Source organism: Cervus canadensis, chromosome 2 (genome assembly GCF_019320065.1).
Source record: "Cervus canadensis isolate Bull #8, Minnesota chromosome 2, ASM1932006v1, whole genome shotgun sequence".
Lineage (NCBI taxonomy): Eukaryota > Metazoa > Chordata > Mammalia > Artiodactyla > Cervidae > Cervus > Cervus canadensis.
This window is the reverse complement of record NC_057387.1, coordinates 50,700,662-50,772,750: the sequence shown is the minus strand read 5'-3', so window position 1 is coordinate 50,772,750 and position 72,089 is coordinate 50,700,662.

The window sequence follows — 72,089 nt, the reverse complement described above, 5'->3', positions numbered from 1 at the left end:
TATTTTGTTTGGTTAGCACTTTAAAAAATTTATAGGATTCATATTTTCATCAGGCTTAAAAAATATTCATATTTCCCTCCTCAGTTCCTGGACACATTTCACATATCTATTATTTTAAATTTGCAAACTCTAGAACATGTGTGACATAGAGTTACAAATATAGATCAATGTAAGTAACCAGGAACAATGGGAGAGCGCCAAGTCTCACTGGTCTCCAGGGTTTGATTGCAGAAGGTTATGGGCATCAGACTATGCCATGATATATGATCTTGTTCCCTTGATGAGGCAGGTGAGATGGGGAAAGTTTCATTATTTTGACATACGTGATCAATATTGATCTGAAAAAAACAAGGAACAGTATTTTATTTAGATACATATTATTACAATATGCATGTTGGTTAATAGCAATTATATTCAATGAAAAAATGTTCTGTGGTGAAATATATGTTATTGTTGTTCAGTCACTAAGTCATTTTCAACTTTTGACTTTTTGTGACCTCATGGATGGTAGCGCCCCAGTTTCCTCTGTCCTCTATTGTCTCCCAGACTTTGCTCAGATTCATGTCCATTGAGTTGGCAATGATCTAACCATCTCATCCTCTGCCGCTCCCTTCTCCTTTCACCTCCAATCTTTTCCAGCATCAAGGTCTTTTCCAATGAGTTGGCCCTTCATGTTAGATAGCCAAATTTTTGGAGATTCAGCTTCAGGTGAGATACTTCAGGAGTATTGAATATGCTAGTGGGTATTGCAACTTTTAAAAAAAAATAATTTATTTTTTAATTGAAGGATAATTGCTTTACAGAACTTTGTTGTTTTCTGCCAAATATGGTATTATGACTTTTCAAGAAAAGGATATAGTGCAAAATTTCCCAGACTTATCTCTGTGGAATCCCCTTTTTATGGATCATCTAGATGAATTTGTGTTCCATGAAAACCACTTTGGAAAATGCTGTTATGTAACTCATTCACTCACATAGAGTCGTAATACAAAAATGTCCCAGAAAACATAACTTGCTCTAAGCCCCTGAACTCTCCTGAATCAAGTCCTGATGAAGTGGTTTGTGTTTTCTGTAGAGGAAAGAAGCCCCAAAAGTGTAAGTTACATTTTTTTCTCTGACCCAGGTTTCTATGTGTCCCTGATCAAATGGAAGGCTTGGGGTTTTCCTGTCTCTGTAACAATGAGGTAGTGGCGATGCTTAAATTTTAACAAATGTGCTACTGTGCTATGCTTAGTTGCTCAGTCACATCCGACTCTTTGAGATCTCATGGACTGTAGCCTGCCAGGCTTCTCTGTCCACGGGGATTCTCCAGGCAAGAATACTGGAGTAGGTGGCCATGCCCTCCTCCAGGGCATCTTCCCAACCCAGGGATCGAAGCCAGGTCTCCTGCATTGCAGGCAGATTCTTTACTGTCTGGGCCACCAGGGAAGCCCATGAATACCGGAACAAATGTGCTAATCACTCTGAATATTTCTGACAGATACATCCATACTATCTCCTAATTCCCCAAGGGCTCCTGCCCCAACTCCTACTGAAAGCTGTTGTAATCCCAACTCCTGAGTGAATTTAGAACACTTCGGAAAATACATGAGTGTGAAAGAGGTGACTCTAACAGAAGTATTAGTGATACATGTAAACTGATGCCACTGCATAGAACATTTTAATCTATATTCCTTTAAAAAACATGTTTGTCAGAGAAATTAAGAGTTGGTAACCTTAAGAAATCCACACTTTTTATGCTGATTTCTTTTTTTCCAGTGAGCCACAGAAAATGCAAGTTAAATTAAAATTTTTTTGCAAGTAGATTACATCCTACAAATATTTTAGTATTTTATCATCTAGAATAATTATGTTGACTATAAAATGTTTTTATACTTTTTTTTTTTAACTGACTGATAGGTGTTTACTGATGCTACTAAATACATTCTTCCAACATTTTTAAGATTAATGAACAAAACATTCTGGGTCCCTGAATGGGTTTTAGATCTGTAAATCAATCTCATGGATCATTTTAAATTACTAATCATAAGCAAATAGATAAGCAAGAATGACTATAAATTGGGTTAATTACTGTAGCTCAAGTTTTAGCTCATAATTTTGACTTTCAAAGGCTACACAAACCAATTTTGTACTCTTAGATTATAATGAGCAGTCTTTATTCTTTAATCAGTTCGCCCGTATCTAGCTGTCTAATGTAACATTCCTTTGAAGTCTAGAAAGATCTAACATAATTGAAGAAATGTCGAACTACTTGACTCTTTTTTTTAATATAAAGGAATTAAACATTAATCAGGCTTGCGCATCTCAATTAAGCCAATTAAAATTATCACAGAATGCAGTGCAGCCCGCAATAGGTAGCTTTAATGCTTGAATACATTATCAACTTTTACCTAACATTCCCATCTTCATCATTTTGTTCCTCAGTAAAGTAAATACAGACCCGAAATCCACATCAGAAAGCCAGCCAGTTAATACAATCTGGCAAAGCCCTGGCGAAAGAAACACTTAAAATGGTGTTTATTTAACTAGTGCTCATACTGCTGGAACCTACCTTAAATTTTTCTGCCAGAAAAGGAGTTCTGTAATTATGGTGATAACTGGTGCCTTCATCCAAACAGCCCATTAACTATTCGATTTGTTTCCCTAACAACCAGGAAGCAGTTTTGGTCTTGCAGGCTATGGTATATATACACAAAGTCCATATAATTACTAATAATTTGTAACAAGTGTTAATTGATAAACAGCTCCCTCTGGTAGCTTAATTAAAGCTGTAGGATAGTGAGGCGATTTACAACTGGGATTGATCTCAATTAGTCAACAAAATCTGTGTAGTCTGTTCAAAGGAGAGGAAGGAAATTTAGCCTAGTGAGGCTTTGGGGATTTTGTCTCGTCTTCCCTGTTTCTTTTTCCTCCAAGAAGAGAAATAGCATCAGAAGAGCTGCACTGCTTTGTCGGGAACCATCTACCCAGCTTACATGGTGTTTCTTGTAAGTTCTTTGGCATTTGTTCCTCTCTTTGTTTATTCTGTCAGGTTACTGAAAAAATATTCAAGCATTTGCTTTTATTACACCCAGTGGTACAGATTGCTGAACACCAACCCTAAGGGACCCAAAAGTAGAAGGAAAAAAACCCAATTTTTTAAAATGTCAGGTTTTGATCTGGCAGATCTGTTTGCAAACTGGCATTCAGGGGGCATAATAAAAAGGAAGCCCAGGAAAGGTGGCGTGGGGGACTCACCAGAGACCGGGAGGCCTGGGGATCTTGTAAAACCAGCTTGGCTGCTTCAGGACTCAACTCATTTTATCATGTGGGTTGATGTAGTAAAAACCTAATCTAAGTGTTGCTGAAATTGCCCCTATGGAATAGAAGAGGAAAAAAGTGTCATCTGTGCTCAGTGAGATCACAGACTGGCTGCAAACAGCTGCTGAAACATTAATTAATCTGTTTGCAAATAAATTGTGGATCTGTACTAGCTGAAATTGCTGTTATAAACAAGCTGGGATGCTGTACTTTCCAGATTTGTCTGTATTTTAAGACTTTTTTTCCCCGTATACTGCAAAAGCACCAGGGCCCAGATACTGTGTGTTTACTTCTAGAAGCTCTGAGCCAGTGTACTGACATTACCGCACAGACACTCAGCTTGGAGGCAATTCATACCGGTTGTGGTACTTTTGAAAATGGTACAATACTGTGTGAAAGGTCTGTACCTCATTTAAGTCAGATTTGTTAATCAAAGAGAATGAAATATTCTACAGAGCAAATGAATGTGGATTTAGTAATTTTGTAATTTTAAAGCATTTCGTAAGTGTCACAGTTGCTTAATTTGTTTTAACTAGACTGTGGCAAATTCTAGTTGCCTTGACACTTAGAGGATTAATGTTGGTTCCCAGTACTTACTCACTTTTTAAAAAGTGATAGGAAAAAAAAAAAAAAGTGATAGGATATGCACTGCAACACAGAATCTATAAGAGTTTGTTTTGCCAAAAATTGAAGTTAGGATGCTCTCTGTTCCCTGGTTTTTCTGTCCTTTGTTCTTGAAGGTGATTTTAATTCAGTGAACGTTTGTGTGCCCACTCTTCAATTATCCAATCAATGGTTATCAAATGCTGAATATGAGTCAATTATTCTGTTAGGTGCTGGGTTATAGGAGGTCCTCAGAATGTAACCCTCACTCTCAAAGGGCTTTGGTCTAGGGCAGAGACTGACCAACTTTTTCTTATGGGGCCAGATAGTAAATATTTTAGGCTTTGGGGCCTGATGGGCTCTGTATCAATATCCAACTCTACTGTAGGGTAGAAGCAGCCATGGCCAATATGTAAATAAATGAGCATGATGGTGTTCTATTTACAAACACCTGCAGCAGGCTGGAATTACTCCTGGGCTCTGGTTTGCCAGTTTCTGGTTTAGTGGGAAGGAGTCAAATAAAAAGCCAAACTACAATACCTGCAACACAACTCAGTGGTCTGCCTGTGTTCCCTTGGAGTTATCGGGTGTTACTGGGACACATTGGAGGGACATTCTCTCTGGGTTTGGAGGTGGTAATGGTTGTAAGTTAGGGTTAGGGCCAACAAAGTCTTTAGAGGAACTCTAAGTGAGAACATCTGGATGAGAAGAAGCTATTCAGATGAAGGGCAAACAAGGTGGGTGCAGTGTGTCAGTTACAGGAGACAAGATGGGTCAAAGTCAAGGGTGAGAGGCTGTGGTATGTATGGTGGTATCATTAAGACATTCAACCGTATTATGATTTTCCTTCTCCTTCCAAATGCATGGAAGGATCACACTTCTCCATTCTACCCTGACAGTAAACATAGCCATGTGACTTGCCATGGTCAGTGAAATGTGAGAAGAAATGGCATGAGTTACCCCTGGGTAGAATACTGAAGGGCCAGTGCTGGACTGGCTCTCCACATTCCTGTCCCTTGCAGGCATCACAGAAGCTCTGGTAAATCTATCTGAGACTGATCCTGCATGTTCCTTGATTCCTGAGAAATTATCATGAAAGCCTACTTAACAATTTGCACTGAGCATTTCGCGTGAGATTCTTTTATAAAAAAATAATTTTATTTATTTATTTTGTATTTTTGACTGTGCTGGGTCTTTGTTGCTGGGCGGACTTTTCTCTAGTTGTGGCCAAGCTGGGGGCTACTCTCTAGTTGCTGTGTGAGGGCTTCTCATTGTGGTGGCTTCTCTTGTTAAGGAGCATGGGCTCTAGGGAGTGTGGGCTTCAGGACGGTAGCTGCAGTTCCCAGGCTCTAGAGCACAGTCTCAATATCAATAGTTGTGGCTCACAGGCTTAGTTGCTCTGCAGCATGTGGGATCTTCCATAACAAGGGATCGAACCCATGTCCCCTGCATTGGCAGGAAGATTTTTTTAAATGAACTACCAGAGAAACCCTAGTGTGATGTTCTGATAAATTTGTGTTGAGTGAAACACTGCAATGTTGTTTTCTAAATTCTGGCAGAGCCTAGTCTATCTTGATGGTTGCAGTGTTTTCCTGAGACTGAAACTATTTGTGGAAGAATTTACCCTGGTTACTGGGGTAGATCTAAGGAATTTGCAGTCTACCGACATGCAATTATGACACAAAGCAAGATACCTAAGTGCTTTGAGAGAAGTAAAAAGCCCAAGGGAACACCATAAGGGAGAGAGCCCACCCTCAGGGCTTTCAAGAAAGGCTTCATTAGAGAACTGTCATTTGAGTTGAGCTATAAAGAACAATTAGAGTTTTGTCAGACAGTTACATGCAACAAGATGGAAGAGGCTTATGAATGATACAAAGAGAATGAGATACAGTAAGGAGGCCACAAAATGTAGCATAAAATTATGCAGATTGGCAGCAAGGCAAGAAAATCAAGGTCAATCAGTGGGGACCTATATGCCCTACTAAGGGGTTGGAACTCTGAGGTAGAGTGGGCAGAGCAGTTGATGTAGGGTCAGAAGACAAACTTAGACAGTGTACTAAAAAGCAGAGACATCACTTTGCCAATAAAGGCCTGTATAGTCAAAGCTATGGTTTTTCCAGTAGTCAAGTATGAATGTGAGAGTTGGACCATAAAGAAAGGCAGAGCACCAAAGAATTGATGTTTTTGAACTACAGTGCTGGAGAAGACTCTTGAGAGTCCGTTGGACTACAAGGAGATCAAACCAGTCATTCCTAAAGGAAATGAACCCTGAATATGCATTGGAAGGACTGATGATGAAGTTGAAGCTCCAATACTTTGGCCACCAGATGCGAAGAGCCACCACATTGGAAAAGATCCTGATGCTAGGAAAGATTGAGGGCAGGAGGAGTAGGAGTAGAAGGGGGAAACAGAGGATGAGCTAGTTGGATGACATCACCAATTCAAAGGACATGAACTTGGGCAAACTCCAGGAGATGGTGAGGGACAAGGAGGCGTGGTGAGCTGCAGTCCATGTGGTCACAGAGAGTCTGACGCAACTTAGCGACACAACGGAATACATGGTTTCTTGTCTGCTTTCTACAAATTGCTACCTGGGGTTGGGCAGGAAGGGTGTCTGTCTTCACAAGGCTACTGATTTGGTACCGAAAAGGTACTCTTAGACTGGCATAATCCTCGTCACATTCCTCTTTCTGTTCCTGGAGACAGCAGGTAAAGACCCTGAACTTGTTGATGGAACAAGTCAGTGGCTGGATTTCAAGGATACTTACAATAATGATTATTCTGGGTTTATTAGTTCAGTTTTAAAGATGATGAGACTGAGGCCCAGAGAATTTACCTGAATCATTTGGCTAGTTCAAGGCCTGTGCTAGAACTGAAGCTTCCAGGCCGTACTGTACGACCTCTCAAACAAGAGACTCCTAAGCCAGGATCCTGTTCTCCAAGTGTTCCCAAAGGGATATGGGAAGTCAGAGGGCAGAAGTGAGGGCCCACGTCGTTGGAGGAACAACTCTAAAAGAGCAAAGGAACCGATATTATACATCTGACCTTGCTACATGGAGGTGGGAATAAGGTTATAAGTAAAGACCTAAAGTGGTGGCCAGAGGGTGGGGCGGGTGGGGACATTAGGGAGAATTTGATAAAAGTGGGGACATCAGGGAGAGTTTGATAAAAGAGTACAAACTTTCAGCTATAAGATGAGTAAGATCTGAAATTCTAATGCATAACATGATGACTATTGTTGATAACAATGTATTGTACAATTGAACTTTTCTAACAAAATAGAGCCTAAATGTTCTCACCAAAAAAAAAAAATATGTGAAGTGATAGAGGTATGTATTAATTCTCTAAATGAGGGGAATTCTCTCACAGTGTATTACATGTATGTCAAATCATCATGATGTACACTTTAAGTATCATACAATTTTATTTGCCAATTATACATCAACAAAGCTGAAAAAAGAGACCTGGTATTCCCATAGATGAGGTTGTCCTTGACATAAGACTTATGCTTCCATTAGTGTCATTTTAGGAGCCTCTAATGCTTGAAGCTTTGCACATTCCTTTCTCTTTGTAGTTACATGAGTCACTGATTATAGTTACTGTCAATACAATATTATTCTAAGAGTAACAAGCTTTAAAAATTTTGTTAATGGCCCTCTGCTTCAGAGGTAGTGTGATATGGAGCATGGAATCAGAAGTTGGCTTGCTTGGATAGTCTGGTTCCCAAATCTGCCAACTTCATGCAAAACTCAATCTCTTCTGCAATTTTTTCACCCAACCCCTTGAAAAGGATGGAGAAACTACTGTCAAATCTTTGTAAATAAAAGATGCCCTTTTTGCTGCTACCCATTTAAAGACATTTCAATAGGAAGGAAGAGACTGCTGCTGTGGGGCATCAACACTGACTATTGAGGACGGTGGGCTGTGCTAGAACACTTTGCTTTTCTTGAAGAGGCTGTCTTCCTCAGGGTGAACACAAGGCTGCATCCTTTGTATCTTTAAGCTTACACCTACTAGTGGACCTATTAGACATTTATTTACATAGTTTTCTCTCTCACTCATCCGGGAATTCTTGAGAAGCAAGGCTTACTCACCTTTGAGCCTTCACATGGTGAGGTAAAGTGGAATTGCGTTGTATGTGAATCCTTCGTGCAGACGCATCTCACTGCACATAGCGGGGTGGTGATGGAGAGAGAGAGAAAGGAAACAGGGAGAGGTGGAGAGAGGTGGAGCGAGAGAGAAGCTGAGAAATGGAAGGAGGCAGATTTCATTATGGAAAGTAGGTGATACCACTCACGATTGCATTTAATGGTCTGAATAAGCAGCATTTAGGAGTCCCTCATCTCTAACTTCCATTCTCTCTTGCAGTCCCCATGTCCTTATGCTTCTTGTAGAGTGAGCATATTGCTGTGCTGGGTGTGATTCTCGTGTTTAAAGGTACATAATTTTCCTGCAACATGGCTGCTAAACTCAGCCAACTACTTCATCTATGTTCAGCTGAAATAGCTGCAATCTGTTCCACTGCTGAAGAAAAACTTGTTCTGTCAGAATTACCAAAAGATGCGGAGGTGTCAATCTCCAGCGTCACCCCTTCCTGAGAGATTTTCAAGCATAATTTTGACTATGCCATGTGTCTCACCTCTGCCTTCATATATGGACTGTTGAGTCTCCTTCACACCTTGGCAGTATCTTGGGCATATCCCATAGCTTTTCCAGGCACTTTTGACTTTTGTCTCATTTTAAGGTGCTAAAATGGCCAATTCAGTTCAAACCACAGCTTCATTCTCTCATCCAGTTTCAAGCTTCTCCATTTATCCACTTCCCACTAAACTTCAGCCCCACTCAGTAAACTGTAGATCCAGCGGGTGAAGATGTATAGTATCTTGCTTTTTCACTATTGCTCTGCTTTATTCACTTATCTTTCTTACCCCTTTATTCTCCCAGCTCCTCCTGTGCTAGGGCAAGCAGGGTGAGATGAGAGTTTAAGGCACTTCTGTACTCGATGAGTGGGGATGAAATTTGGCTGTGGTACCTTCCATGTGGCAGAAGGCTGAAAGTTGGCTCTCTCCTTCTGGGAAACTTTTGTGTATTCTTCAGAGATCCCTTTGGGGATCTTTGGCACTGCACTGAAGCTCAGTGTGGGAGATTCATTCTCTAGTTAGGCTCCTATAGCTGTTCTCTCAGCTCTTGCTTAGGATGGTAGACCGACAGTCTCATTCTGCTGGTGTTGCCTTGCCCTGACAGGTAGCTTCCTTCAGTGGAGATGTTTCAAGACAGTAGCTAGTGAGATGAACCCTTAGTTCAGAGGAAAACTCAGCATCCTTGCCCCCACCAAATTCTGGAAGAATAACCACGCATATTGCTGTCTTTCTTTGTTACTGTGGTCTACACATGTTTCTATCTTCCTTCCAAGGACGTTGTCAGTGTCTCCCAAGAACTGCCCAGGCTCAGCTCTGGTCCAAGGTCACCAAGCACTCTCTTCAACTCAGCATTTCTTTTGGAGGCTATCGTGTCAGTTGTCTTTTCTTGTAAGACTACTCACTTCTTGAATCTTCTTTCTTGAAGACTTCCTTGAATCTTCTTTCTCATTTGGCTTAGGAGGAGTCACCTAGGGGAAGAGTTAGGGGAAATGCCACAGTATAACTGACTCATTTGATGGCTTTTTAATTTCAGTGATTCTCTCAATCCTCATCTCTAATATCTTAAATTCTCTTATAAACCTGGATTTTGATCACAGCCAAAATGGCAACCCATTCCAGTATTCTTGTCTGGAAAATTCCATGGACAAAGAAGCCTGTTGGGCTACAGTCCATAGGGTCACAGAGTCAGACGCGACTGAGCACACACACAAAAAAACTAGTTTTTCCATCTTGTATCTTTCAAAGATTTATATTTTTTAAAAAATCAGATGTATGGATATTTGTTATTTTCTGCTTTGGGCTTCAGTTTAAATGTCAAGATAATTGGAAAGTCCCTTTCAACAGTTTGATAGAGTAATATGTGAGATTTTTTTTGCCTTGCATACTAACTTCAAGAGCTTTCTCCCACTTATATAGTTTCATCATATACATAGGTGCTCAATACATATTTTTGAATTGAATTGCACCCATTTCCATACCTGTGGTCAAGTCAAGAGAAATTATGTGTCTTCTAGAGTATCTTCCTTCCTTCACTGGTCTAAAGTGAAGTCGCTCAGTCATGTCCGACTCTTAGCGACCCCACGGACTGCAGCCTACCAGGCTCCTCTGTCCATGGGATTTTCCAGGCAAAAGTACTGGAGTGGGGTGCCATTGCCTTCTCCGAAAGATCAGCTGTTAAAGTGGGTACTACTCCTTCTGGTAGTTTTCAGAAAAAGCCAAAAAAAACCTTTGCCAGGGGACATAAAAGAAGACTAACGTATGGAAAAATGCATTTTGTTATTAAATAGGGAGACTAAATGTTGTAAACATGACAGTTATTTCTAAATTAACCTAGATATTCAAGTAATTAAATAAAAACACCAAGCTTTTTTATGATCTTAACAAAATGATACTATAAATTCATTTGGGAAAATAAACTTGGAAAAATCCTACGGATTAAAAAGAAAAGACAAACATTATGAGATAACGAACTATACTACAAATCTGTAGCATTTAAAACAAAATAGATATTCTGGAAAAAGAGTTAAACCAATATGGAAGTTGATTATTGATAAAAGAGTTAGATCAATGCTGAAAAAAATATTTAGTGAAAGATTTGGTTGGAGACAAGTGCTCACTGGAAAAAATTTTCAACCATGTTTCTACTTCATGTCTTACATCAAAAAAAGATTAAAGACTTAAATATAAAAATCACACTGTAAATATTCTAGAGAATTCATGGTTGAATTTTTAAATCATTTTGAATGAGAAGGGCATATTAACTATGAAACAAAATCCCAGAAAACATAAAAATATTCACAATTTGGAAGCATAGATATTTAATACTTTTTTACAGATAAAAGAGCCACAAACAGTAATAAAAAACAAAACCCAAACTGGAAAAATATTTGCCTATAAAGAGTGCTTTTGAAATATTAAGAAAAAGACTAAGAGGATGTTAATAAGATGTATGTGAAGATGCAAAGAAGCATAATTGAGGAACCTCACTCATAATTAAAAAAGCACAAAGACAGTGACATACTATTTTAACCTATTAATTTGCCAAAGATTAAAAAGTGTGATCTTTTGCTTTGTTGGCATACATACAAGAAAAAAGAATGCACTTACGCACTGTTGATAGAGGTGTAAATTGGTGAAATGTTGTTTAGAAATAACTGACATGATTTGTCAAATTTTAAAATATTCATATTCTTTAACTGAGAGATTCCACTTTCAGGAATTATATATATGTATATACAATGTATATATTTACATGCTTGCATGCTATGTCGCTTCAGTCCTGTCTGACTCTTTGTGACTCTCTGGACTGTAGCCCGCCAGGCTCCTCTGTCCACGGGATTCTCCAGGCAAGAATACTGGAGTGGGTTGCCATTTACTCCTCCAGGGGATCTTCCTGATTCAGGAATTGAACATGCGTCTCCTACAGTGCAGATCCTACAGTGCAGGCAGATTCTTTACCACTAAGCCACTGGGGAAGCCCTATACACACACACACACACACACATATTGCTGTTGTTCAGTTGCTAAGCTGTGTCCAACTCTTTGCAACCTCATGGACTGTAGCACGTCAGGCTTCCCTGTCCTCCACTATTTCCCAGAGTTTGCTCCAGTTCATGTCCATTGAGTTGGCGATACTATCTAACCATCTCATCCTCTGCCACTCTCTTCTTTTGCCCTCAATCTTTCCCAGCATCAAGGTCTTTTCCAATGAGTTGGCTCTTCACATCAGGTGGCCAAAGTATTGAAGCTTCAGCTTATGTATATATATGCTTCCCATGTGGCACAGTGGTAAAGAATCCACCTGCCAACATAGGAGAAGCAAGAGACGCAGTTTGATCCCTGGGTGGGAAAGGTCCCTAGAGTAAAAAATGGCAACCCACTCCAGTATTCTTGCCTGGAAAATTCCACGGACAGAGGAGCCTGGTGGTCCATGGGGTTGCAAAGAGTCAGACACAACCGAACACACGCTCACATACACACACACATAAGTTGAAACAAATAACTAAATGCCTAATGACTTATGATATGTTCATATTAGTATCCATAAAAAGGTTTGAGACAGATATAGAGATATTGATATGCAAGGATATATGAGACATTTTATTGTGAAAAAAGCAAACCACAGGAAATAATGTCAAATATGACTTTATTTGTGAGCCAAAAAAGCATACTCAACTAATGTGAGTTTATATACATATAGGTTTTACATACAGAGAAGAAGGAAGCTGTAAAAGATGGTTATCCTTGAGAATCAGACTGAATGGCTGGAAGGAAGAAGTCCCTTAAAAACTAGTTATGCTTGGGCTTCTCTGGTGGTTCAGTGGTAGAGAATCCGCCTGCCAGTGCAGGAGACAAGGGTTGGATCCCTGGTCTGGGAAGATCCCACATGCCGTGGGGCAACTAAGCTTCTGTGCCACAACTACTGAAGCCCGAGTGCCCTGGAACCCGTGCTCACAACGTGAGAAGCCACTGCAATGAGAAGCCTGCACACTGCAACTAGAGAGTAGCCCCTGCTCCCTGCACCAGGAGAAAAGCCTACACAGCAGCAAAGACCCAACACAGTCAAAACAAAAAATAAACGATGGTTATGCTTTTCTATACTGAGTAAATATGTTGGTGCTGTTTTACAGGAGCCATATTAGCTCTCATAACTTAAAAACAAGTTAGAAAAGTTTCAAAAGTTAACAAAAGGCCAGAGTCTACAACAGAGGCTGTGCGTGCCCTTCCCACTCCTTTGCCTTTTGTTTCGGTGCACACTGCCTGACTTCAAGATTCCAACATCTGGATTTTTTTCCTGAGGGTTTTCTTTGGCCTCTGAAGCTCTCTTCTTACCCTTAAGTGTGTGTGAGCTCAGCTGTGTCTGACTCTGTGTGACTCTGTCTGACTCTGACTGTAGCTCAACAGGCTCTTCTGTCCATGGAACTCTCCAGGCAAGAGCGCTGGAGTGGGTTGCCATGCCCTCCTCCAGGAGATCTTTCCAACCCAGGGATTGAACCTGCGCCTCTGGTGTCTCCTGCACTGCAGACAGATTATTTACCACTGAACCATCTGGGAAGCCATTTACCCATATGGTAGGCTGGAACTATCAAAGAATGAATGACCTTCAGGAGCACCCTCAATGAATGACTGACAGGGGAGGTGGTGTAAAAATCCTCTAGTGCCCACAGTGTCTCAGAGTCTCCCCAGTGGGACTAAGTTCCAGTTATCTAATGGTAAGTGGCTTGATAATGCATCGTTTGTTGATTGCCTTTGCTCCTCTGACTTACTCCCTTACCCTCTTGCCAATATTTCCTTCACCTTCCAAATACTACAAGCACCCTTATCCTTGTCTTCTGATAGCTGCTGGAAGAACCAGGACTAGGACAGAGCCTCTCTGTGGTTTCAAGGTGAGAGTTGCACCCAATCAATTAACTCAATGGTTGAGCAGAAATGTCTAGGACCATTTCACGCAGGTATTTCCCAGGTGTGAACATTTATAAATCCCTGAAGGATGTTTTGGTTTGTGGAAATCAAGGCATCCTTTGCACTTTAGATAAACTCTGCTCAAAGTGTTAGGCTGGTGGGCTGCAAGAGGGGGCTCCTCTTGAATCTTCTGGGAAACTGAGGGAAGTTGAGGGGCCAAGCGTCAGCCTTGAAGTATTTAGAGAGGTCACCTTGATGGTTTCTTGGCCTCTCCCATTTCCCTGAGAACATGTTTACTTCAGCTGTATGGTTGGAAGTGTGTATCGTGGACAGTTGCAGAACCTAAGGCTTTTCCCACAGGTTGTGATGGAAGTGTTTGTCCCAGGTCCTCAGGGTCCCAATCACAATTCTGTTTTACCCACACTGTGTTCCACCAGGATTTATAGAGCTGTCAGCTTATAATTGGACAGAAGGTCTGAGTTCAGTTATGGAAACAGAATTTTATTCAGTTCTTGTATTTTGAACAGTTGAGCATTTTATGGCTGGGTTGGCGAAAGGTTTTTATGCTATTGGTGTCATGAAACATTTTACAGTGAGGGATAATTGAGCTTTTATTTTTTCACTAGAAAATAATGTTATCAGCTTGGCTTTGGGGACCAAAGCAAGGAAAAGCTCAATTAATGACCAGAATTCAGGGAGACCCAGTAAGGGAGACCCAGTACAGTAGACCCAGTAATTATGAAATCTTCATAGAGACGAATGCAGCAAAACAGCAAGACTAGAGAAAGCAAAAACTAATTTTGATTTTTCTGTAAAATTCTGACGGGAACAATGAAACAGTCAAGGACATTATAAATCCATTCATTTATTTCAAAATTTGCAAAATAAATCCCTTCTTACACATAGTATTTGTACAACATGAAATTATTATTCAATAAGTTGACATTTTAAACCTATTACTGCCTAAACCCATCTATTACTGAGCTATTCAGAGCACTAAGTTAACATTTACCAGAACATTCATCCTCACATCATGGGGAGATCAAGCTGAAATCCTTTATTTCATATTCAGATCTTGCCAGGTCAGGATTGAAATCGGCTACCTTTCTGATACTTTACTGAAAAGCCACTGTGAAATCCACAAAAGAATTATTATCAAGTTACTGCAGTTATTCAGCTAGATGTTGACTTTGATATGTCAAATCTCTGATCTTTAATAGAAAATTGATGGTCGTGCCCTGAGGGTCAGTCATACGCACGACCAGGATAGGCCAAGGTTTGCATTAAATTACAGCCAGTCTTGTGGTCTCATTCCCTGGCAGCCAAAGTCAAACAAAGCAAATGGATCCCTTGCTAGTTGAGTCTCTTCATTGTTTTGTGTTGGCATATGGATTTAATTCTATAATGGGGCACTGCTGGGCACAATCTGCCTTATTGATTTTCTGGAGAGAGTTTTTTCTTAGAGTACCCGGAAGTGCAATAAAAGAAAAGCAACTGGTGCAATTTTTCTTTTTCTCCACCTTGGATGGTTGTGTTAGCAGCTGATTGATTCTGCCACTGGAAATCAGATGAAGATATTAAAACTATATCATCAATCAATTTGTTTTTAGAGGATTGGCTTTCTCTGTGTTGGCAGGCTAGAGAAAAGGAAATAGTAATTCCCTTATGTCTCAATCATGGGGCAGGTTATTTGTCCGTAATGCTTCCTAGATTTGAGCTCTGCTAAAACAAACTCTTTCTGTAATGGTAATGGCTGCTATGCCCTCATTTCTGGGATGGGAGGTGGGAAAGGGAGGGGAAACTGGAGGGGAAGATCATGATATAAAGTCTGTGGTTCTCACAGAGATCAGAGTTGTTCAGCTGCCTGGCACGAATCATAGACTGGATGCCTGTCGCCCTCTCCCCACCTCAATGAGGCAGATGAAGACACTGCAATCCAGGGAAATTGAGGGCTTTGTTCAGAGGGTCAGAGAGAAGAGCGCTCTACTCCCGTCTACTAGAGAGCTAAGCAAAATGTAAAAAGAGGAATAAAAAAATGGCAGTAAAAGTCATTTTTTGATATTGTTATTCTACACTTCTGTTATCTCATCTGTAAACTTTACCTTCCTCAAAGGGTTGTTGTAAGGGTTGCAGGAAGGTTCTGGTGGTGTTGGTAGCTTCTCCTGGGGCACAGCTCCCTGGGGGTGGCTACCTGGCTCGGGTGGGCTGTGGCCACCATGGGACGGAATTGGCTTCTGGTTCTCATCTCCTTTCTGTCTGCTTGGAAGCAGTGATCACGTTGTACTCAACTGGAATATGTGGAGGAATGGGTGCAGCACTGTACATGTTGTTTCTGATTGGTTTATTCCTCTCCAGGTTCAAAGAGACTGGAAGCATTTTGGTTTCATGGTGTTTGGTCGGTCAAACTCACTTCTAGGTCCTTTGCTGACAGCCAAGAGAAGAGGCTCTTTCCTCCCTAGAGAACATTTATGTGAGGTGGGAACAAGAGCACATTGTCAATCCAGGGGAGGTCAGCATGTCACAGCACATTTTGTTCATGCCGTGATAGAGAGAAAGTGTGGAAACAACCCTTCAATACAGCATGTCATTATAATGTTCTCCATTTTAATTATACTGATGATTATATATTTCTAAAATCCCCTTCTAATGCCACCATGTCTAAAAATATTTTGGAGAGCAATACTAATAATAGAAATAATATTAATAATAGTAATTACATTTTTTTGGGGAAAGTTAATGTACACCAAACATTGTGCAAGATATCTACATAGATTTTCTCACTCCGAAGAGGGAGTTCTTTTTTAATATTCTTGTTCTGAAGATGGGGAAAACGAAGCTCAGGAAAGTGAAATAACTTTCCCAGAGTCCTCAGGTAAGGAGCCATGCCTCCTTCAATTCCAGGTGTTTCTGAAGCTGCAGCACCAGCTCTCAGCATCCGTGCCTTGGCCATGCTGCTTGCTGGTGCTAGTTTGCAAGAGGGAAAAAAACACAACTTTTTGCTTCCTAGGTGCAACAATTCTCTGAAACTTTAAATGGAGGCACAGAAAATAAATTGAAATCTATCCTGTCATTTCTCAGGGTCTTATATTCACTCATTCAACACACATTTGTTAAGACTTTGGTATGTGCAGCAAGCTTGCCAGGGGCTAGGGAGACAAAAGATGAAGAAATCTTGGTTCTTGTCTAATTAATACAGTCAAAGTGCAGGCCTGCTTAGCATGGCATAGTAGGGCTGTGAGCAGGATGGAAAAGCCAGCATTTTGCTAAAGAAGGGGATATGAAGAAATAGGGTTGGGTTTTGTAGGGGGCACTTTCCCCCCCCACCCCGCCCCATTCCTGATCTTTATGTTCTTTAAGACAGATATTCAGGTTTTTACCTTTGGGGGAAGAAAACACTGTGAGGGTCCTAAAAACATAATTTCAGCAAGGTCTTCTTCCAGGTTTTCAGGGGTGAGCACTGGAAATGACATTCATCTGACTCAAAATAAATACTCATTAAATAAATTCAAAATAAGCCACGGGCAGGCTCTTTAAAATCCAGGGTCAACCGAAGCCATCCAAATTTGCAGCTGGCGTTATCCCCTCCCTATCCAAACAGGAGTGTGTTTTAATGAAAGAGGATCACTAAATGTTTTGCCTGCATTTTAAGGCGTCGAACTCTCAGAGAGCGAGTTCTGCCTCACAGCCAGAGCTGGCCCCTTCCTCACCCTGCCCCTTTCATCTCCCTTTGTTCCGTGTCTATGCTGAGGCTGAGATTTCCCCACCTCTCTCTGTCTTACTGTGGCTCTGAAAGATGATTGCCTTCTGGTGAAGCCCTTTCCCCTTCTTCTGTACCCAAGCTCCGTGTTCAATGAACATCAAAAAGCCTTATCATACCCTGATGGTTTAAATCTTTAAACAGAGCGTAACAGCCGGAGTACATCCAGACCGCTCACATCCTAGAGCCTTGTCACTATGTGTTCCTGCAACAATTACCAGGAGAGGGAGGCTGCAGAGTGAATCAAGTAGCGAGTGTTGTCTCCCTGGACTCCATGCTGATGCTCTGATCAGGACTTCAGCAAAATTCTGTTTGAAATGAGAATAGGCTAATTTTCATCCGACTCTTCTCAGAGGAATCCCATGTGGTCCAACACGCCAAGGGTCATCATTAGAAAACCGCCTTCAAAAGAGCTGAGGCTTCTTGTGGCAAAGCTCTCTCCCTTTGTTAAATTTATAAACATTTATGTAAAAATGTATACATTAATTGTTCAGGCTCTTCTCAGCCTGGAAAGCTATGCCCAGGAAGGTACTTGGGGGGGAAATAAACTCATAAAAATACCCCAAGTCAGGATGAAAATGGCCTCGTTTTGACTGAAAATTCAGAAGAATTCAGTGATCAAAGGCGATTCTTACTCCCAGCTGTTCAAAGGGACTTATATTAAAAAAAAATCAGATGTGACCAAGAATAGAAAAGGACTCATTAAGAGCTTAATGAGATGGTGACAGGTGAAGTCATCAGTTGCTTAAACACTGTACAGTTGTTTTTTTTTCTCCTTCTGTAGGAGTCACTCGTTTGTTTTCCTGGATTTGATTTAGATTTCCTATCCATTGTTATCAAATGCAGAAAAAGTTCACCAAAAGGGGAACATTTTTCAGTCCCGAGTTGATGGGCATCTAGGTGATTAAGACATCGTCTTCCCCACTTGCCCCTCACCTCCATGGGAGATGTTTGCAAGCACATCCAGGGAAACAAATAATTGACTTGTTTCTCCTCTCCCACTCTTCACAGGTTTCCTTGGGAGAAAGAACTCGTGAGTGAGCACGTACTCCAGGAAAGGTGTGATTTGGGGAAGTTTAACAATAATCCTCATAAACCCACAAGCAAAGGTAAGTTTTGGGGGTCCCTAGAGACATAAAAATAAGGAGCCCTAGGGAGAAAGAGGACTGTGTACCTTTTTATAGCTTTTATTTTGCTACTCAGGTGTTCATAAAATACCAAAACCAAGCAAAAGAAATTTGTTTTTTTCCCCCTTCTAATTCTCTTAAGCAGCTTAAATCCCCTTTGACTTTCCCCAGGCAAGTCTGGAATCTCTTGCACGTTTCCAGGCTCTGACCTTCCTGACGTTGGTCTCCCAACACTAGTAGCCAGTTTTTTTATTCTTTAAGTGCTAGAGGAGTCATGAAAAATTCAGACACTGGGTTTCCCTGAGACCAATCTGGTGGCTTTTTCTTTGTGCTAACTGCTGCTTTCTATGCATCATTCAAAAGGTACATACCAAGTTGTCAGCCCCTGAACTGCTACTTGGTGTTAAACATGAATATTTGTAGCTTAGCAAGGGACTAAATTTAAAAAAAATTAATATTTGACAAGCCCAAAGAAAGGCATAACAGGTCCAGAAGTATCCATTTGAAAGCTTTTTTATTTGTAAAAAGTCAAAACTTTTTGTCCAACTGGGGTGATTCTGAGCCACAAAAGGTTTGCTTTGAAAAAGCACTGATTACTAGACTTCTTCCAGGAACATCGATTATGATTACAGCATCACAAATACAGCAACAAAGTTGTTTTTTTTTTAAATGTGGATGTAGGAGGAATATTCATTCTACGCCCGTGCCACTAATCTTATGTGACCAGAAAGCCAAGCGAGATGATATAAGACTGATGCTAGTCGCACATCAACTATACCTACAATGGCAAAATTGCCTTTTCCCACATTTCTTAATTAGAATGAGAATCAGCTTAGAACTAATGGAATCTCTTATTAGTCACAAAAAGAATGGCTGCTCTCCAGTTCAAGTGGCATATATCTGCATAGCTTATAGCCTTAAGAGCTTATAGTCCCTGGTACTCTTGGCTGACTGCCTGTAACTCTCTCATATTAATGAGTTGTTCTAAATTTAGTCTGCTGTGACAAACTAATATTAATATAGTATTTTATGGCCCACAGCATTGTTAAAACATAAGAATGAAACCCAGAGTCAAAGGGAGGGGGGCGAGGGAGTGAGATTACTTTGTGTGATTGTCAAGATAGAAGATAATCCAAGTATGTAGATATTAAGACTTAAATATAATACACTGCTTATGGATTTATATTATGTGAAACATTTTCTATTATTTTAAATCCTCGTGGTATTAGTTTCCTATTTTCAGGGGTTTATAACTTGGCCGTACAAATTCACTCTGGGCTGAAACTTGCAATGCAGGGTCTTAACCTGGGGACGTTTTATTTATTTATTTATTCATTTTATTTAGCCAAATGACAAGTCAGTTTGGCCATTTTTAACCCAGGGAAGTGGCCAGGGGGACCACAGTTTTGAAATACACTTTTGTATACAGAACTCCAGTTTCTTTCGATAAGTGAACACCGAGAAAAGAAAACGATAAAGGACTCAGGGGGTGAATTTTATAAGAAAAGAAAAGCAACAAACACCGTGAATAAACACGATAAGGGGATTTATTTCCTTAAGTGTAGACTGTACCCTTTAAGTGTACACCGTGAGCAGCAGTCCACGGACAGGCCCTGGTTCAGGTTGGCACCGTGGGTAGGCAGCAGATTTGTAGCATCTGCAGAAGGCTTGGATGTGGTTGTGTGTGTCATTTGTAACCAAGTAATAGAAACATTCAATGTGGGCTCAACCCCGTTCTCTAGGAAGATGCAGTGCTTGCTCTTTAATGAATCCACAACTTCAGAAGAAGAAAAGCGAGTGTCACAGTTATTATCATAGGCAGCGCCAGGCTGCCAGGTGCATCAATCAGGGAGACTGTGAGGTTTTCGTAAGTGAGGAAGTGGTGGGGTGGGAGCTTGTGGCAAAGACTGGTTGGGCAACTCGTTTTTAAAGTCTTACAGGATAGAAGCCTGCTGAAATGAATGAGTGCTGGGTGGTATCATTCTAAATAAAAGCACTAAAAGTTTACTGCAAAGCCAGCTCCGTGGGTGACTCTCAAGATGTACGGGTGTCCATTTGGCAGGTATTTTTAAAAAGTCTTTTTATGTCTCTAAAAAGAAAGCCTGTGTGGAAAATTTGTCATTGTATTTCTAGGACATTACATTTTGCAATGTGTAGAAAAATGTCATTTTATTGGAAACTGAATTTTTTCCTGTTTTCCTTTAATATAGATTTAATTCTGTGACACTGAGGTCAGTTGATAAGATTCTTCTCTTTCCTCTGTTCACTCTGTCAGGTCAATGCTGATTAATTCACAGACAAGGCATTCCCTTTCCATAACCGAGCTTCCTGGGGAGACCCTGGGAAGGGTTTTCTGCCTGGAATTTCACAAAGAAAGAAAAATTTCTTCACAAGGGAAACAGGAACTGACCGCCCTTGAGAGCAGAGGAAAAACTCAACTGCCCTCACCCAGTACGAGACTGTCAAATGGTGACCAGGAGACCCTTGGCAGCAGTCAGAGCCAGAAGGCAGGGCTCATAATTTTTGGCTCTCCAGTTTGGAGGACGGTATGTTACTGGGTGGCAATGCGTCTGAAGAAATTGAAAATAACAACCACCATGACAAGGCAGAATGATACAGACATTTCAAAAGCAGTTGATTCCTCTGTAATAAAAATGTAGTCAAATATAATACCAGAAAACAGAAATATCCACTTTGAGGTTCCCAGTTTAAGGAGATAACCATTCCTTCTTTATTTTTTGTAGAATTCTTAACCTCCTAATAGCCTTCCTGTTAATGGGCTAAAATAAAACATATACCCATATTTAGATGCAAATGAGCAGTAACTATCTGCTAAGGTGAACAACTTCCCCCAGGGCTACTTAAGATAAAGCCTCAGTCCCTGTTGCTTCATGGTGACCCGTTATATGACTCATGCACGGTGTGTGCTGGATTTCATCTACTTCAAACGTTTGGCTCATGTTGTTTAGATTTAGCTATTGGTTCTACATAACAGATGTTGATGGATTTTTGAGCTAAGAAGATGAATTTTTTGCTTTGCCAAAAGAGAAAATAGCTTCTGTATTTTATGTTCCACCTGCTGAGTTTCACAATGAAATTGAAAACCAGGTAGGGATAGAGTCTATCGGATTTTTAAGCTTTATTGTTATTGTTGTTTAGTTGCAGCATTGTGTCCAACTCTTTTGTGACCCCATGGAACTGTAGCCTGCCAGGCTCCTCTTAAGCTTTGCTACAGATTTGAATTTGGGCTTCATTTAGCAGGGCTTGGCTTAGTATCTTGTCAGGCATGGTTTTAAGAAATCACGCATTGATTGTGCAGAAGCTTCAGGTGAGATAATTTACTAGAATTGACAAAATTATTCCATGCTCTGAGGAAGTTTTCCTGCCTAGCTCCTCCTTGGGACATAATTCTTCTTCTCACACACTTTGTGGGTGGAGAGGTTGCAAGGGGAACACTTTACGTTATTAGAGCCTCTAGTTAAAATTTAGGACACCTTTCAAAGTTCTCCCATCATTATAACTAAAATTATGTAGCCACTTGAAATTTTAACTTAGTTTAAAAAGCAGCATACTTGCATAGCTCAATATTCAGAATATAGTGTAAAAAGTCTAGCTTTCAGCCCTGTTTCCCAGATGCCCAGTTCTGTGCTCCTCCTCAGAAGTAACTATCATTAGCATTTTCTTGTCTGTTCTTTCAGAAACGTCCTAGGCCCATATTGTCTTTCCCTTTTTCTACAAATGACAGTGTTCTTCATGCACTGTTCTGTACTTTGGTTTCATTTCCCTACTAGTTGATCCTGGAGAGTTTTCCATTTCAAATCATGAAAGCTTTCTCCTTTTGGTGGGGGGTGGGAGTGGGGGGGTGGGGATCACTATTCCATTATAATTGTAACAAAATTTATTTTTCAAAGGATGGAAATTTAATATTTTGCAGTTAAAAACACTGCAGTAAGAATACCCTTGTACATATGCCATGTCACACATATGCAAAAACATCTGTATGAAAAATACCTAGATAGGTAATTGTTGGTCAAAGAAACTGTAGATTTGTGATTTTGACAGATGTTAGCAAGTTATCTTCCATGGAGGTTGTACTGATTTATAATCCCTCCCGTGCTGGACGAGAGTGTCTGATTCCTCACACCCTGAGCATGCAGTAAGTGGTATTATTAAACAATGAATCTTGTCAATCTGATAAGTAAAAAGAAGGTACTTCAGTATAATTTAAATCACAATCCTCCCATTATGAGTTGAGGACACATTTGAAAATGTATTTAACAGCCATTTGTATGTTATCTGCTGTGAACAATGTGTTTATATCTTCAGTTACTTCTGTTGAACAAGCCAAAACATGTATTTTCCAGCTTGATTCAAAAGCTCATGAATCTGGACTTTGAAATTAGAGATTCCAGTTAGTTTTTAAAACGTTTGGAGAGGAGTATTGGGAAAAAACCAACTCAAGATGATATGAACATGAATGCAATGGGATTTGGTTGAGCCCTTGCTTTTTTTTTTTAATTATGGAAGTCCTGATTTTATTTGAAGATTTGAAGAGGAGACCAGAAAAAGGATCATTTTTTTAAGCTCTGTATCTCAAAAGTTGACTTTTAGAAGAATGCATCTTTGCATGTAGATCCCAGGATGTGTAGATATTTCTTACATCTTCTTTTAAATATGGATTGACCCTATAGTCAGTTGACATATATTCATCTACCAATGAAGATCTTAAAGATTGGAGGAATCTATGGTCACTGCACCAGCCCTATTTCAATCTTTCTACTGAGGGCTTTACTCTTGTTATTTATTCTTATTTTATTAGCTTAAAATAATTTAAAAAATAGGTCTAAAATGTATAGAAGAGTACCAGAGAATAAGGGGAGTGGAATCTTATTCCCAGGGCTTGAAATTGTTAGCTTTGTCATATTCTTTTCCAGTCTCTTAAAATAATTATATAATTGGCTAAAGTAGCTTCTAACCTTGAGTGTTGTTTCTTTCCCTCTCTACTGAGGGACAACCACTGTCCATTAAACAATTATGTATGTATATATTTATATACAATCCATCAACAACATATCATATTGTTTTGAGGGCTTCATAAAAATATGAATGGGACAACAGTGTTTCATACTGCATCTTGCATGTTTTACTCAATGCTATAGTTTATTTGAGATATGTCTATGTTGACACAAGAATATCTGCATCTACATTTATGTGTCTATATCTGGCTATCTCCAGGTTATTCTGTTTATTTTTGTGTGTGGTATTTCATGTATGAGTGTACCACAGTTTGTTTTTATTTAGCTTGCTGGTGTATATTTAGCTTGCTGCCAGTTTGCTGTAATTTTCAATGTACTTCCACAAAGATTAGCTCGTGGGATCCTTACATAAACTCAGTGACATGTGTGAGACAGGACAAATGAGGGAATTCAAACATAAGAGAGGTTAAGTGACTGCATTAAGTTTTGTTACATTCTCATATAGAACCCAGCATTTCCTAAATCTTCATATAACGTTTTGCCTCTGATTTATATAGTTTTTTTATTCTTCAAAGCATGGAGTATGATTTAAAAATTGAAATGGAGCCAACCTACACATAGTTTAAGCTGAGAATATGTGTATGTGTGTGTGTGTGTGTGTGTATGTATCTGTTTAAAATTTTTTCTGGATTTGAATTAGTTTTAAGACATTAATCAAGAAATAACTGCCAAAAAAACAGACATTTTTAAGATGAGTACCAAAACTCCCAACAAATCTTTTCCCAAGCATATTTAAGTTCAGAAAAAATGTTAAGGGTCTCTCGCAGAGCACGTTTCCTGAACTTAACTATTTTTACAGAAATGTGCTTTTGACATATTGCTGACATTTTTTTTTAATCCAGGATGAGGACTTCAGTAAACTTTTCCCCCAAAACTTCAATTTCTATTTTCTTTTCAATGACTAAAGCATTTGATTAGAAAGGAAAAGATTAAATCTTTCTCAAGCAAGAAGTTCGCTCCTACATACCAAGATGGCCACTGGAGGAAGGAAATCTGAAAGTCAATAATACTCAACAAACAATACAGTGCTTTAAAGTGAGGAGAAATTTTTGTTCATGGACTGGCTCATTAATTTACAGAATATTTGAACTGAAGGGATCTTAGACTGTAGATGTATAACTTGTCCAAGATGGCGCTAGCAGCTACACCAGAGCACATGAGGACTATATAATTATAAAATAATTTAATTTTAAATTTTATTATTTTTCTGGAAAAAAGAGACGCATGTTGTTGTGTGGATATCTTCAAAATTAAGAAAGGAGAGTAAAATTTTCTGTTAAGTAAATTTGCTAAAATAGGAATATTTCACTTTGCATTTATGGAAAGATTTAATTCAAGTACTCGTGCGTGGCTGGGTGCTGAGTGTGGAACGACCATTACTGCATAGCTAACCGAGAATGATATATATATTGATGAAAGCACAAAACTGTGACAGTGTCATAGTCTTGGTAGAACTGCATCTGAGGAGAGTTATTGGTCTTGTCTTACTTGTACTACCTTCAAAGGACTTTCAAGGGCTGTAGAACCTTGTCAAAGCTCCTCACTTCCTTGGGGAGCCGAGCATTCCTGCCTTCCCAGTATGGATCAGGAATAGCTCCTAATGCTTCCAGACAGCCCCATGCATATCCCCATCTTAAGCATTAGTGACAATGTTTCCTAATGGCCTGATTAGGGTGTCTGTCTCCCTATAGGAGCCACTTGCTTTAGAACCAGGTCCATTTTTCCACCATTGTATTCCATGTGACTAACAGAGTGCAGGTACTAAGCCAGTAGTCATAAAGATTTGTTAAAAGATGAATGAATGTTCAGTAGGAAGATTGTGTCTTAGGAGGAAATTTGCACTGTCAGGATTTACAAACTTAGCACACACTTCAAAAATGCTAGATGCCTGTTACTGCTAAATGAGTAAAGTGTACTAAAATTCCATGAAGTTTGAAAGTAGAGATTTCCCTTTATTTCCCTCTATTGAATTAGAAGTGACTAGATGAGATTTCTATTTGAGGATAGAGCAATAATTCTGTATTAAGAACATTATAATTCATGACACAATTATGACAAAATAATTATCTAGAAGTAAAGAATTGCTTTATTAACACAAGTATTCATCAGTTTTTCTGTGTGTTTAAAAAAATTTTTTTTATTGAGGTATAATTGAAAAATAATATTGTATTGTTTTCAGGTATGTAGCTTAATGATCTGATATTTGTATACACTGCAAAGTGATTACCACAATCAGTCTAGTTACCATTTGTCAGCATACAAAATTACCTTTAGAATTTATCTTCTATGTTTTTTTTTTATTGACAGAGTAGAAAGCCATATTATGGTCTACTTAATTGCACCTAAATTCTCTAGCTGCATCACTATCTAAAAGAAATAAATATATTCAATTTTACTATTAAGCACTATTAATAGTTTATCAAATATGAGAGACTAAAAATATTTAAATGTCACAGAGGTCAAGCTACTCTCCTATTGTAATTTTAATAATTTCCCAGTTCTAACATAATTTTATAAAGAAAATTTAGGCATTATCAACAAAGTGGGAATGAAATGCATTTTAAAATCTAGAGTAACTATGATTTCTAGCTGAAAGTTCTAGTTGATTATCTTATTCAGGTCTCTTATTTGAAATCCCTAGTTATTTTGTAATCCCAGGGCCTGCTAGAGCCTTTTAAAAAGTTTCTCACTAGAGGGCAGCATATGACTAAGTGTCCAAATAGAAGGTTTCCTGGCGGACTGGGAGTATCCATGCATATCACTTTAATGACTCAGTTAGCAGCCTCACACGGATTTCTAATTCTATTTGTTGGGCTGGGACCTAATCTGGTTTGATAAGCCTTTAGAAATTAATTTTATGGATTTTTTCCATTAATAAATATGAACTGCTTTTAGATAGATATTATAACAGATTCGTGGAAGTCATGCTTACCCAAGAGTTTCTTTTGCCTACCCTTTTAGATGCACATAAATTGTTCTATTAAATTATTTATTATTGTAACTGAATAAAACACAAATGGAGTTGCTGGTTTATCACCCTTCTTTATTTTTTCACCTCTCCAATCACATCTATTTACCTGTTTGTTTTAACTATATTATCTATCTCACCTGGAATTTTGTTTTCAAGAGTGGGCCCTACAGAAGTGATGTGGATCACTGCAAGAACAACTGGTGGAGGAGCTTTCTTACAGAAGATGGTCTTCCTTTGATGTGAGCCTTGAGGATAACAGAAGATGCTCAGGGACCAATGCTTTCCACATCCCAGAGAGCATGCCCAGGGGCTGGTCCTCTGGGTGAGATTTAAGACTTAACAAATAGCCTTATCCTTGATTTTCAGGGTCAGGAGAGTGAACCATTGCTTGGTTCTCATTATATTCCATCACTGTTGGTATAAAACCTCTTTTTTATTTTCCAACATAGAGTTGAATGTATAGTGGACACATCTGGGCTACATAGCTCTTCATGGAGATTAGGTATGACAGCCAATTATTCAACTACATCCTACCATTTGTTAATAAGACCATTACTATCGAAGCCAATGTTGGAGAAAATAGCATTATTTTAAGTGGTCATTACATCATCTTAAAAAAAATATGGTGACTTATTACTTGAAGAAACTGTTTAAACACTCTCAAAAAGAAATTTACACCCACAAATATCCAGGTGTAGACACACATACACAAATATATATAATGTGCCCTTGAATTTATATTTGCAAATTTTGATTTAAATTTATTTTAGTTGTGACATATTTTCTAGGTGAAAAAAGAAAACCACATTCGGATATTTATAACAGAAAGAGACACTTGTTCTTCCTGTTTCAGTTTATGTTCGGATGAATTATCAAAAAGCTTTAAAATGCTCCTTGGAGGTGTTCTACTGGGCTTCTGATGACTAAATAAGCAGAACTAAATTTCTTAAATATTGCAGTTGCTAAAGAAGGTAATTTAGAACAATATCGTTCTTGAGCCAAAGAAAAATCTGAAAGCAGAAAGGCTACTGCAGAAGGCATACAAACAGATTCTTAAATTTTTGTGTCCTCTAGACCTTTGTGCCTATATTCAAACAGTGACTCCTGGAATCCACCAGGTTTCTTATTCACTTTAGGAGTTCAATTTGAGAAACTTTGACCATTTCCATTTCTACTTTATGTGTTTTATGGGACTTCATAAATTGACATTCTTTGCAAAAAAGGGATAACTTAGTACTTCCAGTTGCTCCAGGGCCAACCCTGTTTTACTCATGACTCAGAACACATTGGATATTAATATTTACACATTTTTCAGAATTAGAATGCAATCATCTGATAGAGAGCATTATCTCTCCTTTTAAAAAGATCAAATGGAAATAATCTCACCAATTAAATTTGATGAATGATAATTCTGAGATGTAAGCAAGTGAAAAAATGCTAACTTTCTGTTTAGATTTACATGGTTTAATGAATTTTAGTAATCCCAGAGAATGGGAGCCACTGGTAAGCCAAAGTGACCCACAGATTGTCCTCCTCACCGTTTCCTTTTTTTGTTTTTGATAGCTTCTACTTCTTTCTCTGCCTCTCTGTTCAGATAATATATGTCTGTGGACAAAATAAGAGGCTCAAATGTTGGAAAGCAGAAAGAGAATTCCAAGACAAGGAACAGACAGGGATGCCTACTCTTAGGCAGGTGGAGTGCCAGGCACTGGAGATGCAGAGGTTAAAAAAAAAAACAACCACAATTCTTGCCTTCGGAAAGCTCATAGTCAAGTACAGGCAATAAAGGAGTCAATTCATTACTGTGGTTCAATGTGACAAGTGCTTTGGTAGGAGACAATCCATGAATATTATGGAATCATCGTGAATGGGCATCTAAACTCTTAAGCATAAGGGAGGAATTGCCTAGTAAATGATGCATGAAGGAACAGGTAGGATTACAAGAGGAAGGAGAGAATGAAGATGTGGAGAAGGGCATTGCAGACAGAAGCAAAAGCTTGTGTGATGTAATGGAAGCAAAAAACAGGTTGCAGCTCTGGGAATTACAAGTAGTCACATTTGTTTTGAACAGAAAAATTCTGTGGAATTAGGGCGGCTGGAGAGTTAGGCAGGCACTTAATCATGAAAGGCTTTCCTAAAGACCTTAACATCATTTCTCTCTAGTTGCCCCTGTTATCAGCCTCGGTAGCAATTTGGGCTCCCCACATTATCACTGTTGGGACAACATATTTGGGGACCCAAGGGATCAAAGAGAAGCATTGGCAATCAAGGGAAAGAGAGAGAAGAACTAATACTCAGAGTAGTGGTTAGAAATATGAAACCTGCCTAGGTTCTAATCTCAACCCTCTTACCTGTTAGCTGTGTCACATTGGGAAGGTTACTGAGCCTCTCTGTACCCCAGGCTTCTCATTCTTGGGATAAAAACAATCCCTATCTCAATAGGGTTACTACGAGGACCAAATAGTTGATGGTTGTAAAGCTATTAGAACTGTGCCTTCTTAATTAACATAATAATCAGTATGTTTATAAATAAAATATTGACTGTCTATTGTGAACTTGGCATTTTCATAGATGTCATGTCACATTGATCTTCACTCCAGCAATGTGAATCACCTATTTCCACAGATTTCACAAAAGCAAGAATTGAGATTAAAAGGGCGTTGGTAAAGGGCCCAGGAGCACACGGAGGGGAACTCTGAACCAGAGCCTGTGGTTTCACCCGGGAAAGGGACAGTAAGTGTTCATTTAAATGGCATGACTCTGGTCTGCGCTGGAGACCAGCGGTACCTCAGAAGCTGCCCCGGGATTTGGAAGACCTTCTAAAGGTGGAGCTCATGTGTGGGGAAGGAGACACAAGGGTTGTGGGTCTGCCTCTCACTTCTGGTGGTCCTGAGTGCAGTCCTCATCTGGGGCGGTCGGGCCCTTGTCTCAGAGAAAATTGCCCTCCCCACGTGTGTGAGCAAAACCCCTTCCAGAGAGACATGTTACAGAGGCAGTAGTTTAACAATGAAGGCTCCTTTCAGAAGCACCACGGCAGACCTCAAAAGTTATCAGTTATTGAATTGGTCCCGGAGTAAGAGGTTTGGATTTCTCTATGTGTTCTCCAAGTCTATGGCCAGTTGGCATTACAGGGGCAGGGGTTAAGAATCTGGACTTTGGAGGCATACTGACTGAAGTTCCATCCCCAGATGCGATGTGTAAATGCATTGCTAACACCCAGGACTTGCTGAGTGTGTGGTGAGCACATACCAGGACCAGACTTGGGCACTTTACATAAATGACCTGGTTTAGTCCTCACTGCCAGTCAGAGTTACCATTATCACTCTTGTCCTACAGTCAAGGAGACTGAGGCTCCGTTGATTTAAGCATGGTAGCTTAAAGCATTGGTTCCAGCTTCAGGTTGCCTGAGAATGAATCTTAAAATATCTTACAGGCAGTACAAGCTAAGGTGAGCTACTGAACCTTTCTGAGGTTGAGTTCCTCATCGGTAAAAGGCAAAAATGATGACCTCATTCAAAAGGTGGAGATGGCACTAACAGAAAGAGAACATATGTGGTACCTAACACAGTGCCTGGCACACAGTAGGCATAGTAACTAGAGGGAATCTTCTGTCTGTCCACACAGGCTCAGCACCTAGAGCTCGTGACTCTGTGCTTGCCTTACATCAATGCCTTCCATAATTGTTTCCTCTTCATTACTAACGTCATCACTCAAGGAGCTCCCATTAAGGGCACGGTGGGAGGACAAGACACATCATATAAACTGAATGCCCGTGGGCCTGAGGACATACGCTAGGAGAAAGCCAGAGCAGGATTCTGCCATCCTGGTCTGGGGTGGGTTGGGTACGCTTTATGGGAGATAGATGCAATGGCCAATGCTTACCTGGTAAGCTTACCTGGTACTTCCCTTTTCCAGACATGGTATGTGTGCTCATTCTATATATAAGTAAACTGAGGCATAGATCTGCAGAATAACAAGAGAGAGCCAGAATCCAAGCCAATGCAGTCAATTCCTGGGTCTCTGTGTTTGTGAATTGAGCCTTGAATTGTACACTGACAGCAATAACAGCAGTAGTAGTAGTAACTTTTTTTCTTTTTTAAAAAAGTAAGTGCTATATGTTGGTTAATTCAGTTTTGCACACGATCATATTTAATTACCACAATAACCTGGTGGAGCAGGATTATGACTCATGCTCTGGGAATAATGAAATAAAATTTTAGAATTTGCCATTTAACAAATGATGAAGAAACTTGCCAGGATTTGAAAATATTCAGCAGCAAATCTGGAATTCAAACCTAGGTTGAACTGGCTCCAAAGTCAATGAACTTCCTGCTTGTTCTCTTCGTCTGACATAAAGTACCAATGAGGAAGGAGCCACTCCAGGTAGCCATGGAGACTGGACTGTGTGTGGCATTGAAAGGACTGGTAGGGACTACAGTTTGGCAGGAGGGGTGTGTGTGTGTGTGTGTGTGTGTGTGTGTGTGTGTGTGTTCACCTACACATGTACATACAGGCGTGTGACAGGGGATAATGAGACAAAGCTTAAAAGATGACGCTGGCATTTAAAACAAGACAAGTATTGAAGCCCTTCAATAGTCAAAGAAGGACTTCCCTGGTGGTATGGTGGATAAGAATCCGCCTGCCAGTGCAGGGGACATGGGTTCGATCCCTTGTCTGGGAAGATTCCACATGACTTGGAGCAGCTAAGTCTGTGAGCCACAACTTCTCAGCCCATGTTATTCAACTACTGAAGCCCATGAGCCTAGAGCTTGTGCTCTGCAACAAGAGAAGCCACCGCAATGAGAAGCCCGTGCACAGCAACAAAGAGCATCCCCCACTCTCTGCAACTAGAGAAAGCCTGTGCACAGAGCCATTTAACATTTGCCATTTAATGGTTGCCAGAGCAACAACAACAACAAAATAAATACTTTAAAACAAGCAGTCAACGAACCTATGGACACCTTATCTTTGACAAAGGAGGCAAGGATATACAATGGAAAAAAGACAACCTCTTTAACAAGTGGTGCTGGGAAAACTGGTCAACCACTTGCAAAAGAATGAAACTAGAACACTTTCTAACACCATACACAAAAATAAACTCAAAATGGATTAAAGATCTAAATGTAAGACCAGAAACTATAAAACTCCTAGAGGAGAACATAGGCAAAACACTCTCCGACATAAATCACAGCAAGATCCTCTATGACCCACCTCCCAGAATATTGGAAATAAAAGCAAAACTAAACAAATGGGATCTAATGAAACTTAAAAGCTTTTGCACACAAAGGAAACTATAAGTAAGGTGAAAAGACAGCCCTCAGATTGGGAGAAAATAATAGCAAATGAAGAAACAGACAAAGGATTAATCTCAAAAATATACAAGCAACTCCTGCAGCTCAATTCCAGAAAAATAAATGACCCAATCAAAAAATGGGCCAAAAACTAAACAGACATTTCTCCAAAGAAGACATACAGATGGCTAACAAACACATGAAAAGATGCTCAACATCACTCATTATCAGAGAAATGCAAATCAAAACCACAATGAGGTACCATTACACGCCAGTCAGGATGGCTGCTATCCAAAAGTCTACAAGCAATAAATGCTGGAGAGGGTGTGGAGAAAAGGGAACCCTCTTACACTGTTGGTGGGAATGCAAACTAGTACAGCCGCTATGGAAAACAGTGTGGAGATTCCTTAAAAAACTGGAAATAGAACTGCCATATGACCCAGCAATCCCACTTCTGGGCATACACACTGAGGAAACCAGATCTGAAAGAGACACGTGCACCCCAATGTTCATCGCAGCACTGTTTATAATAGCCAGGACATGGAAGCAACCTAGATGCCCAGCAGATGAATGGATAAGGAAGCTGTGGTACATATACACCATGGAATTTTACTCAGCCGTCAAAAAGAATTCATTTGAACCAGTCCTAATGAGATGGATGAAACTGGAGCCCATTATACAGAGTGAAGTAAGCCAGAAAGATAAAGAACATTACAGCATACTAACACATATATATGGAATTTAGAAAGATGGTAACGATAACCCTATATGCAAAACAGAAAAAGAGACACAGAAATACAGAACAGACTTTTGAACTCTGTGGGAGAAGGTGAGGGTGGGATGTTTCAAAAGAACAGCATGTATACTATCTATGGTGAAACAGATCACCAGCCCAGGTGGATGCATGAGACAAGTGCTCGGGCCTGGTGCACTGGGAAGACCCAGAGGAATCGGGTGGAGAGGAGGTGGGAGGGGGGATCGGGATGGGGAATAAGTGTAAATCTATGGCTGATTCATATCAATGTATGACAAAACCCACTGAAATGTTGTGAAGTAATTAGCCTCCAACTAATAAAAAAATTAAAAAAAAAAAATAAAAGGATTCCTGGTGCATAGTAAGCCAAAAAAAAAAATAAAAAAAAAAATAAAAAAAAAATAAAACAAGCAGTCAACGACATCAGGCCTAAGTAAGGGGTATTTTCTACAAGCCATCCTGATCCTAAGACGTAGCTTCTGTTAATTGTCCCAAGCTTGCTCCAAATCTTCTTAAGTTTTCTTCCTTGCCTCCATTTTTTTAAAAAAAAGTTTGATCTAACAGTAGAGTTACCAGATTTAGCAAATAAAAACTTAGAGCACCAGCTAATTTCAAATAACCAAGTAATTTTATAGTTTAAGTATCTCCCATGCTGTATAGATGGCAACCACACAGAAGAGGTCTGACAAAGTCACACTTCTCTTCGAGGGAGCCTCTCCAGAGGTGAGGACCCAGCCTTGCTGACAGCTGAATAAGCAGCATCTCCGTTTTCAGGGAAGGTTCCTCTGTCCTATGCTTTGTCACCCAGCAGAAGTCTGGCTGTCCATGCTTCACCTCCTTTAACCCCATAACTCTGTGTCCAATGACAAATTAGGAAAAGGGATACAGAATAAAAGCCAGTGTTGATGATATCAACCCAATGATTGTCAGTAGATATGCTACCTTGTAAACCAGCAAATCCTGAGTTCTCCATATGGCTCTGCTCCCTTCCAGGGGGTCTTCTTGTAAATAAGGCATCATTGACTGCGTCACTGGGCCTACTTTCAAAACCTCTCTTTGGTTCTCTCCATGGCCCAGCCTGTCTGAACGTGGCATACCTCCTCCGATGTGGGCTGACTGCCAGCAGAGCAGATGGCTGTGAACCTTGACATGCCAGGAAACCATTAGGTTCATCAGTGTGAGCAACAGGGGGTGAATTCTCTCTGAAAGTGTGAAACTAACAACTGTGTAGGGCAAGGGGCAGATGCCTTCTTGATCCAGGTGGGCTGACCTTTCAGTCCCAGATATGGTCTCTGCAGAGCTGCAGGCTTAGAGCATGGCCTGACGGAGTGATCTCAGAAAAGACTGGGGTGAGAGGAAGCGTCTGCTGAAGTGGACAGAAAGCTTCATTTTTGCTTGGCTGGAGGACTTTGAGGGCCAGGGCTGCCTGTGGGTAACAGATAGCGGATTCACCAGGAGCCTGCTTTCCATTTCTGTTGCGTAATCCCCTGTGGAGAACCAGCAGGCCCGCCAGAGGACAGGCTGTGTTCTAGTTTCTTACACTGGAGGTCACATTTTCCCCTTAAACCTGAGTCCTTTGGCATCTATGTTCTGTGGCAACCTTAGTTCTGTGGCAGCAGACCCCAAAAGGTAAAATAAAAGCAGCTCTCCTGAAATTGCTGGTGAGGATTGAAGGAGGCAGCGGAGAAAGTTTATTGAAATGATACGTAGGAGTCCACTTTGTTTGCTTATAATCTTTAATTTTTTTCCTCCTTAAAAATGCTTAATAGAAAAATTTCAAATATGTATAAGAAAATGGAAGTCTCTTTTTACCCACATGGCCAAGAGATAATAATTTGTTAATAATTTGTTGTATATTTGTGACAGACATTTTCCGTCAAATAGTGGATGACTTCTTTGAAATCATAGTTTTCTTTTGATCAAGCAACCTAGTTTTTTTTTTTAAAAAAATTCCCATTGAAGGAGAAGTCAATAAAGATATATATTTATTTGGTGAGAACTAAGCTGTCATGCATGAATCTTTTGTTTACTCCTAAACATAATGAAATTGTTGGGCTCTCTTCTTTTTAGATTGATCAACCACATTATCAATTTCATGCTATTTGATGTCAAATGATTTCTTCTTCAAGAATACTGATATTGTGGTTTATGTATCATTGGATTTTTTAAAAAATGGCCTCCTTGGGTCTTCTTCCTATGTTGTATTATTGTGGTTTATGTATCATTGGATTTTTAAAAAAATGGCCTCCTTGGGTCTTCTTCCTATGTTGTATTCTTAGACCATTGATGTTCCCAGATCTTCTCCTCCTGGCCCATTGCTCTGCTGCTGCTGCTAATTCGCATCAGTTGTGTCCGACTCTGTGCGACCCCATAGATGGCAGCCCACCAGGATCCCCCATCTCGGGGATTCTCCAGGCAAGAATACTGGCGTGGGTTGCCATTTCCTTCTCCAACGCATGAAAGTGAAAAGTGAAAGTGAAGTCACTCAGTCATGTCCGATTCCTAGCGTCCCCATGGATTGCAGCCCACCAGCCTCCTCCATCCATGGGATTTTCCAGGCAAGAGTACTGGAGTGGGGTGCCATTGCCTTCTCTAAAGCCCATTGCTCTAGTACTGCTTTTCTCTAACCCATTTATTTAAATACACATTTATATTAACCCAAGTACTTGGATATCTCACATGTACATCAAACTCTGAATATCCTCTTCTGAGCCTCAATTTATTAATGTTGGATGTACCATCACCTGTTAGATCATCCATGTCAGGAATCTGTCTTTCTGGATATAATATCCAAAGAAATCAAAAGCACTAACTCAAAAAGATACACACACCCTGATAGTGGGGCTTCACTGGTGGCTCAGGGGTAGGCAGGAGATGTGAGTTTGATCCTTGGGTTGGGAAGATCCCTGGAAAAGGAAATGGCAACCCACTCCAGTATTCCTGCCTGGAGAATCCCCTGGACAGAGAAGCCTGGTGGGTGACAGTCCATGGGGGTCACAGTCAGACATGACAGTGACTAAACAACATGTTAATAGCAGCACTATTTACAATAGCCAGGATATGAAAACCACCTGAGTGTCCATCAACAGATAAATGGATAAAGAAGATGTGGTAATATATACACAATGGAATACTACTCAACCGTAAAGAAGGGTGAAAAATTTCCATTAATGACAACATGGACGGACCTAGAGTATATCATGCTTAGTGAAATGTCAGACAGAGAAAGGCAAAAATAAAACAAATGAAGACTATAACAAGATAGAAACAAACTCTTAGATACAGAGAACAAGCCAGAAGTTACCAGCTGGGAGAAAAGTGGCAGGAGAAGCAAGATAGGGGAAGGGAATCAGAGGTACAAACTACTAGGTATGAAATAAATAAGACCCAAGAATGTAATGTACATCACAGGGAATAGAGCCAATACTTCATAATAACTTAAAAAAGAAATCGGTTCTCTCTTTCTTTATCTTCATCCAATCAGTCCCCAAGACCAAAACATTTTATTACCTAAATATTTCTCAAGTCTTTGCTTTCAAGTGCATCCATATCACCTAAATTCAGTCCCTGAAGATATTCCAGTTACATGTTGCCAATTTGCAATTTCAGTGAAAACTCACCACAGCCAGCTGAAACAGTGCTGTCCTGTACTCTGTGACCTAGCTTAACCCAGGAGTAGAACCATGAGATCATGGAGGACATGTTGATTCTCTTCTTTAGGAAGTCCTTCCAAAAGTCGGTTCTTTAGCTGAAATATTTGATAAGATGTAGCTCCTGAAAATTACCTGCAGAGCAGCTGGCATATAGTGTCACAGAAATAGTTATGTCTACCTTAACAGACAGTTCAGCAAGGGGCACCTTGTGAAAGCCGAGCAAGGAAGTCTACTTGGAGAGAAAGGCTCTGTCTTTGCTTGAACAGAAGCCAAGAGAGCATCTATAGATGGGCTCAGATTTCAACTCAGAAAATACTTTTGAATATGTTTGAATGTCAAAACAAATGCATAATTGAGGGCCCAAAGTTTCACTCCATCTACTAAGGCTAGCCTGGAAAATATTGAAACAGATTTAATTAGACGCCTGACTTTACCTTTTAAAAAACCCTCAGATATGTGCTAGTTTTGGTAATCCTGTGTCCTGATATGCCATAACCCCCAAGATAAACACACATTCTGGTACATCTTTCTTTTTGTTCTTTCATACAAATACTGCCTTTTCTTTTTAAAATTTATGTATTGGCTGCATCGGCTGTTAGTTGCAGTATGTGGGATCTTCGTTGCATCGTGAGGAATCTTTCGTTGTGGTGCATGGACTCTCTAGTTGTGTTGTGCAGTCTCAGTAGTTGTGTTGTGAGAGCTCCAGAGCGAGACGGCTCCAAAAGTTGTGGAATGTGGGCTCTCCAGTTGTGGCACATGGGTTCTGGAACATGTGGTTTGCAGACTTAGTTGCTTTGAGGCATGTGGGATCTTAGTTCCCCAACCAGGGATTGAACCTGCGCCTCCTGCATTGCAAGGTGGATTCTTAATCACCGGACCATCAGGGAAGCCCCTAAACTGCTTTTTCTTAAGCGTTGCTATTTCAGATGGTAAAACATGAAATGTATTTTCAAATGCAAAATGTTTATTTGGTTTATCACTTGTTTATTGTCCTTGAACTTTCTTGCCAGGGCACAGTCTGAATACACACAAAGGACCAGGTGGTTTTCTGGCTTAGAGGAATATAGAAAATGAATCTTTTATTTCGTTGCATCCTAAAAGTTTATTTCTAAAGAATGACCAGCTGTTTCTTTCCACAATGAAGGAAGAACAAAACCAGAGTGGGTTTGAGCATTAGCTAGAGAAAATTTGGTTTGGAGGCAATGAAAAAGCCCCTGGCGAAGTTTATGAAATCTTGGCCTGAGCAGTGAAGTGTGTGTATGTGGGTATGTGTATGTGGTGTGTGTTAGTGACTCTCCTAAGGGAAAGGATCTTTAAAAATTTCCCAAATTTCTTCTTTGGGTTGGTGTAAGTCAGATTTTGATTGTGGGCAGGGATGAAAGTATATGGCTGTGCTGACCACCCGTATCTTCCTAAGACTATTTCTGCTGATTTTATTCTGGGAATCCCAGATGTTCAGGACCCTCAGCTCCTGGTCCATCTGTAGGGTGTGGAGGGAGAGCCTGCAGGTCATCTCCACCCCAGCCTCTGGGTGTCCCCCCTCCCGCAGAGAGCCCATCACTCTGGCTCTTCCCTGTCCGTGAGATCTCAGGGGAGGAAGGGTTTCCTGTTGCCAGTGTGTTGCTGCTTAAAGATTTTCCAGGATTTTTAAGTGTAATCCCCAAGGTGTTGTTAAACACACAACATTAAGTGCAGCACTGGAGGGAGGCAGTGGGATTTAAGTTTCCTCTGAGACGATCACTTTTATTAAAGGCGCTCTCTTACCCAAGGAAAGAAAGAAGAGAGTCAGTAAAGAACCAACTGTGGTTAAATAAGAGTTAGTGTGCAGTCTACTTGCCAAGAATAGTTGTAGAAATATTGGGAAATAATTTGGGCACAAGGAGAGCAGGTCAAATAATTAGAAGTCCAGGTTTATGATGCCACATGTAATATGGTCCTTGGGGCTCTTTTTCCCTAGAACTCTTGGATTGAATTCTGCATGTGATACATCTTTTCAAGAACGTTGAGAAGGTAATACACAGATTAAAGTGCCTGATGTACTAATAGGCATTATAACAAGGAATAGTGTCCAGTGACTGGGGTGAAATGGCAGAGGCATGTGTGTGACATGTAGAGAGATGTTCCTATCTCATTAAAATAAGTTTATAGATGGCTAGAGTGGATAGTGTGAATGTACATTGGTCCAAGTGATCCTGGAGCTGGGATGAGAAAATAAACACCCCATCCCAAAACAAAAGACAAAAGAAGCTCAGATTCTCTGATATTGAAGGGTGAGGAATATTAACAGAAGTAATATGAACTTTTCAACAAATCTTGGAAAAAAGCAGGACTAGTAAAAATGTACTTCCTAGGATTTGAGGTGAAGTAAATTTCAGTCCAATTAGAAGCAGTTAATAATAAGCATTGAGTTAATAATCTTAATTTGAGAAACCTATATGCAGGTCAGGAAGCAACAGTTAGAACTGGACATGGACCAACAGGCTGGTTCCAAATAGGAAGAGGAGTACGTCAAGGCTGTATATTGTCACCCTGCTTATTTAAATTATATGCAGAGTACATCATGCGAAACGCTGGGCTGGAAGAAGCACAGGCTGGAATCAAGATTGCTGGGAGAAATATCAATAACCTCAGATATGCAGATGACACCACCCTACGGCAGAAAGTGAAGAGGAACTAAAAAGCCTCTTGATGAAAATGAAAGAGGAGCGTGAAAAAGTTGGCTTAAAGCTCAACATTCAGAAAACTAAGATCATGGCTTCCGGTCCCATCACTTCATGGCAAATAGAGAGGGAAACAGTGGAAACAGTGTCAGATTTTATTTTTTTTGGGCTCCAAAATCACTGCAGATGGTGATTGCAGCCATGAAATTAAAAGATGCTTACTCCGTGGAAGGCAAGTTATGACCAACCTAGACAGCATATTAAAAAGCAGAGACATTACTTTGCCAACAAAGGTTTGTCTAGTCAAGGCTATGGTTTTTCCAGTGGTCATGTATGGATGTGAGAGTTGGACTGTGAAGAAAGCTGAGCACCGAAAAATTGATGCTTTTGAACTGTGGTGTTGGAGAAGACTCTTGAGAGTTCTTTGGACTGCAAGGAGTTCCAACCAGTCCATCCTAAAGGAGATCAGTCCTGGGTATTCATTGGAAGGACTGATGCTGAAGCTGAAACTCTAATACTTTGGTCACCTCATGCGAAGAGTTGACTCATTGGAAAAGACCCTGATGCTGGGAGGGATTGGGGGCAGGAGGAGAAGGGGATGACAGAGGATGAGATGGCTGGATGGCATCACCGACTTGATGGACATGAGTTTGAGTAAACTCCGGGAGTTTGTGATGGACAGGGAGGCCTAGTGTGCTGCGGCTCATGGGGTCGCAAAGAGTCGGACAGGACTGAGCGACTGAAATGAACTGAACTGAACTGAACTGAAATTTCAGTCCAATTAGAAGCAGTTAATAATAAGCATTGAGTTCATAATCTTAATAAGTGAAAATAGAAATGACTTTTTAAAGAAGTAAAGAGAAATTCATGAATGGCAGGCTCATGAAAGATAATTAAAGAAAATACTGATTTTTTGGCAGATTACTGTTAACCCCAGGATTGATGTTGGGCAGGGACAGCCTTTGTCTTCTGAATTAAACCATTATCTCCATAGTTGTGGCCTGCACCCTCTTCCTTGTGTAAATAATGATTTTCTTCCCACTTTGTCTCCTGTTGATGAGCTCCTATTGATGCTTCACAGCCTACTTAAGTTGTCCTTGTGACTCTCTCTGACTGATCCTATTTCCTGCATAGTTACCCAATCCTTTCCTTTTCTCAACTACATACTTACGTACCAACCACTATGAGGGCATGTGCTACATTCTGACTGCATTTACCTCTCTCCTCTCCCCTTTGCTTGATGGTGGGCTGCCCTCTGCCATTGGTATTGAGCATGTTCTGGAAGAGAAGTTCACTGTCTACAGCATTTTTAAACTAAAGGCCTAACATTCTCTTTTAGGATTCCATTTTTACAGCCATTTTAAATTCAATTCGGAGCTTATATATTTTTTTAAATGAAGTCATCACATAGACAATTTATACTAATTCTGATTAGAAAAAAGTAAAAGCTCAAATATTTATTCGTTTAGAGCTCCTGTGAAAGATTTCTAATGGTCGCTCAAATTGTCTCCTTCTCCCCAATATTCTCTAAAAATATGCTCTCAAATCACAGGTTGAGTTATGTCACCCTCTTCTTTCAAAATTTAGATGATCCCTATTGTCAGTAGAGTCAGCTCTTCAGTAGGACACTCAGGACCCTTTAGACATGATTCCCACTGGCCTTTCACACTTTTTCTGCCACTTTTTCCTATGGTATCACTATTCCTGGTGTGACATGTCACTTAGAATCTCTTTCTTCTCACCTGCCTAGACTTTCTTTCTCTACCTCCCTTATTGCCTAGTGCAAATGTTACCACAACTGCCCCCCATATCTTTTCTTATTGAAGATTATCTCTTTTTAGTATCTTTTAAGATGACTTTTATGTATTCTCACCATCACCAGACTAAGTTCATTGAGCCTTTGAAATCCTTAGCGCAGTGCCTGGCCTTGAGCTGACAAACAATATATTGTGGTTTTCGTCTCCTACCCCTGTTATTGTTCAAATATGTGATACTAAGCGTTCCAAACACTGAGAAGAAGAGGTTAAATATATTAGACTAGAAAACAAATTGAATATCTTCCTATTTCATTTCCCCTCAAGAATGAAGGTGAAACAGATGGAAATGTCTGCATTTAGAGGATGTTTCCATAAATTATTCTGCATAAAAGACACCTAGGAGTCCACTCTGTCATGAGAACTCAGGCCATTCAGCCTTTGTTTTATTGATTGTTCAGTTATCTTGTCACAAACAGGCACAAAATAATGTTCATTGGATGAAGCTTATCTAAGGGCACCTTATTAAGAAACTAAAAGAAATATCTGGGAAGGTATAAAGATGATGCAGAAGTCTTAGGAAAGGAAGATTAAAAAGTTTTGTACATATGTCAAAAGAAATAATTGAACCAGTACTTAAGCACTTGATAAGAAAATGTAGGATATTATTTATCTTTCAAGATGGCACAGAATCATAAACCTGCCTCCTACTATCAATATTCAAAGAACACTTTCAGTAAGTAGGTATTGAGTGCTCCTACATGCTAGGCATTCTGAATGGGGCTGGGGAAAGCAACACCACCTCTATACCAGTGGCCCTTGCAGTCCAGCAGAGGAGAGAGATGTGTGAGGATATCACTACAGTTAGGGCTTCCCTCATAACTCAGTCGGTAAAGAATTTGCCTGCAATGCAGGAGACCCGGGTTTGATTCCTGGATTGGGAAGATCCCCTGGAGAAGGAGATGGCAACCCACTCCAGTATTCTTGCCTGGAGAATCCCATGAACAGAGGAGTCTGGCAGGCTACAGTTCACGGGGTTGCAAGAGTTGGACATGACTTAGCAACTAAACCACCACGTTCACTACAGTAGAGCAAATTCAGGGATTCCAAAGAGGTACAGATCAAAAGTGGGAGCGCATCTCTAGTGGAGTGGGTCTAAGAAGGCTTCATAAACACACTTGAGTTGTATCACTTGTTTCGGCTGTGCTGGGTCTCTGCTGTGGTGCATGGGCTCCTGGTTGCAGCATTCAGGCCCTAGAGCACATGGGCTTCAGAGCACACAGGCTCAGAAGTTGTGGTGGATGGGCTTAGTTGCCTAGATCAGGCATCAAACCTGCCTGTCCTGCACTGGAAGGCAGACTCTTGACCACTGGACCATGAGGGAAGTCCCTTGAGTTGTATCTTCAAAGATGAGTAGATGTTCACCAAGTCCCAGGGGAAGGTATTCTTGGTGAAGGAAATGGCCCAAGTGAAGCCAAAGTAATGTGAAACCTCCTCGTGATATAGAGTAGACTTCATGAGTGTTTGTATCAAGTGACTTCATTTTCCAGAGCATAAACTTTGGTATCTAATCCGTTTCACTGGGGAGTGGCTAGGTTTCAGTATCAATGTAGATCTAAGTGGAGCTTATTCCTACCTGTTTAGAAGCAGCTGAGCTGCTCTGCACATCTTATTTTAGAGGGATCTCCCACTCCTACTCAAGGTGAGAACTTTCTTAGACAGTCTCACTCTTGCTAACCTGCAGTCTCATAAGTGGAAGTGGACAGATGGAACTTGGGGTTGCCAAACAGAGGCTGATTTGCTCCCTGAGTAAATGCAGTGATTGGATAAGGGATGGGGGTAGTGACCTGCATTGATCTGTGGCTTGTCTGCTTGAGATCCAATCTGGCTCTGTTCCTAAAAGTGCTATTAGTTTCTCTAGCACTGTAGTTGCTCTGTCCGGTTCACTAGCTCTGGAAACTTGCGTGATATGCTGGAGAACTTTTGCTTGATGACTGGGAACTTTGAACCTGCTGCTTAGTTCTTTGGGCAAACTACAGGTCATTTGAATATGGTGAGTTGGCCGAGAGAATCAGGATTTTTCACTGGAGTGGTCCAAACGGAGCCAGGAAAGAGATACAAGAAAGAGGGCTGGACTCCCACACATTAATGGATTGCCTTGTTGCTCTATTTTGTTCTCTCTTTTCTCCCTAGACATCTATCCCTGAACCTGTAGCAGCAAATCAGTATCACAGCAAGTCAATTATGAAAAGCCAGAGTCTTTTGTTTTCTTCTGTTCACATTTGGATAAAACGTCTTTGTTGATGACTGCATAACATCATTTTAGTATATGCAGCTAGTAATAGCAGTCTGTCATCTGAAATTAATTTTGATTCATGGCCAAGAACCCTAAGACATAGGCTGATGAACTGTCTCTGATGTTTTGAGTGAGCAAGCTCCTTGTTAGGCTGGGCATGTGCCCATTGGCTGATCCGTGAATTCTATACCCAGCATATCCTGCAAATCTGGCTTAATCTGTAAAGGAGAAGGGAACCATGATCTCAGGCTCGCAGGGCTAAAAATGGCATGGCTACCTACAGATATCTTGCAGGTTGAGCTACTGCCAAACTCTAGGGGGAGCCATTCGCACACATGATGTAAATGGCACCCACTAGGATTATTTAAATGGTAATCTCCTCCCCCTCCCCCACCTGAAGTCTTATAGTTCTTGGGCCACAGTTTGAGTCAGTTTGAGTCGCATGGCTCCTCACTCTTATTTTTGCCCATCCTTTTTCATCCATCCCTGAGGCCAGTTGGGGGTTTTGCGGATTTACATTGGCTGTCTGCTGGGTGTATTGTACTGTATTTGTCAGGATATGCTAGGTTATGCTGTGTAACCAACAGATTCAGAATCTCAGAGGCCTAAGTAACAAGTATTTATCTGGTTTACTCTTTATGTCCATTATAGGTTGGCTGTGGGCTCTGTTCCAAGTCATCCTCAGATCCAGGAAGAGAGACACATTCAGGATTCCTCATAGGGAAAGGGAGGACAAGTGAACCACACAGGACTTTTCAAGGTTCCATTTACTTTTCACTGGCCAAAGATGTTTACAAGGCCATGCTAACTCAAAAGGAGGGCAAACCCCCATAACATTATCATATACCCAGAAGGATGAGACCAAGAACATTGGGGACTGGTCCTGATGACTGCCACAGATGTAATGAAAAGGAATAGTGGGCGTTGAGTTCAGTCAGTGTGAGTGTGCCCAGTTGCTCAGTCATGTCTGACTCTTTATGACCTTATGGACTGTAGCCTGCCAGGCTCCTCTGTTCATGGGATTTTCCATGCAAGAATACTGGAGTGGTTGCCATTTCCTCCTCCAGGGGATATTCTCCACCCAGGGATCGAAAGTGCGTGCACTGAAGGTGGATTCTTTATATATTTTGAAACAGGTAATCCTGGTTCTGCTTATTAGATATTTAATAACTTTGCAAGCAAATTGCATTTTCTCTCTCCTAGACCCTGTTGCCTCTCCATATAAAGGAAATAATATTAGTATTTTCTTATAAGCCATGGCGATACAGTGCCAGTTATGGAGTAGGATATGCAATAAATTTCTTTCCTCTTGTGCCTCTCTGCCTCGCTCTCCACCTGGGGTTCTCTATGATGCCAGTACTTTGCATTAGTCTTTCAAATAAGGGGAGAAACTGCCCTCGTCTCCCTGCCTGCAAACAAGAAAGCCCTGGTGACATTTGCCAAAGCTCATGAAAATAGCTATTAGGAAGGCAAACTGTGCTTAGAAAAATATTAATTGGACTTTAAGCTCATTAGGAATTAAAAACAGCAACAAAAATGTTCACCTTTAGCACAAGGGTAAAAAAAAATCTTTGTGAGCCACATAGCTTCCCTCTAAAACGCATAGCTGCTGCCCCTCTGTAAATGCCCAGAGGATTGTGTTCATCTGGCTACAGAGGTTCAGGACAAGCCAGCAGACGCCACTGACTTCAGGATACCTTTCATGCTTGGCAGGCGTCCCCATTTTATTTATGAAATCAAAGCTGCATCGCTGTGTTCTCTTCTGCGGAAGACATAAAAGAGATTCAGAAGTCATCCAAATCATCTTGTAATTAATGTTACCACGCACGCCCAGGACATTAAAATGTTAACAGTGTTAGAATCGTGTGCTTTGGAATACCGAGTGAGGGCTTTATTAGAGAGAAATGCTCAGCAGATGTCATCCACCCTAATTGAGGACATCAGGGTGCCTGCTGCTTGTTCTTATCAGTGGTGCAGAGGTTTTTTTTTTTAATTTATTCATTTTCTTTACTGCTAGAATCTGCTCTCATTATTAGACTATCTTGTCACTCATTTGCATTTCAAGTGCTGGGACTGGGGGGGTAGCAGCTATCTGCCTTAGAAGAACACTTCAAGGGTTACTCTATCAAATAGCAGCACAGTAGCACAGTGAATCTGACATCTGGGTTATCTTATTCCCAGATGCTCTGTGGTGTCATTAGCAGGATTAATCTTAGCTTTAATTTCATAATGATTCTTATTCTAATATATGTGAATGAACACAAAGTCTCTTGACTCATTATCACCAATTTACCCAAGATATGTAATCAGGCTCTTATATTCACCAACATTTATTTTTGCTAATACATCTAAAATTGTAGATTAAGCAAATACAGTTAGTTCCAGCTGAGTGAATGCCTAGCAAGGTAGCACTGTGGTATTTATGTTTTAATTAAAGTACATTAATGGTGTTGTTTTTAAATATGTACTGACCAAAAATGTGTTCATGGGGAATAGTAAAGTCGGTGTTCGAGCAGCGTCCAGCTGTAAAATTAGTCACAGTAGCATTGCATTAGAAGCCATTACCCACTTCTTTTGCAAATTATTGAAATTCCCTCTGCTAATTATGTTTTTAACCTTTATAAATAAGATGGAGGTATATAGCATTCATTCCGAACAACTCTGCTCCCCTAAGGAAACAGAACGACAAGTCCTTAATGGTGACTATAATTGTAATAAGCCTGTGGTTTTCATTCCCATTCAAGGTTACCATGTCACATCAAATATTGTCACTTGTGGTTCACAATGCAGAGTAGGCAACAGGCCATTTCCCCTCTCATTTGACACTAAATTTAGTAAAATACCTAGTGGGGATGGGCTGGGGAGGGAAAGGAAGCAATGGGGATGCAGAAGCCAGTTCCAAAGCTCTCTTCACTGACTTCAGCACTGGACTAACTTTTTTCATTTGCCAGATGTTGTCGCCCAGCAGCATGTAGTGCTTTATTATTGATGGATAAAATGTTCAAACATTTAAAGAAATGAAAGTCAGCTTTGCATTTTTAATTAATTAATTAAAAGTACTGTAAATGCCAGCTTGTTAATTGCTTTGCACCTGCAAGCCAATACAGGTTTTGTGCACTCTTTCTTTGAATATTAAATTTTTTCTCGCATGTCTTTATAATGCTTGGAAAGCCTCTCCAGCAAACATATTAGTAAAGAGTAAATATTGAATCTTAGACAAAACTCATGGCTTCATCTTTCACTGTACCCAGAATAGGATTTAAAGGAGGATTTAGATTGCCAAGGCTTCTAATTAAGTAGTGATAATCAGGCTTTCTGCTGAGGGTCACTTCCTGGGAGTAATTTGAGTTATTAAAATGCATGTTTTTGTTTGTTCTGCTTTGTGAGCTAAAACTGATCCCTTTTAATATAGCAGCAAATATGCAAATTGGTGTTTCATTATATTGTGCAATTTATGGCAATCTTCTCTAATTTACTAAAAGGTCAGGAGCCTGACCTTGTCATTCAATTTTTTTTTCTGGTAAAGCTAAACTAATTATGTGGATTTTTTTTTTAATGAAACTCTGAAAGTGTGCAGCATGGTAAAGAATGTGACAAATTTAACTTTCATTTAGCTTTCATATTCATCAAGATGGCCTTCAGTTTTGAGTGGATCTCAGTAATGAAGAGTAGGTGATTTTAGCTGTGATTTAGGAATAAGTTGGTTTTTAAATACTCCTCAGAAAGAAGACAGAATTTTAAAAAATTCCTCTATTTCAGAAAAACATGGCAACTGGAATAGCCTAATTTTACTGAAATATTATTATTACATACATGTTTTAAATTGTTGCTGGCCAGAAAACATTAAAAAGAAAAATCACAGTCTCAATGGCAAGTTTTTTGCTCAAAAGACTCTCCAAATTGTTGTATTATTTTTGTTCTTTACTGATGCTCAATATACTTTCTTAACTTTTTTCATTGCTTCACAGAGTTTTCAACTTTGACCAGGAGAATTTCCATCTCAATTATTTTTATATTATTGGTAGCACAAGTTGGCACCAATGAACTTTCTTCTTTTAAATTTTAGGCAGTGGTTCTTACACCTTAGCCTGCATAAGAATCACATGGATTCCTTGTTAAATATTAGATCCTTCCTCCTCAAATTTTTGATTATGTAGGTCTGGATTTTATTTAGATGTTCTGTTGTCTATACTTTGAAAAGAATCTATAGTCAGTTGACTCTCTTCCATCTAACATGCTCATTAGCTTAGTTACTCATTCATCATATATAAGATTGGCAAGTTTTTTTGAATAAATAAACATTTATTATGCACCATGCATGATCACTGCCCTTGAAGAGCTAGCTGGAAAAACACATGCGTAAATTGTTATAGGATAGCATTAAATGTGCTATAAGCAAATTTATGAACAAAATGCCTTGAGAACATAAGGCAGGTAAAATAATTAAAATTGTGGAATTTTTCTCAAGGAAGATTATATTTAGACTAAACTTGGAAGAATGAGAGTTTCTTTCCAGACAGAGGAGGTAGGAGAACTTTGTTGGCCGGGAAGAAGCTTGGACAAATGTTAAGAAGATAGGAACATGTATGGTGTGTTCAGAAGAAAGTGAGCACAGTGAATGTTGTGTCATGGATTGGTAGTGGGAGGAAGGCTCCAGAATGCTTAGAAATGTAGAACTTGTAAGATCTTGGTCCTGAAGAGTTCAGGTTTTATTTAGTGGGCAGTGAGGCATCACTGTAAATTTTAAAGTGAGGGCCTGTCTTGATTAAGTCTGTGTCTGACAACAGTTTGGACAGAAATGATGGAACACAGATTTGTTAGGAATCATCTCATAGTCCACAGAAAGTTACTGAAGTACCGTACTAAGATACTGGGAATGGAGATGATGGATTGGATTCAAGAGACAAATACAACATAGCGATCAGTTGTATTGGAGGTGAGTTTAGCAGGAGTGAAGAAAAGGAAATTTGCTGCCCAAGTTTCTAGTTGAGCAATTATGTGGATAGTGATGCCATTAACCATGATAAAAAATATAGGAAGAGAAACACAATTAATGGAATAAAGACTTTGGCCTAGAAGCAAGGCACTTGAAGTAGGCTTGAAGACCAACAGTACTACCAGCCTCAAGAAAACTGTAAGAATGGCAGAATCTTAGGCCTCCATCCTAGACCTACAGAATCAGAATCTGAACTTTTCCACCATCCCCAAATGATTCATCAGTTCAGTTCAGTTCATTTCAGTCACTCAGTCGTATCTGACCGTTTGCAACCCCATTGACTGAAGCACTCCAAGCCTCCCTGTCCATCACCAACTCCCAGAGTTTACTCAAACTCATGTCCATTGAGTCAGTGATGCCATCCAACCATCTCATCCTCTGTCATCCCCTTCTCCTCCTGCCCTCAATCTTTTCCAACATCAGGGTCTTTTCAAATGAGTCAGCTCTTTGCATCAGGTGGCCAAAGTATTGGAGTTTCAGCTTCAACATCAGTCCTTCCAATGAACACCCAGGACTGATCTCCTTTAGGATGGACTGCTTGGATCTCCTTGCAGTCCAAGGGACTCTCAAGAGTCTTCTCCAACACCACAGTTCAAAAGCATCAATTCTGTGGTACTCAGCTTTCTTTAGAGTCCAACTCTCACAATCATACATGACTACTGGAGAAACCATAGCCTTGACTAGACGAACCTTTGTTGGCAAAGTAATGTCTCTTTTTAATATGCTGTCTAGGTTAGTCATAACTTTCCTTCCAAGGAGTAAGCATCTTTTAATTTCATGGCTGCAATCACCATCTGCAGTGATTCTGGAGCCCCCAACAATAAAGTCTGCCACTGTTTCCACTTTCTAACCATCTATTTGCCATATAGTGATGGGACCAGATGCCATGAACTTAGTTTTCTGAATGTTGAGCTTTAAGTCAACTTTTTCACGCTCCTCTTTCACTTTCATCAAGAGGCTCTTTAGTTCTTTCTTACTTTCTGCCATAAGGGTGGTGTCATCTGCATATCTGAAGTTATTATTTAAAAAAAAATTTTTTTAAAAATATCTGAGGTTATTGATATTTCTCCCAGTAATCTTGATTCCAGCTTGTGCTTCATCCAGCCCAGCATTTCTCATGATCTCAGCATTTCCCATATTTCTCATGACTCTGCATATAAGTTAAATAAGCAGGGTGACAATATACAGCCTTGACTCCCAGATATACAGTACTTCTTTTCCTATTTGTAACCAGTCTGTTGTTCCATGTTCAGTTCTAACTGTTGTTTCCTGACCTGCATACAGGTTTCTCAAGAGGCAGGTCAGGTGGTCTGGTATTCCTATCTCTTTCAGAATTTTTCACATACACATGAAAATCTGAGAAGCACTTAAAAGAACACATAAAACCTGTGTTGGAACTTTAGGCTTTTGGAGGTCTCCATAAAGAATCTGCCTGCAATGGAGGAGACTCTGGTTCAATTCCTGGGTTGGGAAGATTCACTGGAGAAGGGATAGGCTATTCACTCCAGGATTCTTGGGCTTCCCTGGTGGCTCAGCTGGTAAAGAATCCGCCTGCAATGCAGAAGACCTGGGTTTGATCCCTGGGTTGGGAAGATCCCTGAAAAAGGGAAAGGCTACCCCCTCCAGTATTCTGGCTTAGAGAATTCCATGGACTGTATAGTCCATAGGGTCAAAAAGAGTCAGACACAACTGAGTGACTTTCACGTTCACTTTCATATCAAAGAGAGTTTTATGGTTATATAAATTTGGGAAAAGCTCCATATGATAACTCATACAAAAGCTATTTTTGGAGATTCAAAACTACATTTCAAGCAACAAGCAAAGCCCAGACTTAATAAAAAGAAGGAAAAACAAAGATTGAACAGAAATAAATGAAATAAGGGTGAAAAAGAGAGTAGAAAAAATCAATGAAACCAAGAGTTGGTTCTTTGAAAAGATACATGAAATTGACAAACTTTCCACTAGGCTCATCAAGAAAAAAAGAGAGAAGACCTAAACAAGTGAAATAAAAAATTAAAGAAGAGAGGTTATGAAAGGATCATAAGAGACTACTATGAATCAGTCTTCAAAAATATAGAAAAGGAGGGGATGCTTCCAAACTCATTTTCTAAGGCCAGCATTATCCTGGCCAATATCCTTGAACATAGGTGCAAAAATCCTCAACAAAATATTAGCAGATCAAATTCAACAATGCATTAAGAAAATCACACAACATGATCAAGTAGAATTCATTCCAAGGATGCAGTGATAATTCAACATCCACAAATCAATCAGTGAAACACCACAATAACAAAATGAAGGATAAAATGGTTATCTCAACAAATACAAAAAAAGCATTTGGCACAATTCAACATCCATTTGTGATAAAATCTCTCAACAAAGTGAGTATAGAGGAAATGTAGCTCAACATTACTGAGGTCCTTATATGGTAAGCCCACAACTAACATCAAACTCAACAGTGAAAAGTTTGGCAATGATTTTTTGGATCTGACACTAAAAGCAAGGCAACAAAATCAAAAGTAAGCAATGAGACCACATCAAACTAAAAGATTCTGTACAGCAAAGGAAATCATCAACAAAATGAAGAGGCCACCTATTGAAAGAGAGAAAATGTTTGTAAACCATACGTTTGATAAGAGGTTAATATGCAAAATATATGAATAACACATACAACTTAACAGCAAGAACAAATAATAAGCAATCTGATTTAAAAAGTGGGCAGAGGTTGCTTAGACATTTTTTATAAAGAACACGTACTGATGGCCAACAGATACGTGAAAAGGTGAAACCTTCTCAGCAGAACTAGACTTCTCTAAAAGTATATGTTACATTATTCAAGTCCAAAGGATCCTTTATTTAGGCTTATGGGCTCTAGAGGAATGTAGAAAGGAATAAATGAGGTTGTGTGCATAAAAATAAAAAAAAGAAAGGATAAGCAGAAGTCAGACAACATACATTAAAAGAAGAGAAATTATTCCATGAATTTGACAAAGAATCATAATGAAATTACAGGCAGCATGATCGCTCTGGGGGAAAAAAGCACAGAAAAAATATACAAAGATTGAAAAAGAGATGATAAGCCAATAGAAGAAAATAAAAATAAATCAGTAGAGCTCAGTAAAAATGAAAGAATTGATGGGGAAACAAAGTCAACATAGAGATAAAAGTCTCATTAAACAACAGCAAAAAAGGCAGAATAAACAATATTGAAAACATAGGTTAGGAAATCACTCAAAAGAAAATGAAAAAGAAAAGAAAGAAGTAATATAAATTATTAAAGAAAAGATGATGGATAAGGAAGACAGAAATATCTAGCATACATGCAATAGATGCTTATAAAAAATAGAATAGAATGGATGAAACTATAAGCCTTTTACAGATAGCAGGGTGAGAACTTTCCTGAAATAGAGATGAGACTCTGCAGACAGCAAGAACATACTCTGTCCCAGGCAAGTCTATGAGCATCAGCCCACACTATGGTACAGTCTGGGAATTGATAAAGACAGAATCCAGTGTATATTCATGCAGAAAAAGCAAGGCAGCAAGGAAAAATTCCTACCTGCAAGTACACGGTAAGGAGTGAAAACTTGGTCAATTGACCTAATTAGTGATCTGCTAATTAAAGATGTCTTACTGCTGGAGCCTGGAGAAGAAGGAACTGGTACTATCTCTAGCCTGAGGAAAGAAAGAATTCAGAAAAACTGCTATTCTTTTAACAAAAGGATTTCTTTAGGGGAAAGAATTGATTGTAGGTTTTGATATTTTTGTGGTTTTTTAAAAAAATGATAATTTCCCCTTCCTTGGGAGAGCAATAAAAAAGTGCTACTTTTCTAAGACTTTAGAAAATAATTAGTGAACTGCTTGGCATTTCTTCTTGATATCTGTATAGATACAAATATTTACAGAGCTGAAAAGGCAGTAATCCATAAATAGATGTTGTTTTCAGTTTCTAATAAACATTAAGTGAATCAAATGTATTCAGAATCAATATTTTGATTGTGATTAATGTTGATTTTATTCTTTAGAAATAGCTGATTTATTTTACAGAGTTTAATAAGTAAATAAATTTGTCCTCCTGAACCTCTGAGTTCTCACTTTTAGCTTTACGATTTCTACTTGTTTACTCTGATATTTTTGAATACCTTGTAAAATTGTTCTACACTTAATATCTTTTATTTCTTCCATAGAGGAGTATGAAGCCTGGCTCCCCTTTAAGGTATCTTTACTGCAGTGCTTCCAATTCTGCTAGAAGTCTTGTCTTGATGTTGCTGCTCAGTTACACAGTCCTGTCCAAATCTTTGTGACCCTTTGGACTATAGCCCACCAGGCTTCTCTGTCCGTGGGATTCTCCAGGCAATAATAATGGAGTGGTTTGCCATTTCCTTCTCCAGGGGATCTTCCCAAAGCAGAGATTGAACCTATGTCTCCTGTGTCTCCTGCATTGCAGGTGGATTCTTTATCTGTTGGAACTACTCGGGAAACTCCCTTATCTTGATGATAGGTTTTATTAATTAATAAGTAGGGAGCTGGGATCGGGGTCCAGATCATTGGAATGAAGTCTGCATCCCTTTCATTTCTCCTTTTGGTGCTGAAATATTCTTTTGCAATGTCCTTATGTTTGCAAGATTTCCATTAATAGTTCTCATAATAAAAATGAGATGTGTAAGTTATAAGATGGTGTAAGTACTGATGATGTAGTTGGCAAAGGAAGAACATATGGCCAATGACTCCATGTCAGTTGTGTTCCCATTAAGAGCCACACAGATAGTAGGAAAGATGTTTGGAATCCTGTGGAATAGAAAAATGGTATCCACCCCCAATGCTATTTTAATGGATTAGACCTCAGCTCCATAATCCCCCTTAAGCTGATGGCCCTCAAGTTGGGCTTATGCTCCACACAGATGAGTTTAACTGGCTGGAAGGGTCAGTGACAACACACCCATGGAGAAGCCCACCTGTCAGGAGGCGGACCCTCAGTTGGTCTCTCAGTTCTTTCTGAGAGAATCTAGTTTCCTCTCTCCCACGACCAACTGCTTATCTTTGATTTGAGTTTTCATTAAAGAACTTGATACTAGTGGACCATGTATGTGTATGTGTGTGAATTTATCTCAACACACCCAATAATGCAACTTATGCCCACAGCTTGGTACCCAAGGCCTAATCTCCAGGAAAAAAAAATGTGACTTTACACTGTCATGTTGCTTTTTAATTCTCTTCAGTATCATAAAGCTACAGTTGGTCTTGTGTGCTGTCACTGTACACATTAGCTGAGGCTGGGAAATCTAGCGGTAGGGACTGAGATAGGGCTCAGGGGTCTTTTGGACTGTGTTGGCTAACTCCAGTGTTTATTTCTTAGTTCCCTGACGCTACAAAAGAGTCAAGAAAGCTCTTTCACAGGAAGTTCTACAAGAAAGGAAATGAACTAACCCTAGGGCTTCATATGGGGAAGGACCTTGCTGTACCACAGGTTCTGCATGGGAACAGAAGAAACTAGGGGCAGTTTTCATCACCTCAATGAATGGCACCACCACCCACCAAGCTGAAAATTTAGAATTATCCTTGAATCCTCTCTTGCCCGCAGCTTCCACATATAACTTACCAGCAAGTCCCTTTGATTTTACCTCAAAAATGAATTATAAGTCTGTCTTCTGCTCCCCATCTCATGTCTACACTCCTGTGCCAGGCTCTCTAGCTCCTGTTTGGATTATTACAAGTTTCCTGTCTCCCAAATCCACTCGTTTCCTCCTTCAGTCCATTGTCTGCACAGTAGCCAGTGCAATATAAAACATAAACTACTTCATGCCACTCTCCTATTGAAATCTCCAGCAGCTTCTGATCTTCCCCAGAATAAAGTAAAAATTCCTGATCATAGCTTTTGACATCTTGTGCGATCTAGCGCCTGCCTGCCTCTCTGAGCACATTCTGCTTGCACTGAATTCCTTTCAATGCCATGAACACACCAAGCCCTGAAACTTCACAGGAGACTTTGGATGGGCTATTTTCTTCTCCTGAAAGTGTTCTCCCTGCTCTGCTGCATAGATGACAACTTCTCATCTTTCAGGGCTCAATTTAAATGTCGCCTGTTCAGAACATCTTTCCTTCCTCATCCTGTCTAAGGTAGTTTTATCCCACTCCTTTGATTCCCCACCTTGGTCTCCTGCTTCTTTCTTATATCTTACCAGTATTTATAATTATTTTAGATTATTTATTTTTCTCTATTTACTAGACCAGGGTCACCTCAAGAACAAATATTCAGCCTGTCTTGTTTTATTCGCAGATGTACCCCTAGAATTTTGAACATTTGACAAATAATGTTGTTGTTGTTCAGTTGCTAAGTCATATCTCACTCTTTATGACCCCATGGACTGCACCATGCCGGACTTCCCTGTCCTTCACTATCTCCTGGGGGTTGCTCAAATGTGCCCATTGAGTCAATGATGCCATCCAACCGTCTCATCCTCTGTTGCCCTCTTCTCTAGCTGCCCTCAATCTTCCCCGGCATCAGGGTCTTTTCTAGCCAGTTGGCTCTTTGCAATACTTCGCAAAGTATTGGAGCTTCAGCTTCAACATCAGTCCTTCCAATGAATATTCAGGGTTGATTTCCTTTAGGACTGACTGGTTTGATCTCTATGCTGTCCAAGGGACTCTAAAGAGTCTTCTCCAGCACCACAGTTCAAAAGCATCAATTCTTCAGCACTCAGCCTTCTTTATGGTCCAACTCACACATCCATACATGACTACTGAGAAAACCATAGCTTTGACTATGTGAATCTTTGTTGGCAAAGTGATGTCTCTGCTTTTTAATATGCTGTCTAGTTTTGTCATAGCTTTTCTTTCAAAGTGCAAGCGTCTTTTAATTTCATGGCTGCAGTCACCATCTGCAATGATTTTGGAGTCCAAGAAAATTAAATCTGCCACTTTTTCCATTTTTTCTCCATCTATTTGCCATGAAGTGATGGGACCAGATACCATGATCTTAGTTTTTTTGAATGTTGAGGTTTTAAGCCTGCTTTTTCACTCTCCTCTTTCACCTTCGTCAGGAGGCTCTTTATTTCTCTTTGCTTTCTACCATTCAGTTCAGTTCAGTTCAGTCACTCAGTCGTGTCTGACTCTTTGCGACCCCATGAGCCACAGCATGCCAGGCCTCCCTGTCCATCACCAACTCCTGGAGTCCACCCAAACCCATGTCCATTGAGTCGGTGATGCTATCCAACCATCTCATCCTCTGTCATCCCCTTCTCCTCCTGCCCCCAATCCTTCCCAGCATCAGGGTCTTTTCAAATGAGTCAGCTCTTTGCATCAGGTGGCCTAAGTATTGTAGTTTCAGCTTCAAAATCAGTCCTTGCAATGAACACCCAGGACTGATCTCCTTCAGGATGGACTGGTTGGATCTCCTTGCAGTCCAAAGGACCATCAAGAGTCTTCTCCAACACCACAGTTCAAAAGCATCAATTCTGTGGCGCCCAGCTTTCTTTAGAGTCCAACTCTCACATCCATACATGACCACTGGAAAAACCATAGCCTTGACTAGACGAACCTTTGTTGACAAAGTAATGTCTATAATCTGTATATCTGAGGTTATTGATATTTCTCCCAGAAATCTTGATTCCAGCTTGTGATTCATCCAGCCCAGCATTTCACATGATGTACTCTGTATATAAGTTAAATAAGTAGAGTGACAACATACAGCCTTGACAGTTCTTTCCCCAATTTTGAAGCTATGAGCCATGCCGTGCAGGACCACCCTCTTGAATGGATCACAGTGGAGTTCTGACTAAATGTGGTCCACTGGAGAGGGAAATGGCAGACAACTTCAGTATTCTTGCCTTTAGATCCCCACAAATAGTATGAAAAGACAAATAATGAGCAGTCAACAAATATTTGAATGAGAAAATAAATGAATCCAGTCTTGCAGGCCATATATGAATTGCAGCCTTAATGGTTGCAAATGCACAGGCTATGTTCCCTTTCATTAAGGAAAGTCATATTTGGGGGTGGTTCATTTTCAGAATCCTTTGAACTAACATTTTTCAAATAAATGTCAACAGGCACAGTCTAGAACCTGATACATTGTCCTGTGAGTTTGTGTTGTTGCTGGAAACTAGGAACATTCCAACCACAAAGTTGTTCAATCACAGACTGCATCAAGGCTCTGATCACTCCTGGCCTCACAGTTGTTTATATCATCTATTGGTATTTGGCAAATAAGCATGAGTGGGTGTTGATGTGGCCTTTATAAGCAACATTTAGCAATTGATAAAAAATGACTTAACTGCAATTTATATATAAAAACAGTACTCTTGCCCGGAAAATCTCATGGATGGAGGAGCCTGGTAGGCTGCAGTCCATGGGGTCGCTAAGAGTTGGAACTGACTGACTGACTTCACTTTCACTTTTCACTTTCATGCATTGGAGAAGGAAATGGCAACCCACTCCAGTGTTCGTGTCTGGAGAATCCCAGGGATGGGGGAGCCTGATGGGCTGCCATCTATGGGGTCTCACAGAGTCGGACATGACTGAAGCAACTTAGTAGCAGCAGCAGCATATTAAAAAAAAAACAATGATAAGGCGTATGGATTTCAAACATATCTTCCATTGGGAGAAACTATAATGAAGGAATGGTGGAGGTAGAAAATTTGAATTAAATGGTGTGAAAAAAATTATTATGGAAGCATACACTTGTCTTTGGGTATATTTGAGAGAATGGGTTTTTCTTGTTCTCCACACATCCTTTATTCTGCCACTTTACTCCTGGTAGGAAAGAAAACTTTTAGCTTAACAATGCATGATCTCCTGTCAGCCAGTATAGATGGCTATAAGAAACAACCTATACTGCCAACAGGAAATCTTGTTCATCTTGTACTCGTTCTACATAGAAGAAGCTGAAAGATCACAGATAGTGCCTACAGAAAACTTAAAGGAATTACTGAGAGAAGGATTCCTTATAGCTTTTCCATCCCTAGAATGGGCAGGGATCCTGATCTTTGTGGTCCAAATGAAGGGGTGAAAATGAAGGATACACTGGGACGCTGAAGGAAGGTGGGAGATCAAAAAAGGAGAGAATATAGCACATGGAACTCTGCTTAATGTTACGTGGCAACTTGGATGATTGGGGAGTTTGGGGGAGAATAGATACATGCATATGTAAAGCTGAGTCCCTTCACGGTCAACCTGAAACTATCACAACATTGTTAATTGACTACACCCCAGCACAAAGTAAAAAGTTCAAAAGAAAAAACAAAGGAAAAGAGAAGATAGGGAAATCAGAGGATGAAGATGTTCTTGGACATCCATCCTAGGCTGACTTACACAAAGTTAAAGTTGGCCCCATCTGATCAATAAGGAAATGTTCTGGCCATCTTTCATTTTTCAGAAGAGCTTGGACCAACTCACAGTAGGATATTTTTCTCCTGGCAATGGACAATTTTCTGCCACTGCATGCTCTTCTAGATATTTTGGGAGGGATTGGTGGAGGGAGATAATGTTGTATTTACATCGGAGTTTTATCTAAAATCTCATTAGCACAAAGGCTACCTCTGCCTAATACATTCTCCAAGTTGACGTTTGGAAACTGCAGGGCTCAACTGCCTGTTCACTGAGGCCGCTTCCCCAACTCTGTGTATAAGTGGCATCATTTTATTTTTTTACTTTCCATCGTTGTAATGTTGATTTAAGGTCCTCTTTATTTTTGGTGGAAAAATGCAAAGATTCCGGCAGGATGCACTTTTAACGTAATGTAGTTAATAACTCTACTATGCTGCTAATGCAAAATTTGATGATAATATCTCAGCTGGTAATGATTAGCACTTAATCATTTTTTATCTTGGTGATACTGCACTTTTTGCCTTTCAGCCTTGAAGATGTCAGCAGTCTCCTCTGTTCATTTAGAATTTTATGTGTTGGAGATTTTGGCTTTTGAATTTTAAGGGTTTGAGGGCATGAATGCTTACAGAAAATTATCTACATGTCTGCAGAACACAGATGATTCCTGTTTTCTTTTTTTTGTCTTCAAGCTGTTTTCACAGGTTAGGGGAAGAGCTTTGACACCATTCGAACCTTCAACACAGGTCCGTTAACTGTATATCATTAACTCCCTGCGCCTCAGCTTCTTCTCCTGGCAACTGAGGACAATCGTGTCTGACCACGAACTCCTGGTCATTGTTATGAGCATCAGATGACAGGTGTGTGAAAGTGGCTTGAAAACCCATAAACTATTAAATGAAATAAAATTGGTTTCATGATGTTTGACATCATCATCATCATCTAAGTTAACTCAATGTGGAGGCTCAGAAAAGTCATGAGTCATTCTTTGTTAGGCCTGCCTTTGACAAAATTCTTCACCATGAGATTTCCTTATATTGTGAACGTGCCCAGGACTTTTAAATCTGAATTTGATTTGCAGGAAATGTTTGAAGAAAACAGTTGTACAAAGGAAGCACGAAGTGATTAGGAAGCACGAAATGATTCTTCATCTGTGGGTAACAAAACATTGTCATATAGTTACCTAATTTTATCCTTTTGGGAAATATTGGACAGGAGATATTAAGCCCCTTTGATGTAAGAGAAAGCTTAAATACGAGGCAGCTAAATAAAAGCTTCAAGGTATCTTAACAAGTAGGATATCCTATTTTTCTAGGATGGACAACCAAATATGAGAACAGGACTTAAAGCTACTTAGGGCGGTAAGGATAAGGAGGTATAGGGGTGGGGTACATAGAATAATCCTTTTTGGAGGTCTGGACTCCCCAAATAAGTGCTGCTTTGTTATAGACCTTATTCCCCCATAGTTACCAGCTTGTCCTCTAAACTAGCTGGAATATGCGGACCTTAATGCAGTGCTGGCTGAGGCAAATGGATAATTTTGTTTGAATTTTAAGTATTATCTTAAAAAAATTAGTGAGCCACTTGTGGGTGGGCAGCTTTAGCTCCTGAATGCCTAACCTGCTCCAAATGAATCTAGGTCAAACTCAATTCACATGATAAAGGGAAAGAGTCAATTTTCTTTCTGGAGGCCTGAGGCAACAGGTCATACAACAACACTGTCCAGCTGGATATAACTACATTTTCTGAAGACCACTGATGGAAGACTGTTCCTTGCATCTCAACTCTGGAGCAACTCTGGTTTCTTGGGCCACTTGACCTGTTGAAAACAGGACCACCACTGGGTCATGTGGCACATTTTTGAGAATTAGGAAAAGTCATGGATTCTGGGTCAACCCAGCTTCACAGGTATGTAGAAGGCAAGCATATACTACCTTTTATTAATGGAAGAGACACCTCTTCATCTGAGTAGTTGTGGTCCTGCCAAGGCTGGATTTCATCTCTCACTCACCCCTTCAGCCAGAACCTTCATGCACTTCACAAACTGCATGACTGTACATTTCAGCCCTGTGTGGAACAACTCCACCTTCTTATGTTGAAATCTTCTGCTTAAAACAGTGAGAAGTGCAACCTTCCCCCTACTCTCCTCTTTGGATAAGGACTTTCTACTTTGTCCCCCTCACTAGGGAGAATTAGAGACAGTGTTTACATTCTTTTGACTTTATTCATACCATGAGAGTCTGTATTCTCTGGGTAAAAAGACCCACGTATTTACAGAAAATAAGAATTGCTTCCAGTTCTACACCTTAGCAGATCAACTCGGGAGAATGTGGTTCCTGATTAGTTTGGAGAAACTAAACTAATTTGGATAAGTTCCTGGTCAATGTGGAGCCTGGGGAATAATTGATAACTATTACCCTTTGGTGGTTGGTGGTTTAGTTGCTAAGCTGTGTCTGGCTCTTGTGACCCCATGGGCTGTAGTCCACCTGGCTCCTTTGTCCATGGGATTTCCCAGGTAAGAATACTGGAGTGGGTTGTGTTTGCCAGTGGCATCATTTCTTGGTCTTAGTTCTCTCCACTATTTCAGTTACTTTCCATTTTCGTATCTGAATTATAATTCCCTCTCCTCCCCCTCTTTCTGTTCCCTCATCATTGCCACTTGAAGAGCTTTGCCTTCTTCTGTATATATGTGGTTTTCTTGTGTTTGCCTGAACCACACAGGCTGGAAAACGAGATGATGTTCTGGATGATGTTGAGGTTCCAGGACTCAGACTGTCTAAGTGGGATTTGCAGCCTGAGGTCACCTGGGTTTTGAATTTTCTGCAGCAGCCAGAGTAGAGGCTCTGGTGTCCTGTCTCTGGTCCCCTGGGCTCTGACAGATGGGGTGCAGGGCACCCACATTTCTGGTGGCACTGCTCCTCCAACTTAACCACACACACCACCTCCTTTTTGGGTGGGTGAGGTGAGAAGACTTGCCCTTACTTGCAGATGTTTTCTTTGCTTGAAGGAGAAGAGAGGAAAGTGCATTTCACTTTGAATGGGTGTACAACATGGCATGTGTGTGTGCGCATAGGCATGCACCTACATTTGTTTCTGGTTTTTCTTTTTTCTTTTAAACCTCAAGCTATCAAACTATTATTTTTCAACTTCAATAAAACCCACCAAGGTTCTTCCTTTCACCACTTTTTTCCCTGTCTTTCTAAAATCTCATAAGGTCACCCACTCTCAAAGGCTTCCTCTCCAGCCTGTCTAGCTTCCCCTTCTGCAGCCTCCCTGAGTTCTCGAGTAACGTGCAGTGGCCTGGATTGTGCCTGGTTCCCAGGGGCACCCCATACCTCTGTCCTGCCCTAAAAACACTCCTGCCAGCCTCTTCTGCCTTAACTGCCCTCAGTCACGCTGGATTCTTTGCTTTCCCAGTTCCCGTTCTTTGTCTAATGGCAGACATAGTCTGTATGGTGCTCACCCATATTCAGGAAGAAGATGTTGAAAACAACTCAGGTGCGCAGTAGATCAACTGTCAGAAAACATATGCTCCAAATGCTGAAAATAAATGACTTGCTCTTCAAACTGTTTTCAAAACCTAGAAGCAAAAAGCTGGTGTAGATAGCCGTATCTTTATGTCAATTTATCCCTTTAGTTGAAACTGTCAGACCCTCCGCTTTGGCAAGAATCTCACCAAACAAACAAGCCAACTGAATGTGAACTTACCAGTTGGGCTTTGGTGTAGCTACATCTGTACAGAGCCACATTCATAAATCTGTTAATTGGTTCATTCCTTCATTCACATTACCCCTAAAAAAGCATTAGGTGTTCTGCTAAGTGCCTGGGATACAGAGTAAACAGATGAGGTCCTATACCTTTGGAGCTTTTAGTCTAGTTTAAAATTGTTTAGTTAGCAGTGAGGTGAGATTCATAAAGATAAAGAAGCTTGTGTGATGACTTTGTATATAAGTAGGGAACATACAGGGTTGGGGTGGGATCTGTTACCTCTGTAATTCAGTTAGGTCAGTTCTACATGTGAAAGTGGCTCCCTGGTTGAAAGTTGAGGGGCAAGCACAAGTGAGACTGTTGGAGGCTTGGGGGTGGGACTGGGGAGACAGAGGAAAGAGGGAAAAACCTACAGGAGGTCCCCAAGCAAACTCAAGGACCGCAAAATGCTTCTGTGGCTGGAGTACTGAAAACCAAGAGTGGGGTGTGGACTGAGGTTGGAAGGGTAGGTAGGAGCCAGATTCTTTAGGCCATATAGGCAACATGGAGGACTCTGTCCTCAGAGCAGGAGAGCCAAGGAAGTTTTCAAGCAGTGGCGTGACATGATCAGATTTCTTTCCCTTCCTTCCTTCCTTCCTCCCATCCTCCCTTTCTTTCTTTTTGTTTTTTTAAAACAAAAAATCACTCTGTCCAATTTTCAGATATATGCAAGATTGTAAAACCTTCAAATATGCATATCCTCAAACTGTTCACCTGACGTATTCTTCTATTTTCAGAAAGCTGCTTGCATTTCTCTAAGGTTAAATATTGAGGCATGTCAGCCTTAGTTAAATACCACAAATTGGGAATTACTAATATCTAATTACCAATACCCTAATTTAACATTCAGTGGCCATCAACCTGACCTTGAGCAAGAATTCTCACGTATACAGATGCCAAAGCTTCCTGCTGGGTGGAGAGGGACATTTTTTTCAGCCAGTGATCCACTTGTAGAGACCATCCCCTACTGTTGTAGTGGCTGGTGGTGCAGAAGCATCATGAATTATTCATGCAAGGAAGACAAATTAGAGTTAGAACCAGGTGCTCCATCTTCCCTTGTGAGGACTCTGCCAATTAAGATAAAGAAGGATCTCTCACTCCATCAAGCCACAGTCTCCCTCTGTTATACTGTGCTTAACCCAGATTCCCAAACTGGGTTTGGAAATGGATTAGTGGATGATGAGCTTATTTTAAAGGTGATACAGTCTTCAAGAAAAAGGGAAAGTTAACTCTACTGGTGGTTTTAAAAGTAAAATGCAAGGTTCAAGGGAATTGTTTTAATAGTGTTTGCCATGGAAAGCCTGTTAAGCATCACAAGTTCATTTTGGAGAAGCAGCTATTGCTTTCCATTACAAAAGCTGCCATTCAGACACATTTTTAGACCTGGCCACACCTTGCTGTGGTCCCATTGTTTTAGACAATGTCTAAATGGATAGAATTGCAAGGGATCTAAGGGTTGGTAGGTCTGATTTGCCAAAGTTATTCAAAGGCCACTCCACCTTCAGAATTCTAACATGGTTATTGTTCTGGCTGCTTTAGTAAGAGTAGTTGTGGCGTCGACAACCTTTCGCCTCTACTTTGCAGCCATTCCAGGGCTGGAGCGAGTCTTGAATGAACATTGTGGAGGGTATAGTAAAGGCTGGAAAGTCACATCTGTGTTATGATAATCAACTGTTTGCCCTGAATTTTCGTCTGTTCTCAGAATGTGTCGTAAGTATAGAAGCAAATTAAACTAAATAATTTTTATCTAATTTTTGAGGATAAGTAACCCATCAAGCAACAAACATCTATTAAGCGCTTGCTGTATACTTGGCATTGATAAGAGCTGGGGTGAGTTCAAAAATTCTAATGTGTTGGCCCTAGGGAGAGGTAATAATAAAAACATGGGATTATCAAAGAACAGAGAGGTTGCATTCCTAAAGAGTGAATTCCTTTAGGGAAGAGGGAAGATAAAGTGAAGTGAAGTTGCTCAGTCATGTCCAACTCTTTGCAACCCCATGGACTGTAACCTACCAGACTCCTCCATCCATGGGATTTTCCAGGTAAGAGCACTGCCATTTCCTTCTCCAGAGGATCTTCCTGACCCAGGGATCAAACCTGGGTCTCCTGCATTGTAGGCAGATGCTTTACCATCTGAGCCACCAGGGAGTTGGGAGGTTGCCCAGAGGTGAAATTGGAATTGGGCTTGGAGAGTAAATCACAGTCAGTAAAGAGGAGATGAGAGGCCAGCGCAAGTGGGCAGAGTGGAGTATTTTGCCTCATTGGATTCCATGACCAATGAAGTGTGGTTCCCTTTGATATGCATAGATTTAGGTGGTCTATATATCAGTCTGCTTGGGCTGCCATAGCAGAGTATCACAGGCTGGGTTAGTTTACAGAAATTTATATTCCCTCAGTTCTCTTAGTTCTGGAGGCTGGAAGTCCAAACTCAAGGTGTCAACAGAGCTAGTTTCTGCTGAGGACTCTCCTCTTAGCTCGCAGGCAGCTGCCTTCTTGCTGTAACCTCATGTGATCTGTCTCTTTGCATGTATCCCCAGTGTCTCTTCCTCTTCTGGTAAGGACACCAATCTATTGGATTAAAGCCCTACCTTAATGATTTCATTAAACCTAACTCGTGTGTGCTTCTAAGTTGCTTCAGTCAAGTGTCCTACTCTTTGTGACCCTATGAACTTTAGCCTGCCAGACTCCTCTGTCCATGGGGATTCTCCAGGCAAGAATAGTGGGTTGCCACACCTTCCTTCAGGGGGTCTTCCCAACCCAGGGATTGAACCTGTGTCTCTTGTATCTCCCGGATTGGCAGGCAGGTTCTTTACAGATGGCCAACCTAGGAAGCCCCGTTTAACCTTCATTACCTCTTTAAAGGTTCTGTCTCCAAATACAATCACATTGGTGGTTAGGGCTTCAGCACATGAATTCAGGGGGACACAATTCAGTCTAGGACAGTCCAATAACACTTTCAGATCTAGAGTGACCTAAAGTGTGTTTGTGTGTATATGTGTATGTGTGTGTATGTTTCTATTTTCTGAAGCTTCACTGAATATACAGGCAAATTCAAGGGAGATCATAATTCAGCCATAAAGACTTAAGAAACCAGTAGAAAAGTGTTTCTCTCACTCAAAATGCACATGGAAAACACAGCTCTTAGGTTTTTTTTTTTTTTTAATGGCACAGCACTTTTTATTTTCTTTAATCAGAAAAATATGTCCCATGTTTCTGGGAGGGAGACCAGGTATCTGCAGGCCCTGCTCTGGGTGTCAGGGTCTTCACGACCAAGCAGGGGGGACGGCTTGGGCCTGGAAACCGGGGTGGGGTGGGGTGTGAGGGGCGGGGTGTGTGTCTGTGGCCTCCAGGAACCAGGTCACTGTTAGAAGTGGCCATCACAGCCGTGTGAGACGGGCGCACACAGCACTGAGCCCTGGTGGCCGACGCTGCTCTCCCACCTGTGCCGGGACTCCAGGGGCAAAGGGTGGATGACCCTTGAGTGCAGATGTGGGTAGCTCTTAGGTTTAAGCCAGTAATTTCAATGACCCATTCACCAGTACCCTCTATTCCTCTCTCTTTTCTTTTGCCACATGTATTCTTCCACCTACAAGCTTCCATGAATCCCACCGTCCTCTTTATCTGCTTCTTCTCATGGACAGCAAGATCAACCAGAGAAAATGAGCACGACAAACTTAGGCAAGGTGCTTAAGACAATGCTTCTACTTATCTGCACTCAACTTCCTCTTGCATTCAGCATCAGTCAGGATCCCAGAGAAGAAACAAACGGCACACTCAAATGTGAGGAGAGTTCAATAGGAAGGCTATTTGTTCAGGTCTAAGACAGGTTATGGGAAAACAGGATGGCAAAATGTCCTGGGGCCAGCAACAGAGGAAAAGTCACTACTCTCCTTAAGCCTAAAAGGAAGAGGAAGCTACCAAGACTAGTAGCTATAAGGGAAGGCCTCCAACATCAGCTGTGTTCCTTGGAAGAGGAACTCTTACCACTGGCATCTCATGGCCAGGCAGAAAAAGACCTGGTAGGATAAATATTCCCAACTCTCTTTGCTCTCATTGGTTGAAGTGAACAAAAGTCAGAGAGTTAGGAAACTGGCTAGTATAACCCGTGGCATCTCAGGGCATGAAGCAGGTATAGAAGTAGGTAGAATGGATTGAGGGGACAAAAGGGAGCACACAGCATGCATTCCTCATAGAAACACTTCCAAACATTCATCATTCTCAAACTGTTTGCTTCTTCGTTATCTATCTTCTTAGAACATGATTTATATTCCATTTTTCCCAACGGAGATAAGAGGCATTTCTCGTGTTTTTCACTTCACTACTCTCAGTTTCAGATTCTAACTGTCATCATATTACTTCTTTCCCTAATATTCCTGGGGGAGAGATGTCCTTCCCTCCCAAGACCAAGATCAACGCCCATAAAACATCACATCACTATTCTGGAGCTTGCCACATAAATTATCTTCATTTTTTTCCCTGTATTGTCAATTTCTTTGCAATGATTTGGCTCTTTGTTTCTAAGTTTAAAATCATACTCAAATTTCTTCCTAACCAAAAACAAACTGTTTAATGAACAATCTCCTCCCCATGCATTACCACAGTCTCTGTTTCCTCCCTTTTGGTACTTGTGTTCTAAAATAGTCTGTCCTCATTGGTTCTAATTCCTCACTTGTGTCACCTGTAGTCTGCATTTGACCCCTCCATGCCTCCCGTCCCATTGAAAACACTCTTGCTAAAGCTGCCAGTGTCGTTCTTGATACCAAATCCAATGTTCTATTTTCAGTCATTATCCTACTCCTCTTCTGAAGAACTTAATCTGAAGGGTGGGTAAGAATTAGCCAGGTGGGGGTGGGGGTGGGGGGGTGAGGGGTGGGAGGGTGGGATAGGGGAGGGGAGAGAGACTGAGGAAGACACTGAATGCCTCAAGTGTCTAATTTAGATTTTTCATTTCCAGAACTTATTGCACAGTGGACAGATATGAAACAAATATTTATTGATGTATCAGTTCAGTTCAGTTCAGTTCACTCGCTCAGTTGTGTCCGACTCTGCAACCCCATGAACCGCAGCACGCCAGGCCTCCCTGTCCATCACCAACTCCTGGAGTCCACCCAAACCCATGTCCGTTGAGTCGGTGATGCTATCCAACCATCTCATCCTCTGTCATCCCCTTCCCCTCCTGCCCTCAATCCTTCCCAGCATCAGGGTCTTTTCAAATGAGTCAGCTCTTCGCATCAGGTGGCCTAAGTATTGGAGTTTCAGCTTCAAAATCAGTTCTTCCAATGAACACCCAGGACTGATCTCCTTCAGGATGGACTGGTTGGATCTCCTTGCAGTCCATGGGACCCTCAAGAGTCTTCTCCAACACCATAGTTCAAAAGCATCAATTCTTCGGTGCCCAGCTTTCTTTAGAGTCCAACTCTCACATCCATACATGACCACTGGAAAAACCATAGCCTTGACTAGATGGACCTTTGTTGACAAAGTAATGTCTCTGCTTTTTAATATGCTATCTAGGCTGGTCACAACTTTCCTTCCAAGGAGTAAGCATCTTTTAATTTCATGGCTGCAATCACCATCTGCAGTGATTTTGGAGCCCCCCAAAATAAAGTCTGCCACTCTTTCCACTGTTTCCCCATCTATTTTCCATGAAGTGATGGGACCAGATGCCATGATCTTAGTTTTCTGAATGTTGAGCTTTAAGCCAACTTTTTCACTCTCCTCTTGCACTTTCATCAAGAGTCTCTTTAGTTCTTATTTGCTTTATGCAGGTGGTGTCATCTGTATATCTGAGGTTATTGATATTTCTCCCAGCAATCTTGATTCCAGCTTGTGCTTCTTCCAGCCCAGTGTTTCTCATGATGTGCTCTGCATAGAAGTTAAATAAGCAGGGTGACAATATACAGGATTGACGTACTCCTTTTCCTATTTGTAACCAGTCTGTTGCTCCATGTCCAGTTCTAACTGTTGCTTCCTGACCTGCATACAGGTTTCTCAAGAGGCAGGTCAGGTGGCCTGGTATTCCCATCTCCTTCAGAATTTTCCACAGTTTATTGTGATCCACACAGTCAAAGGCTTTGGCATAGTCAATAAAGCAGAAATAGATGTGCTTCTGGAACTCTCTTGCTTTTTGGATGATCCAGCAAATGTTGGCAATTTGATCTCAGATTCCTCTGCCTTTTCTAAAACCAGCTTGAACATCTGGAAGTTCATGGTTCAGGTATTGCTGAAGCCTGGCTTGGAGAATTTTGAGCATTGCTTTACTAGTGTGTGAGATGAGTGCAATTGATGTGTCAAGTGAATAAATAGAAAATCTCCAGGGTTTTGGTGTTGAATAAGCATATCATACATGTAAACACTGAAAGAAGCAATAATAATAATGCACTCTAGCAATACAACAATGACAAGAAAAATCAATGAATAAACCTCATAGAAATCCTGGTACAATGTTTTTGAGTATCATTAATGGAGAAGAAAGTAAAACAGCAGACAATAAAAAGAATGCAGACAATTCAAGATGCTCAGATTGAGAAAATGATCAATCTTCACAAAGACAGTTCATTTTGTTAAAAATACAGTAAAAAAAAAATCAACACAAATCAACATGGAAAAATGTATACATATTGCCCACCCTAGGGTATCAGTAGTAGCATTCCAGTGTGACTTATTTTACAGTATATGACATACTACAGGTCAGTGTGACCTTAAACATGCACAGCATCAATATTGCTAGTTTCACAGACAGTAGGGGTTTATATAGAAAGGAATGGTCTTCCCAGGTGGCTCAGTGATAAAGAATTCACCTGCCAATGCAGAAAACACAAGTTCAATCTCTGGGCAATGGCAACCCACTCCAGTATTCTTGCCTGGGAAATCTCATGGACAGAGGACCCTGGTGGGCTATAATCCATGGGATCACAAAAGAGTTGGACATGACTTAGCGACTAAACAACAATGACATAGAAAAGGACAACTAAGTTGCCCCTGAAGAAGCAATGTCCCTCTATATAAAAACAGATAAATTAAAAAGTGACTTTACTCTTCAAAAGACATCTGATATCATCTTTCCAAAAATCATGCACATCATATTTCATTTAAATAGTGAATTATAAATAAAACTGATAAATTTTTAATATAACCCTCCTGCATTTTGTGTTTTTAGTTGTGAAAACTAATTTATTATTATTCTTCTGTATCAACTGGACTGGGGAACTAGCTAAATGATAATATGCAATAATTTAGTATCAGGATTAGGAGTAAGAATCTGAGTAATAATTGAAAGCACTTATCTCCAAATCATAAAGTCTTTTTCTATGAGAGTTTTCAGTCCTTCCTTAGAATGGCCTCAGCTGAACCATAGATAGTAGGCAAGCCATTGTATTATAATTCACAAATTAAAATATATTTATGCTGAACTTTAATCTTAAATTCTTTCCTATTGCCTGGCTCTAATGAAAACTATAATATTACTCACCACATCTAAACTTAACTTTTGTTAACTCTCTAATGTATTTCTTGGAATTTAGATTTTCCTGTGGGATCAATGAAGAAATTGGAAACTTGTGTTGTGACCTTTCCAGATTTCTCTAGTAACCTCATGAAACCGCATGCTAGTTTTTTGCTCTGAGGTGATCTGCCTATTGTAACTTATGCTGAAATTACTCAGTCTAATCATGGAGTTTGGAGAAGGCAACGGCACCCCACTCCAGTACTCTTGCCTGGCAAATCCCATGGATGGAGGAGCCTGTTGGGTTGCAGTCCATGGGGTCGCTAAGAGTCCGACACGACTGAGCGACTTCCCTTTCATGCACTGGAGAAGGAAATGGCAACCCACTCCAGTGTTCTTGCCTGGAGAATCCCAGGGACGGGGGAGCCTGGTGGGCTGCCGTCTATGGGGTCGCACAGAGTCGGACACGACTGAAGTGACTTAGCAGCAGCAGCAGCAGCAATCATGGAGTTTCCAAGTCTGTGCTTTTAGACTCTTTCCAAGCCCATGCTTTAATTTGGGTTAATTCTTCCCCAAGATGGTTTCCTCTTTAGGTCAAGAAGTTTAACAAGAATACACCTTTAAGGAAAGAATTAGGGTGAGTTATTTTTAAATTCCCCATAGAGGCAGGACTGGTGGCTGAAAAATGGCAGGGTTTTGAAGGTTCTTGGGGTAGGAAGTTCACAAAATTATTTTGAAAACTCAAGTGGTAGCATGTTCAAAAGGTCATAGATTCAGAAGCTAACTGAAGAAAAACAGCTATTCTGTACTTGTGGGAGAAAGTTAGCTCCAAGCTGAAAAAGTTGTTTAGATGTAGGTCTGAAGCACTGGATCCATCCCCTGGGAAACAGAAACTTGAAAAAAATAACTTAAAAGTTATTGATCCAGTGATTATTAATTAAATTTTGAATCAAGATGCACATTTGTTTGATTAGCTATTCCCTCCCCTTTCCCAGAACCTTTATTTATTTATTTCCTTTTTGGCCAGGCTCTGCAGCATGTGGGATCTTAGTTCCCTGTTCAGTGCACTTGTATATCAAATGAGACTTTATTAAATTCTGTTAGAATTTACCTCATTGGCTGTGAGAGTTAGTTCAGTTTTCATATTGGCTCCACATGTGCTTAAAAAAAATCATGTTGCCTCTCTTTTTTGATTCTGAGATTTGTTATGACTGTTGCAACAGCTTATTAATTGTACAATTTTTCTATAGGTTTACATTTTTCTTTTTTCTTGATGTATAATTTTTGAGTGAGGCATTTTAAGATCTCCAGTATAATCATGGATTTGTAAATTTCCCTATAGGATAAGGTGAATTTTGCATTATGTTTTAAGTTAAATGCAAGTTCATGGTTGTGGTATGTTCCCTGGCAGGATTTTCCTTTTTATCATTAAGTAAGAACTATCTTTATAGACCTTAGAGTCTGTTCTAGACCATGTCACTTGACCATCAGATGACTGTAGATTTGCGGCTTGAAGCATCAGGGCCCACAGTTTGGCTGAGGATGCTTAGGTCTGGGCATAAATTTCCTGCACAAACCTGTCTGTCATTATCAGCCCTGACTCACTGACTCTGACTATCACCATCTGGCCTCTACCTGGAATCTATTCCACACCCTCTCTACTAACACCTTCCCAGCCTTCCCCAGAAGGACCGCCCACCTTGCACCTCCAACAGGCTTTGGGGTTCTCCTATTATTATATTTCACTCTGAATTTTGTTTTCTGTCTTATATCCCGGATGGTATTTGGTAAAGAATCTGTCTGCCAATGCAAGAGACACAAGAGATGTGGGTTCGATCCCTGGGTCAGGAAGATCCCCTGGAGGAGGAAATGGCCACCCGCTACAGTATTCTTGCCTGGAGAATTCCATAGACAGAGGAGCCTTACGGACTACAGTCCATGAGTTTGCAAAGGGTCGGACGTGACTGAGCATGCACACATACACACATACATACAATCTTGCTACAACAGGTTTATTTCAGGTAATATTTGCACAGTATATTTTTGCCATTTCTTTCAGCTTTTTAAAATGTCATCATGTTTCACGTAAATCTCCTGTAAACACCATTTAAGAGCTGGAATCTTTCTTGTGTTCAATATTCCAAATTTCTGAGAATCTTCCATTTTTATAGGTAGTAGTAAATGTAATCCATTTACTTTTTTGTGATTACTAACTTTTACTTAGTTAACAAAATTATTGAAAGTGAAAGTGTTAGTCACCCAGTCATGTCTAACTCTTTGTGACCCCATGGATTGTGGCCCGCCTAGCTCCTCTATCCATGGCATTCTCCAAGCAGGAATACTGGGGTGGGTAGCCATTCTTTTCTCCAGGGGATCTTCCCAACCCAGAGACTGAACCTGGGTCTCCTGCATTGCAGGCAAATTCTTTACATCTGAGCCACCAGGGAAGTCCCCCCAAATTATTATGCTTCTTCATTCCTTTCCAACTTTCTATTTCATTGAACATATTACTTTTAGTTGTCCCATCTTTTCCTCTCTATAATTTGGAGTAATCCCTTTCATTTCTATGTTTTATATTAGTGATTAAAATTTTTTAATGTGAAAAAAACCTCAGTAATTTTTGAACAATATATAAATCTTAAGATGCTTAGAATCTGAACATCCCCCTTCATATTTTTGTATTGTTTCTGTTTACAATTTTAGGTACACCTTGAATTTAGTCCCTTCAATTCTAGTCATCGTTATTCTTTTTTTTTTTTTTTCTTTAGTGACTGCTATTCTTAATAATAGTCTATTCTTATTCAAACTTGCCAAAAGTGTGTAGTTTCTTTACTTAATATTGTTTCTTTTACATAGTTACATGCGTCTCAGTTTGGGGCTATGACTAGTCACCCATCTTCAGTTGGTTTGTTCTTGCTCTTTTTTTTTTTTTCATTTATTTTTATTAGTTGGAGGCTAATTACTTTACAATATTGTAGTGGTTTTTGCCATACATTGACATGAATCAGCCATGGATTTACATGTGTTCCCCATCCTAATCCCCACTCCTGCCTCCCTCCCCATCCCATCCCTCTGGGTCATCCCAGTGCACCAGCCCTGAGCATTTGTCTCATGCATCCAACCTGGGCTGGTGATCTGTTTCACTCTTGATAGTATACTTGTTTCAATGCTATTTTCTCAGAACATCCCACCCTCACCTTCTCCCACAGAGTCCAAAAGTCTGTACATCTGTGTCTCTTTTTCTGTTTTTCATATAGGGTGATCGTTACCATCTTTTAAAATGCCATATATATGTGTTAGTATACTGTATTGGTGTTTATCATTTTGGCTTACTCCACTCTGTATAATGGGCTCCAGTTTCATCCATCTCATTAGAACTGATTCAAATGAATTCTTTTTAATGGCTGAGTAATATTCCATTGTGTATATGTACCATAGCTTTCTTATCCATTTGTCTGCTGATGGGCATCTAGGTTGCTTCCATGTCCTGGCTATTATAAACAGCACTGTGATGAACATTGGGGTGCACGTGTCTCTTTCTGGAAATAGAACTGCCATATGACCCAGCAATCCCACTCCTGGGCATACACATCGAGAAAACCAGATCTGAAAGAGACATGTTCTTACTCTTAAAGACAAGTTTAGTTAGATATAGAACTCTCTGTCAGTAAGGATTTTCCCTAGACGTTTTGAAGATAATATCTTTGACTTCCAGTATATACTATTACTCAGGCCTCCTGAGGAACTAATTGTCATTCCTTAGTATATGGTCTGCCTTTTCCTCTTTGATATCTTTTAGGATTTTCTCATCCTTGATGTTCAACAGTTGCACTGAAA